Genomic DNA, 60948 nt, shown 5'->3' with positions numbered 1-60948 from the left:
AAGCACGACATACCTGAATTAAACCCCTGGGTGCTGGTTCCATGTCACCCCATTAACTTCAACTACATGAAGAGACATGTCTAGAGGGCGTAAATGTTTTATTTTTTCTTTTAACACTTTTTTAACACAAATATCAAGACAGTAATTTCCCCATTCTCCTCTTTATACTTCACCTCTTTTTTTGCATTGATTATAGGGTTGCAAAAGTATATGTCATCTTATTAAATGGATTCTAAAACTTTTTTAAATTTGTTTGATTTATAGTCAACTGCTTGTTTTTCTGTTAATAATGTGAAAGTATTATATTTGCATTCTTACCACATACAACCTGCTTTGCCAATACAGTTTTTTAATATAGTTGCAAAGTAGGATGAGCTACTGGTTCTGGAAGATTTCCCCCTCTGTAAATTCATTACATTATTTCTTTTCCTATGATATCCTCAATATTCATCAGCACAAGACCTCAGAAGTCTCAACCATGAGACATCATGTATCATGTACTGCGTAACAATTTAAAGGAAAAAACAACACAAACCTCACATTCTCATAGGTGTTCAATTCTCATCAAACCATTCATCCCCTCATGTCCTGTATGAAAGCATCTGAATTTGTTTCTCCACTTACCACCACCATTCAGGTTTTTCCTTTAATTTGTCACCCGTCTGTATGTTGGGTGGCTCTAAATCCATGCCTCAGCCTCCAATTGCCATGGAAATGCACCAGTCAGGCACTGCACCATAGCTATTCAATTCATCCAACATTGACCCAGAACTCCAATGAACTGATATAAACAGATTAATGTATCAAGGTTCTACAAAGTAATCTATATTTTCCACTGACTCTTCGCAAGGAAGAATCGGAAGCACTGTGACTGGATGTTTCTTACTTAAATGCTCCCTGGGAATTGTAGTTGACTTCTCTCCTAACGTATTTAGCCCAGCTTGTACCTTTGACTTCTTAGACAATCCACATGCCTTATATTCCACACTTAGGTCACTTAATAACAACTGAACAACTAGAATTTTAGTTTTTTGATTATTTTTTTATTTTTTAGACTAACTTTTGAATATTTTGTACTGATAATTCATCCAGAAGAGTGTTATGTCCATCCAAACCTTTGAAGTGCTCTAGATGCCTGAATAACTCCTCAAAACATGGAACTATGTCACGGTCCTGGCAATATAGAATACATGAATTTGAAACTGAAAAAAGATATATCAATTTCCATTGACAAGCCTCCATTCATGATGCATTCCCTTCAGGCACTGCTGCATCATTTCTTATGTATAAGACAATTTAGATCATTGATTAGCAGTCTGCAGAGGCAGAAAATGCATGGGGAGCAGAGGGTCACAGGGTAAGAACTAGCCAAGGGCTCCGAGGAGAAATGATATTGTAACCTGCTGTCGCGGCCGGCACGAGGTGCCACCACACACAATGATAACCATTCATCATACAAGCAAAGCATTAATTATAACCATTCATAATTAAGCTCTAAAATGACAAGTAATGAATATTGATCTCACAGGAGGAAAAACAGTCAACACTTTCACTTTCCACACATGACCAGCACAAATACATCACGCTTATTTCTGAGATCAATACAATGACTTATTTTGACTGGGATCTAATGTGTTCTAGTGTCTGCACATGAGTCAAGGTCAACATTTTGAAAACAGATGGAGGATTGTGTTGTCAGTGGCCTAATATGTCTCATATCATTATCGTCGCTATGACATGCTACAGTGTGGGTATCAATAAAGCCATAATCGATTTCCAGGCATCAGGCCAGTTGGAAGATGTTTATGATGTATTTTTACTATCACACTGAGGGACAGAATAATGGCCTGCTGGGTGTGTTTGTTTCACATAATAAACAGAGCCATTTATTGATCTTTGGGTGTGAACTCAGTCAGATAGATAGAAAAATACAGTTTCCAATAGAGGAAAGTTGCATCTAATGAGAAACGTGATTCCATCCCGGTAAGTTTAATTTGGATCATGCTTGCCATCTATATAGAACTGAGAAGCAGCAAGATAAACATGTAGTGGTATATAATATAACTGAGGAGAAGATTAAGTTGTATGCATTCAAAAGTTCTTTGTTCTTTGTTTCTTATGTCATTCATGAGTCTTCCTCCATGCTGGACTCGGTTCGTAGCTGGAGTTAAAGGGAATCAATAATCCTGCCATGGAAATTCTTACATCAAAGACAGACATTTCTCTAACTGTAAAGAATGTAAAGTAGATATCAGCAATCCAATTAATTCCTGCAGTTCAGAAATAGTTACAGCCACTTTGAGATGTGGTTTATTACCCATAGACATAAATTTCCAACATTAAACTCCCATATCTAATGATTCTCATAGCTCCATAAAATTGTGTGTTGTTTAACGCTGCTGTGTTTTGTGGAGCTACACTAGATATAATTTATGCCTTGTGTTACCATACAGCATGCAGTATAGGACAGATTTACCTTGAGCTCAGCCAAAGTAAGTTAGTTCAGAGTTAATAACACCTTGGATAATAATCCTCCCAGAATAACGACACTTGAGTTTTAGAGGAATTTGCACAGTAAATAATCTGAAAATGCAAGGAAAAGGATTTACGATTGCACTGTAAACAATTTTTACACAAGATCTGATTGTCCTGAAATACCATAAAAGGGAAACTCTGATTCATCTAAAAGCCATATAATTTTCTTACAGCCATGGCTGCTTCTCTCTCCTGCTGTCCCTGATGCCCATTAGATTATGACTGCTTGTCTCCTCTCCTCTCCCCTCCTCTCCTCTCCTCTCCTCTCCTAGAAGTACAAAACTGAAAAAACAGCAATGTTCTGCTAAAATCACAATGTTTGAAATGCCAAAGATCTAACTTCTGTATATAGCTACGGCCAGCGGCCATTTAGCTTAGTTTACCACAAAGATTGGAAACAGGGGAAAACAGCTAGCCTGACTCTGTCCAAAGGCAAAAAAACTGACCCACTTGCATCTTGAAATCTCACAAATTAACACGTTATATCTTGTTTGTTTAATCTATACAAAAACTGTAAAGTGTAAAAAGGATAATTAGCCATTTTATTGGGGTTTAGGTGATATCCTCTGTGGCTGAAAATTCTTTTGTAACAAGATTGTAACAAGTTAAATTGTCTTTCTTTAATTTTACACACATTAAGACAGCTGTTTTACAGCATTTACCATAGTAGAGTAATTCAGCAGATCAAAGTAAGGTAGAACAGAGTGGAGTGCAGCTTTGTGTCTTCACCCCTTTAAATAAACATTTAAAGTACTTACAGCGCCTATTACAGGCTGGTTATGCAGATTGGTAAACATGCTTTTCAAGTTATTTGAATTATTAACAAAAGGCGACTGAGGCTTAAAATATTGATGTTCTTAATGATTATCACTTAATGATTATATTGCGCTACATATTAGGTTACAAAAAGGAGATGTGTAAACAAATGGGATAAGACCTTGGAAATTCTGGTGCAGCTATTTGATTCACTGAGTTTAAATAGGCTACTCCATTGCTGGAAACAGCACAGTACAAGTACAAGTTCCTCCTCCAATGTTATTGGTGTTTAACCAACACAGCCAACTGTATCTCCACCCTTTTCTAACCAACATTTATGTTTAAATTTATCCTGACCTTTCCAACTAGACAAAATCAAATTTGGTGTCTCCTCACAAGCAAATAGAGTTTCAGACCAAACAGAAGTGCTGCATTTGGTGGCAATTACCGCAGTGTGCAGAGGCACAATGTGTTCACAACTTTGTTCCCAGTTTTTGTGTCATCTTCATCATCTTGTAAGGTCCCTAATTGAATTTTAGTAGGCTGAAAAGCATCAAAGAAGATAAAAGGGAGAAACAAACCAGAGTGATAGAAGAAAAAATAATACAGTAGAGAATTCAAGTCAAACAGATTAGAATACAGAACTGATTACAGTAGAATAAGGAAACTCAGAGTAAGTCAAATTAAAATTTGAATAAGCACAGAATACAATTACAGTGATATTGAGGAATGCACACACACCATTAATTTCAGCATATAACAAAAATAATGTAATTTACCTGTATGACCATATCTCAGTGCAGGTGCAGGCTTGGCCCCTGAATATGGTCAGGAAAGGATTTCTTATACAGCAATGGAGAGCTAAGATAAAGCAGATCCCCAACCTCTGTGAATACCTCTGCATATATACAGTCCACATCAGCACTGCTGACAAAACACACAATGCTTGTGCATATGCTGGCATATAATGAATATTGGTGCACATACATGCACAAAACCAAACAAGCATGTACTGTATCATATTGAAATGCAAGTATGCATATGTCCATGACACACACTTACACTTACACTTACATTTACACACACACACACACACACACACAAGCCTATACAGGCTAAACAGCTGATGACCCTCGGCTAGCTCCTCTTATCAGTCTAAGCCGGTCCTGGCTTAAGGATAAGCAAAAGGAAACCACTGGAACTGACACTTTGGGTAGATTTAGGAAAAAAAAATTGTAATGTAGAATTTCTGCAACCATAAATGATTAACTCTGCTATTTCTCAATGTATTGTATAGTTGCCTCGTAAACATATAGTGTGAAACATTTGTGATTAGAGTCTGTGGATTGGCTGTGTATGCACAGTTTATGATATACAAATACATTGTAAATTGCACCCGTAGGGCTATGGCGAGTAGTTTCTCTCACAATGACACTTTTTATTACATCCTGCTGAAAAGGAAGTAGTCAAGAGCTTCTTTCGCCCCTGAGGTTTTAAATCTTACATTCGTGTATTAAATTTGCCAAAGACAGATCAGTCAGTGGATTGAATCAGAGGAGTAAAAACTGTCCTCGAATTTCTCAGCCACTTAAATCCCACATAAGCAGAACCCGCCAAAGCATCGCAGTCATTTCAGCAGCCAGTGGTGAACTCATAAATCCCTTTTCTTCTGCCTCCCGCAGCTTAGGGCTGCAGAGCGAGCGGAGTGGCGGGCTTCAGCACGAGTCTTTGAGGTATTCAAACATACACATACATGACTGGACAGATGAAACGGCCTCTGGGGTGGTCCACTCACAGGTAAGGGCTGTGTGTGTTCATCTGTAAATGTGTGTGCTTCCATGTATGTGCGTGTACATGTACATAATGTGCACGCCTGTGTTTGCATGTGTGTATTTATATGCCTGTATACATCCACTGGAGTGTGACTTTGTGTGAGACTCCAGCGCCATTTCCTGGTGCCTGGCACAGTGCTGATAAGGACGCGATCCTCTCAAGACTTAAACACATTGCAAATTGAAGAGACAATTAGTGCTTTGTTGTTTTACAATCAATAAAGTTGCTGCAGCACAGTTAAAACAGAGAACACTATCGAATTAGTATGATGATAGGTCACTTGCTGTCACTGTGGCCACTTATACAAGTGCTTTTGTTACAGGTGTGCCAAGTAACAATTGAGATGTTTTTAGCCGAATTGTGTATTCCACTGCCATGCAGTAATTTATGCAGTTCAAACTGGAAGCTTGAGGTTTGATTTATCCACTGCTAGCCTGAATATCCAACATTAATCTCCTGTGTTGGACAGTCCCCCCCAGTCTCATTAATTGTCAGCACCGGCCACCTTTCCACACTCAGGGGAGCACCAAGAATCACCCAAGCTACTTTGTGTAGTTCTGAAAAACAACAAGACCTATTTGTCATCAGTTGCACTGTATCAGTTCCCACTCCATCTCCCCTTCCTAAAATACTAGAATGTACTCTCAATCTCTTCAGCTCAAGTGAGTGTCCTTCCCTCCCTTCCTACTTTCCCTTCACTTCTCTCCGTTGCTCTTTGCTCCTCTCCAGCGTTCGTCCCCATTCGTCTCCTCACGATCCCCCAGGCCAAGATCAAACTGTGAATTTACAAAAGTCCTTGAGAAACCCTGATTCAGACGATTCGGTGTCAGCTCTGCAGCCCTCCCATGTCCCCTCGTGATCCCTGGCTGTCCATCTATTACTCCCCTTCAGACAACTCCCCCTCTGCTCCTTTTCTTCCTCCTCACCAGCTCCTCTGATACTAAATCACCTCCAACAGTTATCTCAGCCTGCAGGAGGGAGGGAGGAGAAAAAAAGGAGGCAACTAAAGAAAGGAATTAAAAAAAAGAAAGAAAAAATGTCAGCTGCGCAACAGGGACAGTAAAGTTCAAATTCTTCAGGTTTACACATTTGTTGCCCTTGGTCCTGCACCATTTCAGTTTCTTATTGAAAAACTGAATGATCCATTCAACATTATCATTTTCATAGCCACCCTAACTATTCAATCACATAAGCGGTAGGGAAAGAATACTTTTACATTTAATTCAATTTTACAAATCTGAATTCTAAAAAAAACCCATATTGAATAATGAGGTCTGTCATTTTTGTAGGTGCAGTTTTTTACAGGTGAAAAAGTGCACTGATATTCAAGGGCGAGCAATCAAGATGGGGAAGGACCTCAAAAGTAAGGCCCTGTAGTTTTTCACAAGCCTGTAAATTGACAAAGACATCATTGCTGATCAGTTCATAAAATTCCCAGCCACATGCATTCAGTGTGCTAGTTTATTAAGTGCATTTTGAGATTAAATTTTCCAGGACAAGAAAAAGATTAAATTCAAACTCTGATGTCTTATCCAAGAACACATCCAGCTTTTATGTGCAATAACTTTTGAGCCGACAGTGAACTGGTTGTGCTTGATCTGCATATGTTATAACAGACAAAAAATGAAGAGAGGAAGGAAGGTGGCAGCTGAGTAAAGTGCAGAGAGAAAGAAGAAATTAAGAATCTGATGCTGAATACGCTTTCCATTTCTTTGACCCACTGGGTTTTCATTTGTTGCTCTTCTCTGCAGTAGTATGACAGACAAGCCTCTGCAATTGTTTAAAGGTGTAGTGAAATGTGTCATCTGTCTTTCCTGGTGGGCTGGTGTCAACCCCACTCTCATATGAGACACTGTTTGTGTGACAAACGGCCCTGGGGCGTGCCAGCCAGAGCAGATGAGGGGCCGAGGGAGGGATAGGGGCCATTTTAATATTAGGATGATGGAGACGCTGCTCTGGTTTTCTACTGAAGGGCCCAGAGCCAGATTGCTTCTTTAGAGAAATGAATTAAGCTGAATGTCCCCCCACAGGAGACAGGAAGTTTACAGAACTGAACAGAATGAGAACAAAACACACGCAGGTGCGGCTGTTCGAACAGAAATGATTGATGAGATGCAACATCAGGCTTTCCTTTGGCAGAATTACTCAGGCCTGTCCCTGAAATTACAGTATAGCAGCTCTTTGCTATATTGTTTGGTATTCGCCTTGAGTCCGGTCTATTTCACATAAGACCGGGCTGGCAACTGTGTGTGTGTGTGTGTGTGTGTGTGTGTGTGTGTGTGTGTGTGTGTGTGTGTGTGTGTGTGTGCGTGCGTGCGTGCGTAGGTGTGTGTGTGTGTGTGTGTGTGTGTGTGTGTGTGTGTGTGTTTCTAATCTCTATTTATCCAGGGAAGGTTTGCTCAGCACTTACTGTAGGCTCTTTTGCAGTAACACTCTGCTTCATGTTTATATAGCTAGTTAAAAACATTCACATCTAGGCATTTTCAAGAACAATTAGAGTTATGAATTGTCAGCTGCTGAACAGTTTCAATGAAACAAGTAGTGAATAAGCACCTGATAAATGCTTTAGGACATTTTGAAAGCAGTTATTGAAGGAAAGGGGAGAAATTTTTGTATCTTTTCTTTCCATCTCAAGTGGCATCTGTCTAAATTCAAATACATTCAAAATGTGACATTATGCAATCATTGCAGTCACTTCGGGACAGACCTGAAGGGAGCATGTTATATTGGCTAGAACTGGGTGACAAAGCCAGTCGGATCTTAAAGCGTGTGGTGGAAAAAGTCATTAGGATTAAAGGCCCAATCAGATGCTAATCAGCTGATCTTGGGGGACAAAATGGGGTCTTGTTTGCCTGTTACAGTTAAAGCTCTACAAATAAGACAGGAAGGAGGCGTAAAAATCATCCACACATGCACATTCTGTACGCACACACACAAACACACACATGCACACGAACACAAACAGCATAAGAGGGCAGGTGTAGTAGATGCCCCGCTATGGCTGAATGACTAGCTGACTGGCAAGGTCACACAGATTTTGGATGAGTATGCTGGGCATCACTGAACCAAGCACTGACAGGGGAAGCGGAGGATGCACGTGCACACTTGCAAACACACACACAAGCCTGTGGGGATCTCTCTCTCTCTCTCTCTCTCTCTCTCTCTCTCTCTCTCTCTCTGTCAATCGCACACACAGTAAACACACACAGTCCTTTCTATGCACAAACAAGTAAACACACACACACACACACACACACACACACACACACACACAAACACACACACACACACAAACACAGAGGGCAGAGAAGCCTCCATGATTAAATTGGTTTATTTAAGAGGGGGAAAGCAGGGTTGGCAGTCAGGGAGCAAAAGCAGATAGGGGGTAAATACATTTAAATGCATTTGTATGGTTAATATGGAATGGGTTGGGGAGGGGCAAGTTGGAGAGAAACCAATAAATGCAAGTTTTGAAGGATAGAAGCAGGATAAAAGAGGCAGAGGAACATATAGGAAATCCACCATGAGAAAGCAGTGATAAGAAGGAGGGTAGTAAAGTAAATATTTGCAAATAATTTAACATAAACAACTGCATGAATACACACAGAAATGTATATGATTCATGTATATATACTGTACTGAGTGCATGCTACACACTCAAGCACATTAACATGTACACACAGCAATCCGACACACATAAATGTACATACACAGTAACAGTGACAGACAAGCTGGTGGTTGAGACTGGAGCAGTTCCCAACTGCCTCTTTGACAGGCAGCTAAACCGCATTAGCAGAAACAATGGAGCACTCAATCTCTTCCACATTCCCTTGAGAGTCCCAGAGTGGGGTAGCGGGGTGAGAGGAAGGAGATTTAGCCTAATATACGTGGGGAGGCTGAGGCTTTGGCATGACCCTGTTTCCACAGGCCTGTCTGTCAGCTGGTAATTGAGGAATAGCAAGGTATAGGCCAGTGTCTGAGTCAGTGGATAAGTAATGATCTTCTTGGGTCATTGACCCCCGTCCATTATTGTTAATCTAATCTGGAAAATAAATAATGAAATTCACCTACGAGGCGATCTTGGAGCGGATCAGCACTCATGCCAATGTGTCAGCACTCATACTAAGAAGTGTCAATTGCCTCTTTAAAATGCAGCAAAAGCCAGTTGATTCCCACAGACCAGGCACAGCTGCTTGAAGTGCCTGAATGACCAAGGAATCTGTCTGTCATCTTTCCTGTCTGCCTTCAAAGCAGTATTAATTGATTTTTTTCTTTTTTGCCACTGGAGACCGCAGAAACACTGACATGTTACCATCTTACGAAATCGATGTGGTGAACATTTTGGCAAACAGCTGCCTATTTACACATCCATCCAATATGCATGCCCGACTGATATAAGTCTCTCCCTTTAGCTCAGCTTACTGAGGGAAATATCTGGCTTTTTAGTTAACAAATTCTTCACTATGTTCATCCGTTAGTCGCTAACTGTGTCTGTCTGCTGTTTCGTGCAGGGCAAAGAGCACACAGTGGCTGTTTCACAGGGTTTTTTTTGCTGAAAGCAGCTTCTTGCTGCGACTGAAGATGAGATTGATGAGAACAGTGAGAGTGAACCAAACAGTGAAGTTGCGGACCATAAAACCAATGAGCTGAAAGACTCTGAAACGCTTCGTAAAGCTGAGAGGAATGTAGAGTTGAATGATAAGACTTTGTAGGTTCATTACTTTGAGTGATCCCTTTCACATTACATATAATCACTTGACCATTGTGAATATAAAATTAGGAATTAGCACAGCTCTAAGGAGCTTGAACATTTAAGGATATTCTATGCTTTGCTTGATATGAAATGTCTATGAATTAACTAAGGAACTGGAGTCCATGTTAGGCCTAGCTTAGCATAAAGAATGGAGGCAGACCGAGCAGCTAACATGACTTTGCCCAAAATGCCCGCTAAAACGGACAAATTTAAGTAATTTAATTATTTCAACCTCTCTATAGACAGTAGATAGATAATTTACGGTTGTGTGAGAAATAATGTGCCAGAACTATTTCTTGGCAAACAACAGCTGTGTGCGGTGACTGCACAACTTCTCAAAGTTTTTGCTGGCACAGCAGGTTGCCAGGTTTGGCACCATCTTGTACAGAGCCTACAGCACAAACCTTTGCTCACCGAATCTGGAAACCCAACGCTACACAAATGTACAAATTCTCCCTAAAATCACATTATTTTTTATTTCTGTTTATGTTTAGCTTAAACAATCAAGATCAACACTGTCTAAATGAGTCAGCATTAGGAGTGTGTAGGTACCTATTTTCTTTTAATTTTCGACAGAGCCAGTTTAGCCAGTTTTCTTCCATGTCCAGTAAGACATCCTCACTCTCCATCTGAACACAGACATGTCATCAATATTAATTCTCTCGGAAAGAAAGAAAATAAATGGGCTGTATTTCCCAAAATGTTAAACTATCTCTTTAAGTAATGTAATTTAATCATATGGTCCACATAGGGTCCAACTTAAACTCAGTCCAGCACTGCAGAGCCTCTCATCAAGATGATATATAGTACGAGTTATGACATGTCTCCCACTCTATATCTCTCTCTCTCTCTGTCTCACTGCCCAACATATTCCCATCTCCTATATTAGATAATGCATAGCCCATCATATAAAGAGCAATAGATTATTCTGTTTCTGGTGACAACAGAGGAGAAAGGGGGAGGGGAGAAGGATTATAAGGAGCAGAATGATGAGGAGGCTAATTTAAGCAGTTTGAAAATGCTGGAGAGAGAGAGAGAGAGAGACAGAGAGACAGAGAGAGAGAGTTAAGGCTTAATGGAAATACATTTATGTGGTAAGGTGCCAGCTGTCTGAGAGTTTTAAAATATGTTTCAGAACATGTATTTTGGAAAATAAAATGCCCCTTTCCTAATCCACTCTCCTCACCCCTGCTACCTACGTAAATCTCTTCCCAGCACTAATGAACTATTATGACAAATACCGAGAGTATATTTACTGTGTTGACAGAGGCTGCGCTCTGCAGTCCCAGAGGGCCAGAGTTATATATCACCTTCTTTTTCACTTCTCCCTCTGCCTCTGTCTCCTTCACTGTTTCTAGTTGTAACTCTCTTTCTCTCCCACGTAGCCATATGGGGAATGACACATGTATCTCTCATCTTCTCCCACAGAGCGACAGGGCTGTGCCGGCACTGTTATGTTCTGTGTGGTATATAGTTAGCAGAGCTTGTGGTGATGTATTGAGTGTAATGGCCAACAGCGTTTGTTGAGATTAATTGATACTAATGGCTAACACAGTTAGCAGTGAATGATGGCTGCTACACCGCAGACACACTGGAGGATTGGAAACAAATCAAGTTGCGACTCAGCTCCCACTGCAGCAACAAGCTCCGTCTGTTCTGTCATCTAAAATGCAGTCTGAAACAAAAGGGATGTGTGTGGGACTATAAAGCAGCACTTCGGCCACCGGTTAGAAGATGCGAGCATTCCTGGAGGTTTTTGTGTCAAACAGTGACATCCACAGTTTGACAACCTAAGCGCTAAAAATGATTGACACTGACATTCAAGTAAAGTTGGGTATTAGCTCTGTTATCTGGTTTAAAGAAATAAACTGAGCAGCTTGATTTTAAAAAGTAAAGGAACGCAAAACGCAGGGCACCTAAACAGTTTCCTCTTCTTAAAAATGATGATGTCTTGCAAAAGTTCACATACAAAAAAATGGGGAAAAAAGTGCATCATGCATGCCAAACAGGTGGTAAGCAGCTCAGATAGCAACATTATCACAGGAGGTGATGTGTACTATGGATATGCATACTGCAAGAGAAACTAAGATGTACATGTAATCCATCTTAGTCGTGTGTGTGCAAAATCCAGACAAGAGATGCAAGTTAACACCAGGCACAGAGCCAGGGATATAAAATAATTTTCCTCCGTATAACTAAGAAGCAACCTAAATTTGAAGGAAGCTCTGAGCTAAAGTACATTTGCAAAAAGGATTTTATTTAAACTCACTTATACTTTGACTAATGTGTGATAATGCCTCACATTCAGATATAGAAAAGTCAGCAAAAACTATACGAAAAAGCCCCTAATATTCATACTTCAGTTTTACACTACAGAACTTCAACATAATTCACTGAGAACTGTCTATGTCTTTGATAACTACTGTGTATGCTTTTAAATGACCACCAGACCTGCAAAAGCCCGACAGAGACCATCTCTGTGGAAAGAAAGAATCAGAACCTGCAGGTTGAATTGATTGTCTTGTTCCAAGTTATGAGAAACACTAATCCAGAGGTGTGTCAGGAAATAGCAATTGCAGGTTTTTGTACCTAAATGAGACACCAGGTGATGTTATGTTGTTAGTGATGTTAGAAACCAGATGAAGTTATTTCAGAATTAAATGATGAATATATTGTTTTTACTCAACAGATCAACTGTGAAGCGCTTTGACAGAAACCTCATCAGCTCGAGTCACGTCACTGTTGCACTGTAGCATAAACTGATTCTCTTCTCCTCGGCTCCTGCCTCTTGTTAATCACAGAATGTGACTTGACAACTATTTGAAAAAGCCCCCATCATTCTCCCTCCACCAGGATGACTCATCCAGTATGGCTGCCACTCCATCACAGTGGGCTGGCCTAAAAAGGTTCCCTTCTTCCTCCAATCACTTAATCATTGCTCCTCTTCACCTCCCCACTCATAACTCATTCTCTTCGACTGCACCCCCACCTCTGAACTGGATGGCTAGTCGTTCTTGCCCAGACAAAGAGTGTGTCATTGCTTCTCATCTCTTTCACTCGCATGACTGACAGCTCTGACAGCATGAAGGGTAGGAGAGGAGTTACTCTGCTGTGATTCCTCTCCCTCCTGCTCCACTATGCTTTAAACTTTACGCTTCATTCAGATTACCCCCCCCACCACCTCTACTACAGACACACATACAGTCCACGTTCACTGCCGCCCCTTCTTTCCCTCCCCAGGAGGGCTAAAATCCCATCATCCCTCCATGTCGGTGTCACTGTTGCAATCCTCACACCATTAGCATAATATTCCCATTCCTTTGCCGCCTCACTCCTCCTGTATCAGACAAACGGCTCTGGGAATCATAGTGGGATGTGCCCTGCTCATGCTCAGACTACTTCTTGTGACTTTCTCTCTCTATTCGTTTTGCTCTCTCACTCTCATGCACACAGACTCATTTACTCACTATCTCTCTTAATCTATCTATCTATCTATCTATCTATCTATCTATCTATCTATCTATCTATCTATCTATCTATCTATCTATCTTTCTATCTGAGCAGATTACTTTTAAAGGGGCAAGTAAGGAAGGTTGCAAGGAATGAGAGGGATGAAAGAGATGGGAGAGTGACGGTGGGAGAAAGAAGTGTAACACTGTCTGTTTACATGGCTGATTGGTTCAAGCCACTTACCCCAATGATCTACAATGTGTTTGTATATCATCACTTTACCATTGATGTGATACACACACAGGCAATATCTCACTATGGGGCCGAAGCTCCAAAGTTGTCAGTTTTTTGTCATATATTGTTGTTTTTTTGACACTCAACACACCCAGAATGCATACATGAATAAACTGTCAGCTACACAGCCATCTGCAATGACCACAAAAAGACAAATAATAATCATCCATGCTGGAGTGTCAGCTGGGGCTTGTGTAAAGGCTAGAGGGCTGACCAGAGTGATGTCAGGGGCTTGTAGATCGTGTTCTAGAGCTTTTTAATTGCCTGAGCTCGAGTAAGTGCCTAAAGCTCTCCATCTAGTCAAAAAAGCTGTGGAAAAAGTATAAAGCATAAATATTGATTTAGAACAAGTTGTACTGTAGTCCTTTCTAAAACATAAAAAAGCTACACTGAATGGCTATAGCAGAATACCTCCTGCTGTGGATCCACACTAAAAGCCATAATTGATTATCTTCAGTTGAAGCTTTTCACTTTGAAGCAGCTGCAGGAAATATTGAACATGTATTAACAAGATACATGTGCCATTACCACAAAACTGCTGCCTGCAACTTTTCTTTTTCAGCAGCTTTTGGTCCCGCTGACACATTGTAGTCTTTTTTCTTTCCTTACTTTTTTTCTACTCAGTGCAGATGGTTGAATTAAAAAATAAAATGCAGCCCACGTTAGATTTTGATAGGTAAGGTAATACTATTGGGATACATCACTGAAGTGAAAAATTGCAGAAACGCCAAGCAAATTGCAATGACCTGAAAATTCTGATACGTTCACATGCGTATTGCCTTTCTAGATATCCAAATAGTTGTTTCTCTACATAGCAAAGCAAAACAGACCAGATTATAGGCTTCTACCTGTTTAAACATTCATAAAACATACGTGATCTGAATCACGTCATGAAAAAAAAGAAAAAAACAAATGTGTGCCACTTTTACCAGACAGTGTAAACATTACCTTATATATGACCAGACGAACAACAGGACACAAGAGCAATGGGCAGAACATAAGAGAAAGAAGTGGGCCAAACATGTCATTCAGTCAGTGACCTTGTGGAACTATCTGAAGCGTCTCAGTCTGTCTCTGTCTTCCTCTTAGACTGATTGCTATGCTGCTGCCACGTCATTGGACTGATGTGAGTGATGGAGGACTTACTTAACTCCATCCAGCAAGGACAGGAGGAAGGAAACACTATGTCCTACATGTACAACACCTGAATGTCAACTCAAGCCCATTGCTGTGCTACATCGCCCTCTGTTGGTACAAAAGAACACTGGCTTCAGAATTTAGATTTAGTGACCAGCGAAAAAAACAGCAGTACACACAAACTAGAAGATTGTGTAATCATCAGCATAAGTTTCTCTTTATCTATATGTGTGTGTGTATATATATATATGCAACTGCACCAAGGCTTTGTGCTGGTTGGCTTCTGATCCCTTAAAACAAAACCACATCCCGCTCGTCATTACCGATGCCCTCTGTTTGTGTCCAGATCAACTAGAAAGGGATTTTTTCCACTGCTATATTTGAATAAGCCTAAAGATTTAAAACTACCCAGTAATTTGCAAGAAAAAAGTATAAAATATAAATTTATGTAGACAAAAATGCGATACTATTGTTTGCCTTCCCTGTTAATTGTCTTATGTACCCTAAAATGTATCTTACATTGATCTTACGATCCCTTGGGTTGGGAACCACTACCATTTGGCAAGACAGTATACTAAACCAAAGCAGAGTGCTGGTATACATTCAAGGTCATTCATAATTGTTGCACAAATTGCATTGAGCTTGATTAATAGCCTGGACAGTGCCCACATGCAGAATAGCAAGCTAAGAATTACCTTAATCAATTGTTTTACTTTCTTCCCACACAGTAAAAGAAAATTAACTTTAATTTCATCAGACACATTTACACAGTGGTGGAAAGTAAACAAGTATATTGACTTACAGTAGGTACTTGTATACTTTAATTTACAATACAATTTATGCCTCTACCCCACTAAATTTTGAGGGCCAATTATTTGTACTCCACTTTATTAACTATACAGCTATAGTTAGTAGTTAGTGTATAGATTAAGAGTTTACATAAAAAGTACAGAAGCCTATATCATTTTAGAAATTATGATGCATTTCTATAGCTCAATTTACACTATACAAAGTATCTGCTTTTACTTAAGTTAAGAATCCTAATACTTACCACATCTTCATTCAGAAGTGCTTCGAACAGAAGTATATTGCTGCTAAGATGCTCATATATGACACATATTGTAAGGAATACAATGTGGCCAGTAGATGGCAGCAGATTTCTTGTTAAATTTTCTCAGCTCCTAACCCAGCCACTACCCGCTCTGTAAATATTTCAGTCTGTATTGTATCATTGGATAGGGGCAGTGCACACCAACTTTTTGGAGAGGCAATACAAGTTGGGTGTGTTATCTCCCTTTTTTTAAACATTTTTGTCTTTACCGAGGTATCTGATTGGTTAGTTGTAGAGTGTTTTTTTCCCCCCCCCGACTGAACTTTTCCCTATAAAACCTATGATGATGTGAAAGCATTATTATTTTGAAGTGCGCAACACAGCTCAATTGATGGAATTACAGAACTGCGAAGGAAAAGTAAACTTTAACACTGGATTAACTTGTGTGGTGGAATATCAGTTATAAAATTAGAGTTGACGCTTTATTATTCCACATTTCGGTTCATTTTGTTAATCACTCTCAAACCTTAGTTTGAAAGTTTCTAACGGTTTCTGAACCCGGGACAAGTGGTTTTTACGCACAGTTTGCGCCATGGCGAACTCCTGTCTTCAACTGAGCGGCTTTCTCGTCAGCTGCTTCGGCTGGCTGGGAATTGTGATCGCGACATCCACCAATGACTGGGTGACTATGTGTAAATACGGTTTGAACACCTGCAAGAAGATGGATGAGCTGGAAGCCAAGGGACCCTGGGCGACTTGTGTCATCTCCACAGGACTCTACCACTGCGTCTCCCTAACGCAGATCCTGGACCTGCCAGGTAGATACTGTTTTGTGTGCATTTAGATGCATTCCGTTTAATTCTGATTTCTCACCTGATATTTTGTTATCTAAAATGTAATATTTCCACCACTTCTTCTCAACACAACATATTGGTATCCCCCCTTTTCATGTAAAATACCCACATGTTCTGTGATGGGGAGTTTGTGTCTTTCTTTTCTTTCTTTGGACAGTAATATCAATCATATATTTTTTCATATGTGTTTCTGAAGCGTACATCCAGACTACTCGTGCCCTGATGATCACAAGTTCAATTCTGGGTCTCCCAGCAGTGGGAATGATCCTCATGTCCATGCCCTGCATCAGCCTTGGCAATGAACCCCAGAGCTCCAAGAACAAACGCACCATCCTGGGAGGAGTGCTTATACTCATAGTTGGTAAGAGACTCAACTTTTCTTCATTCACGCAGTGCAACTATAATGCATTAGTGGAAAGAGCGAATTTCATGGTCACACAAAATGTAAATTAGAGCAGGTCGTATTGTTTTGCGCTCACATGCACACAGATCCCTTCCAACCTTCCTGACTGTGACCTCTTTTAACCCCACCTTGATGCTTATAAGCTGCATAAAGCAGAGGATGTTGAATATGGCTGTCTTCCTCCCTAGGGTGCACACACACACACACACACACACACACACACACACACACACACACACACACACACACACACTTATATGTTCCTGTTCCATTGAACCCTTCCCCCTACATCCCATCACATTCCTCTCCTCCACCTACTCTCATCCACACCCTGCCTTTGTCCTGAACCACATGGAAACTCACTCCCTGAATTGCCCAGTTTACTGTGCTTATAAATATTTGACTAGTGCTGCAGCATTTTCCATCGCCTGTGTCCCTCAAATGAAATTTCAACAACTCTGTCCATCATTTTACTTTTCCACTGCCTATGTCATTCTCAGCAAATGATCTAAGCCCTTACTTAGTAAATAGATTTTCTTTTTTATCACTGGGAAATTTACATCATCATCATATGTTTGTGTGTTTGCGTGCTTGTTGCAGAGCAGAATAAAAATCCACTAACCATATTGTTTATCACTGTGTCCTTACTGGGAGCAAAAGCATCTCAGTCCAACTTGAATTATTTCTGTTAACTGTGTCCTCTGAAGCTTTCAGTCCGCAAATTATTTGTGGATCCGGTTATTGCAGTATATTGAAATTATATTGGCGTTGAAAGGATTTCATACATTTGTTCTGTGTTAGCCTCGGTTGTACACTGGCAAAACTCCAACATATACTAGATGTGTCCCTGTCAGCTGTATAGGGATTTCAATATTTGTATAAGAGATCAAGCTTCTCTTTTGTAGTTCAAGGCAAAGCTTATATAGCACCATTAAGTCTTGCTGCTAAATAATATTATTGTACACATTCTTTCTTCCAATCTGCCACCCCCTTGTGTCCTGTAGGAGGAATAAAAGATAACAAAACCGTAATAGATCTAATTTTGAATTTACTTCCTCCGTTCTTGATCTACTTTTGAAAGTAATTGTCAAGGATCGTGTTCCATAATTATGGGAAGAATATAGGAGGAGTGTTAAAATGTAAAATGTCTTTTCCATCCGTCCATTTTTGGGTTTTGGTTTGTACAGGTGTATGTGTGGAATCATATAGTGTGTGTTTCTATTCCATTATGCCTCTAATGAAGTCCTAGTACTTGAAGGAGCATACAACTCTTAATACCTTTTAGCATTCCACAGGAACAGGCAAATAATGTGTGCTGTGTACTTGCACCATACAACAATTAAAAATGTTCTGTCTGTTTCTCCTCAGCACTGTGTGGTATGGTGTCTACGGTCTGGTTCCCCATCGGTGCTCACCATGAGCACGGCCTCATGTCATTTGGTTTCTCCCTCTACACTGGATGGGTGGGCACTATCTTCTGCCTGCTGGGCGGGTGCATCCTTACCTGTTGCTCTTCAGATTCCTCCTCATCTCACTCCTACCAGGACAACAATCGTTTCTACTACTCCAAACAGGGAGGTGGCAACCCGCCAGCAGCCCCCTCTGCCAATCACGCCAAGAGCGCCCACGTCTGAGAAGGGAGAGATTCTGACTCTCAAGTGGATGTGTAGGGGACTGTAGTTTGTATATATAGACATATACACTAGCACACACACTCCAACACACATGTAGGCCTACACATACAATCACAGTTCCATGCAAACCTACTGGAAGAGAAAGAGACATATAGATATGTACACATTCATTCATGCTGGTTTGTCAAGAAAAATACACAAATTCTTGAATGAGCACACAAACATACATAAAAGAGACATTCACACATCCAAACACACAAAGGCTGTTAGTGTTGGAGCTTTTTTTTCCACAGATGGATTGTTTTTGTATCACAGAGCTCATCTTCCATCCTCCTCATGTTGGGTGTGGCGTGGACTCTCCCCACTTACATAATTGTGCAAGCTGCATGCACAACAGCCTGAGGTCTTAATCACCCAAGGCCTTCTGGACTGAGATATTGATCTTCCATATTACTTCTATTTTTCTATCATGCGCCTAGAAAAGAACTCTTATGAGTGCCTTTGTTGATGAATATTTTTTTTAAATCATATGGGCTAATATGATCTGTTGTTTTCATAAGAGCAGGGCATGACAGTATTATGCTTGGAATTGAAAGTGTTCATTAACATTGTTTTTGTTTATTGATATTTTTTTGGTTGGCTGTATTATACAACTCTCGAGTGAATTTGCCTCTTAAGGGATAGACTTGATTAAATAACCTTTTCCTTCCCACTGCAGGATGACTGTAAGATGATGGAAACACACATTTCACAAGAAAGCTTTAACCAGCAGTGTTCCAGTCTGTGTTAGAGTCGTCAGTATGCGCACTGCACAAATAATTCATTAGAGTGTACGCAACCTTAATCTTTGTCCATAACTCCCTCATCTGATAATATATTTCATGATCTAAAGTTGCCTTACACATTTTTATGTGACTAACTTGCTTCTATTTTAAATTTGAATAACAACTGAGTGACAAAAAAAGCAGCTTATCCTGTAACTGTGGAATTATGCATTTCATCTTAGTCAGACGTCCTCATATAGAGTAGCTCTCTAGTCTGTAGCTAACGGTATGTTGCACAAAAAAAAGTATTATTTAGATTAGCTTCTCTTGAAGGAATGTGATGACTTGAATGTTCAATGTCTAACAAATGCTCTGAACACAAATGGAACTGGATATTCCCAAACTGAAGGAACCTGATATTTCCAACTCAGATCAGTACAAAAACAGTATTAGCTGGTTATTTATTGTTTCACTGTGCTATTGTTTGATTTTCTATAATAAAGACAAAAGAATTAAAACTGCTTTCATCTCGAGTCTGTCACAATGAGTCGATAAGATGTTTTCATACCACAAAACACCTTCTTTTCTCTATCTGCGTGTTAAGTTTCAATTTGACACAGCGTCAGACAGAATGTGCTCGTTGTATGTGACGTGTGTGTGTGTGTGTGTGTGTGTGATATACAGTAACCACAGCCCTGGAACAAGCTGACATTGACACGGTTTGTTGTATACTTGTGCTATAGTATTGTGTGTTATATGTGTCAATATTTGTGTGAATATAGCTGAGGCTAATGAGAAAGCATGAATTGTTAGCTATGTATAATATCTGTATTGTGACTCAGTAACCTTGAGTTAGGTCGGCACAGAAGAGCCTGTCTCTAAGACAGTTAGTACACACAATGTACCGGCCCTCCCCTGCCGACCACACATGCGCGCACACACATGCACGCACACACACACACACACACACACACACACACACACACACACACACACACAGGATAATTGTGCCCAGTGTGTGGTTGCCTGTGTGCTCCTCTGTCCATATCAAGGTCACTGAGTCATATCACAGATATTACATGATACTTTGGAAACAATATGTGCTATCTCATTGGCCTCGGCTTATCTTCAAACACACGCAGACACACACAACCATCTGTCCTAGTTCCATACTGATTTGCTGTGATACCGTAGACCGAGTTACTGTATTTTCATTTTGTTACTTTACAGTATGTGCATGTGTCTTTCTTGGCACGTCTGTGTGTGCAGGTGTGTGTGCTTTGTGTGGTCGTGTCGGTGCGTGTATTCCCTGAAATGCGATGCTGTTCCAGGCACAGAGCCATCCAGTCCACAGGAGGCTAGTGGGAGAAGTGGGCAACCAAGCTGTCCTGTATTGCTGAAAGAGACCAGTAGTGTTATTATAGGCTATGCTAAAACATTGCTATCTAAAGTTGGTATCTATCAACAAAACTTTATTGTTGACTAAGGAAGTTTGAATAGAGGATAGAACTTAAAAAGGGAAAATCTGCTCTTGGATATTATCATACAAAAATACCATTACTCTGTGATATCTATCCTTTCCAGTAATTATTTTTGATCATGTGTTTATTTTTCTTTTCTTATCCCTGTCCATCAAAGTGGCTTGTCTATTTCTACTTCAGTTGAAATTTCCGATTAATTTCCCAGAAGACCATTCAGCAACACCATCCGTGAACTTTCTCCCTTTCACTGCGTGTTTCTGTTCAGGTGGTGAGAACAAAAACCATAGCAATAACGTTAGAGCAATACAGTGAGTTTTTGACAGTTTAGACAGAGCGAGAGTTGAGCCCTCTAATCAAAACACATTGTGTCTTGTGTCTGAATTGTTTTCTGCTTTATTAAGACTACACTACTGTTGGAGGAATAGCTATTTCTGCCTCTATAGAATACAGAGTTTGATAATAGATCATAGCTCTGTTACGAAGAGTCAGCCTATGGTTTGACCAGTTAACAACCAAATCATCAACAGTAGGCCTATTTAACTTGTAGCTGTTTAAAGGCCTGGTTAAGTCAGAAAGTGACACAATAAAGTTAAAGGTGTCCTGTGGAGTTTTCTTATTAATGTACAAAGTTATTGTTGTGTGTATCCCTGACGTCTAACAAACATGTTGGATACATTTCCTCCTCCAAACAGCATTTGCAAAAAAGCATTATTTACTTCCATGTTTTCTAGCTTGCACCTTAGTGTGTTTCTTGACATGTCACTGCCAAATGTTGATCAGCTTAATAGTGTGAAACCATTGGCTGAAATGTGTATCGCATCACCTGCTTGCATGCATGTACATGTGTGTCCTTGTGCACATACACAAGGAACAACATAATAAAAACTTAAATATGCATAAAATTGACAAGTGAGAAGACTTGTCAAGCTAACTGCTAACATGCTAGCCAACAGGGAACATGCTAGTCAGTGACCAATCCCATCCAAGCTGTCTCAAGAAGCTAGCTGGATGTGTCACCAACCAAACAGAGATAATGAGATAATGATACCAAAGTCAAATGTGTGAATTAGTATGTCAAAATTCACTGATTTGATGTGACAAACTGCTTTACCCCTGCAAGTGGACCTGCCTATTGCAGCAATTCCGTTGACAATTTCATTTAAATTTCATCAAAGTCTGCCGTGAGGAATTTTTGTATTACGTCTAGTTCATCAGCTCAAAATGGACATTGTGCTTTTTAGGAGGACAACACACAGTAGCAAATTCTAATTGTGTATAATTAAGTAAATCCTTCTCAAATATGTAAATGTGATTGAACCTAATGTACAGTATGCATTATAATAGTCAGAGCCGGAAACTTTCAAAGAAAGGAGTGAGCCTCTTTTTGGTATTTGCAATAAATAACTTTCATTGTTGCATGGAAGCAATATCAACAACTCAGCAAAAAACTGTGCACCTAGGAGCAAAATAACACACACATGGAAGAAACCATTAAAAAACTAACATAAAAAACAACTATATTATACAGTTTTGTGCCAAAATATACAGAAGGGATAAAGGAATATCTAGTTGTTGCGAAAGAAGCCAATCTTAACAAGTCCGACACACACTGACTGGACACTTGGCCACAGCGAACACAGAGCACAGGAAGAACATGGCACACCTTCTCCGAGACAAAATAAACAAATAGTAGCTGACTTTAAAAGCAATAGTGGCAATATTTGTTTATGCTTGTTTACCCTTTATAGAATTGTATTAAAATAGTTTCTGCATGTTTTCTGTAGTACTCTTATTCCTAAACCTTCTACGGTCCTATTGACATCTAGAGCAACCATTTCAAAATCCCTTCAAAGGAAAGGATTAAGGATATAAATGAGCTTTATCATTCTAGAGAGACTACGGTTGTTAAAAATATATTTTTAGCAGTTTCTCCCAGGCCTCCTCGTGATTAAACAAAAACACAGAAAGTGAAGGCAGACAACTCCACCCAGCTCTGTTGTGCACGCCTACCCCAGGAGACCTGTGGATGGGAGACAGCCGTAGAAAAATACTTTTCTTTTAGTTCACTCCTTCAGTGTTGTACTTTTTCACTGTGTCTTGTCCATAATGGACAAATGGATCTGCTGCAGTCAATGGAGTCTAGACTAATACTTTCTATCTTTCAATGAAATACTTAGCAACTAGGATTCTAAAAATGATCATTGCACTGTTGACTAAAGTCACTGTGAGAAAAGAAAAAAAATCTATCTTTTTGTGATAAACTGACATTGGTAGCTTATTAGCAGACCCCCCCAAGAAAAACTGTTAGCTCTGTTGTATCTTAAGTGTTCACTTTGAAGAAACCGCAGTCTCCTGTATGTGAAAGGTAAACAAACATTGTGGACTTTGGCTTGCAGAGGTTGTGGTTGAGAAGAGGGATATACAGGAAGTAGGCATACTGTAAGTGGTTGAGGGAGGATGCGAGAGGAGTCATCCCCACACCCATGTGTTTGCTACATATTCTACTTCCTTTTCAAACGGAGGCCTGGTTCTCATATCTGGGTGAAGAGATTACCGTGTGAGCTTAGAAAGAATAGGTAGGTGAAGACTCGAATTGAATTCCGCAAATAATCTTCTTTTAGCTCTTAGAATTCATTTCTCATTTAACATAACATTGAGTTGTATAAGAAAGGTCTGGGTTTGATTCTGAATAGAGATGATAGAAGTGTGCAATGAATAAAATACCCTTCAGCCCAATTTACTGGTAAGAATCCAGAACAATAATGTTTTTGAAGCTGATTCAGTTGTAATGCACCTGTTAAATCCTCTCAGATCACACAGACCGACGTTCCCAGGTATAAGAACTAAGCCTCCGTTTGGTTTGGTTTAGTGTTCTATTATGTCTCGTTGCGATCAGTCACCACATGCAGGTACAACATTTACAGTCTGGGCCTCGTGCATGAGAGCATGCTACACATTCACCAGACAGTCACATTGAGGCGCAGGCGTAGACCACAAACACACATACATACACACATACTGTACATGCGCTCACGCACTTGTATGCATACACACAGAGCAGACAATATAGTAAGTTGACTGTACAGTCCAGTGTCAGAGGCATGGCAACACCTAAATTTGCCGTCTTGTTTTGGCTGAGCTATGAATGCAAAGCGGTTGGATTGGTTTGGTTGAGTTGGGAGGTGATCTAGATGGGGAAGATATTTTGGCTGAATAGTATTACAGTGGAATATTTGGATGTATGTGTGAGATACAGTGTGCAAGTGTTTCAGGATGTGCTGTTTTCTCCAACCCTATCACCAGACAGAACCTTGATATTGGACAATTCTGCAAAACCTCAGCTTATGTTCAATGTCAACAATAACATCCATGCATAACACCTACAAGTTGGTTCATATCATATTATGGTTGTGGTTATTATTAACATTCCCCGCTCCCTGCTATGCTGAGCTTTTCATTTCCTTATGGAGAATGAGTCTACATGCCAAACATAAATTCACAGTAATCCCTTCCTCCATGTGAGTTGGCTGATTGAACTATGGTTAAGGTTAGGCAACTAAAACAAGTGACTTAGCTTAGGAAAAGATCATGGTTACGGTAAAAAAGAGGGCAGCGAAATAGCTGGTCTCAGGGCTGTAGCTAGGATTTGAAAAAATACTGAAGTCATCAGTCCAAGTCCCCGAAACCCTACTCCCCTTCGCAAATTTTAACCAGACACCAAAAAGAAAGTCTGTACTTTTTTCTCCTTTATTTCACCACATGAAGATCTAGGCTGTTTCAAAGCCTTCAACGCCATCAGGGGCAACATTTTGATGGGGAAATACTGAATTAATTATGTATTCAATTATGTTGTGCTAAAGGTTGTCAAACTTAAATATATTGCGTTTAGAAATACTGGAATTAGCTGGTAAAATATACACCATGTGCAACTTTCAATTTGACCCAACGTAGCAGACAGAATGTGCTCATTGTATGTGACGTGCGTGTGTGATATATAGTAATCACAGCCCTGGAACAAGCTGACATGGTTTGTTGTACACTGGTGATATAGACATAGAGTACTGTGAATCTAAATTTCCTCCAGGCCACTATACCACCAAAATTTCCAGAAAAGGTACAACAACCGTGACCTCAATGTTAACTACAGCCATGGTTGGTCTTTGATGGGCATATCAGTCTCTGCATGAAAGTCAAATGGGCCACACCCATCCACCTCCCCAACTTCAACACTCTTATATGCTTCAACACTATAGAAAGGGCAGACTACTTACTGTATTCCTAATCTGCAGAATCGTCCAATATGAGCATAATTTGTTGGGATACTGGGCTGTTTTTTGGGATGGGCATCACAATTATTTCACTGGATGACACCAAAGGGCCTATTCCTGCATGAAGGAATCACATTTTTTTCAGTGTGGATTGATGTGGGAGGACAAGAGGTAGGGTGGGGGTTTAGCGTGGCATCCTTAGATTTAGTGCATTAGACAAATAAGGCTTCCCTAGAAGGGACCGATGCAGCAACAGGGGGCAAGAAGGAAAAGGTACCAGGAGGACAATCAGGGCATACAGCAGCAGCTATTGTAGAAGTGCCCCCACCCTCAACATCACTGTATGCTATTTGGTCTATGCCAAAATCCCTTACAGTGCCATGAGTGTATACATTCTTAGTATGGAATCAAACCCCTAACCTTGGCAGCATTAGCTTGCATGTCCTACCCACTTAGCTCTACAGGACCATGATTTGATTTGATTGATTTTCACAATATGTTAAGGGTGAAGCAACAGTAGGTAACATGTAAAGACTGGGACTTCAACACTAGCTACGTGCATAAAAAAGAGGTTGGGGCAACAGGGAGTTTCACTCAGAGCAATATGCGCTGAACCACAGGGAGAGGAGTAAATGCTCCGGTGACAAATCCGAACAGCGATAGCAGACACCCTGAAGTGAAACAGGAGCTAATAGATCGTCAGGCCATGAACAGATTGCTATTTCAAATCCTGACTGAAAACCAATCCCAGCTCTATCACTCGTGACTTAAAGTGGCAACTCCCTGCTCACATGGCCTGATGAATATCAAGAGCAGGGTGAAGTGGCAAATAAAAGAAGGAAGAGTTTGGCTGGAAGAGGAAAGGAGTGGTGAACGTAAGTAGAGAAGAGAGAAGGATAGGAGTAAAAAGCTAAGGAGGGGAGGAGAAAGGCAGAGTGATGGAAGTGGAGGGATTAGATTTCAGTTCACTCAATGTAAAAGTAAAACTCTGTTTACAACACAATCCTTCTCAGTTACAGACAGTTAGTTCTGGACTGTTTCCCTAAGTGATTCCCCTGACTAGAAAAAACCGTCCTCTCAATAGCTCAATATAATGTAACAGTATTGGTATAACCTGACTCATAACTAATAACTAAAAGAGGCAAAGCGTGAAGAATTGTTCTTTTTTTCTTACAATGAATCTGCAAAGTATACATTTCAATAAAATATAAATCTGAGGTGAAAAAAAATGAAAGACCCTCACCTGCTTTCCCAAAAAAGTCAAAAAAAAAAACAACCATACCCCTTCCTGACCCCCCTCTCTCCATAACTACCTTTCTACAGTCTCTAATTTTGTTTTTTCTCCTCTAGGAGAAATGATACAAGCTATGAGGAAAATCAATTTCCTGAATTGAATGAACTGAAAACGTATACCTTCCCGACCCTGGTGTACAGCAAGAACTGCATCAATGGAGAGACGAGCACACAGACAAGACTGAACAGAAATTATGATATTCATCACAATAAAGGTTGACAATTAGGATTCAACCTGCTCTCTCTCTCTCTGTTACACTCTCTACTCGTTTTAGGTACACCGATGAGCTGACAAGCAAGTGTTATATTGCACCATGAACTGCTTTGTTGCCGGTGGATTGATTTTGAGCTTCATGCTGGGGCAAGGAGTGGGAAGAACAAAACGAAACAAATACCTACTCATTCACACACACACAGAGAGTAAAACAACCCAAAGAACACACTTTATATCGACACACAGACATGAAAATCAATGTAAAAGGTGGCGTTTGATTGCACATACACCCTCACACATACAATACACAAGCAAAATTAAAGTAAAAAACAGACATAATAAGAAACTCACATACACATACAGGAGATGAAGGCACTATTGCAAGCAAAGTCCAAGTACTATTTGTGACAGACAACATCAACACCTTCTTCCCAGTCCTGTCCTGAATCCCTTGGGCTAGATGTTAGGGGTCAGGGGAAATATTTAGACAGAAAGAAAGCACTTTTACATTTTTTTGTGTGTTTTTGAGAGCATTTGTAGCTGTTTTCCTGTAAAACGAGCAGAGAAAGTCATACCTAAACATAGGAAATAGCTTGGGCTTGGCATGCTGTCATCTAACTTTCCTGTCTGTCTATGTTGAAACAGGAAGAGAGGTGCTGAATCATCTGTCCCTCACTCATCACCTTACCCTCTCCTGTATCCCTTAAATTCGTACATATAAACAGCTCACTGATTGCTCAGTGAAGAATGTGTCATTATTCACAGTACAGTGAGACACATTAAATTTTATCTCTCGCTACGTCCGCCCTTTCCTATCTGCCCTTTCCTTGTGTGGGAAGTGGACTCCGGTAAGTGAATAACAAGTGACTGTGACAAGACACTCATGACCTTGACGTCCACATTTGCTGTGTGAGCTGGACAGCCAAGTGTGGTCGAGTAAGGTGAATGAAAAGCGGTTCCACTGCCAAGAAACTATCTAGCCCAAGGGTTACACACACAAACAATTACACACGCACACACATGCAGGCATGCACACACGCACCCACACACACAATCACTCATGCATTCACACTACTGTTCCCCTCCCTTTCCCCAGGCAGCAGACAAGGCAGTACATTCAGGGTAACACAGGGTCAGTCCCTTCAGAAATCCATTGGATCCTCCTCCGCAAGGCCGTGATTGGCAACGGTCCTGCCTCCAACTTTCGATGGCGTCCCGTCACTTTCCGGTTTTGCTGCAGGGGGCGGGGTGAGCCCTGACCCCCCACCTGGCGCAGCCCAGGGATCAGTGGTAGGTGGATAGAAATCGTCATCGAAGCCGCAGAAGCCTTCGTCCACACCTTGATCATAGCGCTGGTAGGTGGAAGCGTGCACCTCGTTCTCTCTGGCCGTAATTTCCAGTGTACTATTCCACATGCCATAGCCAAAGTAGATGAGAACACCTGAAGGGACACAGACACATAGCATATATCCGATACATACATAACCACAAAACCAGATACTGTACTAACCCTAACCCTAGCTCTATTGAAAGATCTCAAAAACTAACTTAAAAGGACAGAAAAAGAGTAAACTGACAACTTAAAAACAATTCATCCCACTCTGAGTGAGTCAGAAGAATACAGCAATCCTACTCACAGTAAAATAAAAAGCACAGATGTCCACCTGTGTTTGTGTACAAACAAAAATTACTTTGCTGGACACCAGTCTGCATTAATTCTGTCTAAAATAAGCAGTGAAATATAAAAAAGGGACAGAAGTTAACAGAAGTTATAGAAGTTAAACTGAATGGTCAGGGCATTTACACACACAAGTACACACAAACACACACATACATAAATACAGATGTACAGATAGATACAACTGAGACAGGAAATAAAAGTGAGATGAGACCTCATTGTTCTTCCCAAAAAAACAAACAAAGCGAGTAACTGAGACATGTACTAGATTTTATTGGCTCACTGAGCCAATAAGAAATGGGTCAACTCAAGAGTAATGAAATGTTTTTGTTTAAGATCAAACAAGGTAAATTCCCATCTGTCCAGGATGACAGAGATGAGATAAATCCCCTCTTAAAATCGATCAATAAAAGACAAAAAAACTAAATTCAAGACATTCAGTGAAGTGTTTGCTTACCCACAAAGCACCAGATTGAAAATCGTATCCAGGTGATAGCAGACAGTTTTAGCATGAGGTAGATGTTGACCAGCATGGCTGAAGCAGGTACAAAGGGCACACAGGGTGCCATGTAAGGAAGCCGCTTAGGGTTCTCTGGTTGCTGGAGGATGATGATGATGAGCAGGGCAATGAAGATGATGAAGAAGATTAATAGCATCAAAGCCCACCAACGACCCTCTCCAATACTGCTCGATCCTGGAAGGAGAAGAAACAAGAGTGAATGATAGAATTACTTTATGGTTACACGATAATGTAAATTCCTGTCTGAATTTGTTCATGTGTTCTCACCAAAAATGATGAAGGAGCAGAAAGCGAAGTTGATGATGAAGAGTAGCAGCACACACACTGTAACAGTTTTTCCCGTGGCCAGAGTTGGCCTGTCCATCTTTCCCGGGAGGCCCAATCGGATCCTCAAGGTGTAATAACGTGGGCCAATGATCTTCTTCAACCGTCGGGACATTCCGCCCTCTGACTCTTCTGCTTCAATGCCAGTGGTCATATCCACTGTGCCATAGTTTGGGTGGCTGGCAGTGTAGGCGTTTTTATCTGGTTTGCCAATGAGCATCTCATTGTCACCCAATGACGGCAGGTTTTTGGCGCCACAGGTGTTAGTGGGCTGACCTCCATACTCATCCGCCTCACTGGTTGGTGAACAGGCATCTTTTTCGCACTCAGCCAGAACACCTTCTTTTCTCTTGTTGCTCTGCTCCTCAGAGAGGAAGTTCACAAAGCCGTGGATGTCGCCCTCAGGTTGGTAACGCAATAGAAGTACACAAAGGCTTACCTGCAGACCAGTAGATGGAATGATTTGTTTCTTTTAAAAGCAAAAAGACTTTTCATCATATTTCATTTATGTATCATGACCAGTGGCTCATTGATATCTCAGCTGATTGGCTACCAGCTGACTAGTACCATCCAGTGAGCAGCCTCTGCCTTTGTATGTCTATGAGCCTGACAGAGATGCCAACAACATTTGATCCATCACCACAACCAACTGTTTATATGTTAGACCTTTTGGTATTGTTGACTTTGCTAAGATGATTCATATGCTTGAGGGATTAGTTTCCCCAGCAAAATCCCCATTGCCGTGCACAATAACAGAGAAGGAGAGCAGAGCCTTTTTTTTCCCAAATCTGACTAACATTTGCAACTATCAATAAGGTGTCCACTATCATTATCCATCCCTTACCAGGGTATAGGCCAGCAGGGTTCCTATGGACATCATCTCTATGAGATCTCTTAGGCTGACCAGGAGGGACAGCAGGGCAGCCAGAAAGCCCGATACCACGCAGGCAACAGCAGGGGTCTCTGTGTAGGAAGACACGTTGGCCAGGAACCTAAACACACGCAAAAATGAGTAGATTGAGATTCAGTTGCTCACGTCATTTAGATTGCCATAAAAAATAAACAATACTAAATAACTGTGTGGACTGACTTAAACAGCAGGCCGTCCCCTGCCATGGCATAGATGACCCTGGGCATGGGGAACAGGGACCCGAGGAGGGATACAGTGAGCCCAGCTATGGAGCCCACCGCCACAATATACTTTGCGAACATACATCCATGCATTGCAAACATCTCCATGAGCGGGGCGTCTGCGTCAATCTCATTGTATGGTACCATCAGGGTCAGGATCACAGAAACCTGGGTGGAAAATGTTTGAATACAAACAAAGAAAAAATGTATTAATAGAGGTTTATGTTACAATATATAAAAAGTTAACTTTGTGATCATCATAAATTGTTGTTAAAATACCTTAATTAAATAATTAAATATTTATCTTGTGTTACGTAAAGCCATTATGTGTAAAATTTTATATGTTTTGGATTTTGGTGCCATGTAATATGATTGAAAGCTCCAGAATAGCTACTAAATGGACCTCGTTGACAGATCATTTCCGAGGCCAGAAATTAACTTTGTACTGTAGCTTTTAAGCTAACGCAGACAAAAAGTGCTCACAAAAATAGAAATTTAGAAATCTAGAAATCCTTGACAACTGGGCAAACTTTCTCTGCTGATGAAGATCACATGATATGACTGAAAGCACTAGATCAGCTGCTAAATGAACCTAGTGGTGAAACTGTTTTCTCAACCTCATCAGAATAAACTGACGGATGCTATAATTATATATAAAGTGCTACATTCTCACAGTCTAGCTTTACAAAGTTAGCACGCGGCACACCGAATCACGTGCAAAATGTTAATTAGTCACGCTTCTCCCTCACTGTGTGTGTGTGCGTGCGTGTGTGTTTAACTGTGTGCGTGATTTTGATCCTTGTGTCTGACGTGTGAAATCATGCAGGGCCATCTGTCACAGATACTGTGCTGCAAAAGAGGGGGATTTGCATGAACAGATTGCAGAAAAATAGGAATAATAAAAAAGACTAACCCTCACAGAGAGGAAGACAGAGAGACCAGTTTCTCCCTAGTAGCCCGGTGCCCTTTAACCCTTTGTCCAATCGGTGCACACACTGGTCGACAGTGTGTGTGAACCAGTCCAAGGGTGACTATACTAATGTAGAGGGAATTCTACAACAAATCCTGGTAAGACATATTTGTTTGGGAGACCAAAGCTGATCCCAAACTGTATAGTACAGTGGCCATGTCAGCTAGTTTTCAGTTTGCATATTTAAGTGACTCCCCAGTGGGATTGGTGGTTTCCCAAAACTCATCCAACATGACTTTCTCTCTCACTGTCCTCTTTAGGAAGAACCCTAATATTGAACATTTTGTATGAAGCTACAGTGTGTCTTAAACTTTCTAATGGCAGTGTACTGTTAAACTAATTATATCAAAAAAATATGTGACATGTCATGTGCTTAATCATATTATATTAAAGCGATTCCTTTATCTTGAACTGCAGCAGCCAGAGTATCCTGATGGATGTAGAAAAGTTATTCTGAGACGCCTACAGAGTGAGTTTGATTAAATAAAGACAGAGATGAAGAGAAGCTGAGAAAAGAGATTTTGCTGCACAAGAGAGGGGTGATGCGACTGGGAGACAGAGGCAGAGAAAGGTATTAAAAGAGAAGTAGCTGAGTTTTGAAGTTGATGCAATCTTTGGCCCCAGGCGATACCGAAAAAAATTCTCCATTCTGATAGGCCGCCGTTTAGACAGTACCCATAGCAACAACCATCCAGCACAAACTTTTCAAAATCAGAAATCTGGTAGGCTGTGCAAGTTGAACATGTAAAGACCAGAGATCAGATAGACACCCACACAGCTGGAGTGCAAGGGGAAGCGTCTAAATGTTTGATCTTTCCATCCTTCTGTCTGACACTTTTCAAAATGTGGGTCTCTATTTCCAAGTATGTTGCTCAAAGGTAATGCTAAAGGCAATGCTTGAAGATGAAGAATGATAAATAATCAAGCAGATGTTGATCTTTACACTAATAATCTATCATCTTAAAAATGAAAGGATAATGTTACAAAATAGTGTGAACAATGACTAAAACATTTGTGATTAAATGCATTGCTTTTGTTTCCAAAATAAAATGCTATGTGGGCATATGAATTAGAAAATGTGACTATATGCCTACTGTCCTCCTACAATAAATTTGATGATATTTATGTGGGAAATAAAAAAATATTTTGTAACATAAGAGTCACTGAGCCAAGTCATTATCTCACCTCATTACTACACTGTGCATGCCAAAACCATAAAATCAGCTATGAAGACTGTTTAGTTGTGTAGTGATATGCAGTTTTGCATTCTTAAATTTCCTTATCTCTGAAATGCTCAGTGGAAACAAATGAAGTATCTATTGTGCGTGTTTGGGTATGTCTACCAAGTAACTCACAGAGACATATGCAGTGAGGCAGGTGATGAGTGAGGCAGTGATGGCATAGGGGATGGAGGTGTTGGGACTCTTGGCCTCCTCTCCTGTTGTAGCAATGATGTCAAATCCAATGAAGGCATAGAAACAAGTGGCTGCTCCTTGCATCACCTGGAACAAGCAAGAAAAGCAAGAGAAATTATAGCTTCCCCCATCCCCTTTTATTTATTTACTTACTTGTGACTTAGTAGGTGTGTGTATTTTCATGTGTGTACATACCCCTGACCAGCCAAAGGGCAGGAACCTCCCCTCGTCCCAGTTCTCTCCGTTGACGAAAAACAGCCCGGCGATCATCATGAACACCCACACTATGAGGTTGATGACGTTCAGCACGTTGTTGAAGCCCACAGAGTTCTTCACTCCCAAAGCAACTATCACTGTCACCAGGAGCGCTATCAACAGCGCCAGCAGGTCTGGGTACGACTGCTCCCCTTTACCTAAGGGATAGGGTTAAGATTAACACACACATACAGATATTATAGTTGTACAAATCATACCTGTGACATACAAGCACCTTGGTGGTGGCGGGTGATGTAAAAAAAACCAAGCTTGCTAGATCAACAAATATGGGCAGGGCTTCAAGCCCAAGGTGTCATCCTAAAATGTCTCGTTTGGTTTGACTAATAGTCCCAAACCCACCAATGTTCAATTTAAAATGATAAAAATCAGAGAAAATAAAGCTTCAGAAACAAGTTAGACAAAATTTCCAAAGACAAAAAAGAACAAACCTCTATTAAGAAGACCATTAATCAATTCTATGAAGGATAGAAGATAACAAAGTTTGGTATATAAGAGTTAGCAATCAGGCCATCTTGGCTTTTTTTTAAATATCAAAAGGGATTTTCTAAGAATTTGTTTAATGGCAAAATTGGATCTACAGTAAACCAGTTTATCAATCATTTCTATTTAACCCAACTCAACATGCACAGGAACTTAGTCTTTACAAATACACAGGTGGTCACACACCCACACACAGAAACTAATGAGACATATTTTGAGCTAAATTCCACATTTTCCCAGTGGTGTGGAGAAACAGCTGTTTTTCTCCAGCAGGAAAAGGAAATATTAACTTTCCATTATGTTGTGAAACAGCTGCCAATGCTGATTATCATGTGACTACAACCACGGCTCAGTGTCCAACAGGAAGAGACTGTCAGGGCGGTGTCACCATGATAGACACAGCTGGCACACACACCAGCTATAGTATTACAACGGATTAGCAGACATTCCCCTCATGGTATGGTTTCTGACCTGGAAAACTGTGGGGCATGAATCATTTAGATATCCAAGATGCTACTTTCCATAATGACATGATTTCCGAGATAAGCAGTGAAACATCATTTGCTCCCTGGAAAAAAACCTGACACTGCTTGGCTGATTCACTGTTACTTAATTATTATTTTTTTATTATAAATATGTATTGTCAGACAGAATTTTCAGCTTGTTTTGGTCAATGGCTATTATATAACCCAGGAGAACTCTGGTTCAAGCCACTACAATAAAGAGTATTGGATGTTAAACTCCAAGCACAGAGCTGACTCTGATCCACCCTGATGGAGGGTAAAAGGGATAATTTCTCTCAAGTCACTTAGATGAAGGTCTGTTCATAGTTATAGAAGCAATATTTGCTTGACAAGCTGTAGGAAAATGGAGTAAAAGACTCCAATTACTATTCTTGCACAGTCAAACAAATCCAAACTGTTTTTGTGAGAATATATTCTTCATTATAAAAAGAAACAAATATTTGATATAAACTATTGGTGGTATTTGTTTAAATAAAAATTTGTTATTTATGTGCTGTTTCTATTCCCAGCAGGAAAGGGTTTACTTACTTCACATGCTGACTTTCTTTTACAAAACATTAGCTCCATAAACCATTCCTACTACATCACTGACCCCAGCAAGCAAAGTCTCTTTGACTTCCTAAACTGAAACCCAACCCTGAAACTAAAACATATAATTACACAAACTCTGTCACAGGCACACATGCTCCCCCACTCACCCAAGCCATTAAGCGTTCCGATGTGTGCAATCATAAAGTTACTGATGCTGTGATTGGCCAGTGAGTCTGCCATGCTGCTAAGAGCCGACGCCCCCGCCGCCGTCCCAATCAGATACTCCAGAATTAAGTTCCATCCGATGAAAAACGCCACACACTCGCCCACAGTCACGTAGCTGTATGTGTAGGCTGAACCTGTGGTCTTAGGCACCCGCACACCAAACTCTGCATAACACACTCCTGTGGGAGGGGTAGAGCAATACAGACACACATTCATACACAATATCAGTGATTTGACTGCATTATCATCTAAGTCAAAGGCTGAGTTGAAGGTACTGATAGGAGCATTAAGGTAATACTAACACGGCCCTTGAGTGTCTTTTATTATAGCTTTGCCCGTATAATGCCTTTGCCCTTGTTCTAATTGCATAGGTATTGAAATGCTCTTCATATAAATCACATCAGTGTAATGGTGAAAAGAAAATCAGTAACGTTTATACTGTGGCATACAGTCAGCCTATAGTGCTTGTGTGTGTGTGTGTGTGTGTGTGTGTGTGTGTGTGTGTGTCTGTAAGAGTGAGAGACAGTAAAAATGTTCGTAACAGATTTGAGAGCAAAAAAAAGTCACAGAATTTGCATCTGCTCCAGTCTCACCTGACAGTATGGAGGCCACAGCGGCGATAATGAAGGACACAATGACCCCCGGACCAGCCATTTCCTTGGCGACCAGCCCCGAGACCACATACATCCCAGTCCCGACGCAGCTGCCAACACCCAGCGACACCAGGTCCACTGTAGATAACACCCGGGCCAGCCTCGTCCCATGTGAGCTGGTACCTGTCATGGCCGAATCCAACATGGACTCCACAGGTTTGGTCCTCAGGACACGGGACGCAAAGGTGTTCCATGTCGAGGCCCATTGTACCCTCCGAGGGTCTAGTTTCCCTGCCAGACCGCTCATACTGAGGGCTAAGGTCAAGGGTCAGAGTCAAAGGGAAGAATTTCACAAGGAAGAGCGGAGAGTTCTCTCTTTGATACTTTTACTGTTTTCTTGTGAAAACTGTCGAAAAAGAGTTATTCCTTTTTCTAAATGATGGAAGATTTAGAAGAAGATCTGATTTTGTCTTGCTGCCTTTGCCTCTGTTTGCTCTTGTCTCTGGTCCTGGTTTAGTGGAATGCCATCTTAGTTTTTCCCCACATGGTGACAGAGAAAATTATCTGAAAAAAAAAGGTGTGATAATGATTTTTTGCAGCATTTCACAGCACATTGCTTGCTATTATTCGCCTGACACAATGCTTATTTTCAAGTACAGACACCAAGACACAGGAGCCCAACAGTGGAGATCCATTACATGTTGGTCCACAAATGAAGCGTACCTGAATGAGGAAGCAGCTAATTAGCAGTCCTCTCCCTGTAGCACCGTCGCTATAGTAGCCAAGCTCATTAGTGACGGCAATGGATGCTAAATCTTTTTTTGTTTCGTAAGGGAGTGAGAAAGCAATATGTCTATTCATATGTTGCTCACATAATTGTAAACCTCTACCGAACTGTGTAAAGTTTCAGATTCAAACAGGGCTGTCATGATTTATACACAATTTATATTGTGCTCACATTGCAGATGCATACATGTAGAATCAGTAGTACTGTAATCTATATCTTTGAGGTACTTGTAATTTACTTGAGTATATCCATTGTGTGCTCCTTTATACCTTTACTCCATTACATTTCATTCCACTGCATTTATTGACAGCTATAGTCACAAGTTTATTTGGAGTTTAAGATTTACATACAAAATTCAGTAACCCTGTGTTGCATCCACTGTGTATAACACATTTCATTTCCTACTTAAACAAAACAACCAATTGGTGTAATAGAAAAAATAGAAATGTCTCTTAATAAATATAATTTATCCACAACTTAAATAAAACAGCAAAGACCAGAATGGAATTCAGACATTTTCCTGGATGTCAAATTATATTATTAGTTTATTTGGGTAATTATTATTAAATGACAAGCCTTAAATTGACAAGGCTTTTTTTTTTGCAAACGGTATACTACCATACTTTTACTTAAGTATGCTTTCAATTCAGGACTCTGTATAATCATAATGTTGCTACAATGCAAAAAGACACTAAAATTATGTTTAGAAACTATGTCATCACCACATTATTGTAAATAAACAAACTGAAAATGCTTTATGTGGCAAAAAGTATAAATATGTTAGCAGCACACTGGGGAACAGAAACATGTAGCTGAATATGAATGTAAGCAATCATTGAAACAATTAAAATGTGGAGTGCAGTATAATTATAACAATTATGCATTAACAATAAAGTAGCAGAGGCTTTTTTATACTTTTTTTTTTTTTTACAGCTTTATAACAGTGTCTCCAATGTCATATGAGCAACAGTGTGATAAGAGCTGTTGAAATGAGAGCTATTATAGGCATCAATTGTAGCGCAGTCCCCCTTTCTCATTTTCTCTCTACCTCTTAACAGCAGTGAACGAACACTCACCATTCATCCACTTTGAACAACAAACGCAAGTTACTAAACAAACATGCACTCACATACAGCGCACCCACATTACCTCTCAGCTACAATATGAACCACTCACACAAATGATGACTGCAATTACCCAGCTGTTTAACCAGAGTAGGCTGGGGCTGCTATTGTCGCTGCACTTAGTGGGAGTACGAGCATGGAGAGGTACAAAAAGCTCAAAAGGTGATTTAATTTGTGTGTGATGGTGAGTGTCAGGTGTGGCAGGGGCTCTTAACCCATCACAAGGCCAACTCACAGGTATCCCGATTATACTGTAATGAAACTGAATTTCACAGTTTACTCTCACTCAACATATTTAAATGTCCAAAAACCTTGTAGCGGGGGAGTTGAGGAAGACGTGACATGAAATGGATCCAAACAGAGAGTGATTAAAGTACATGGCGGAGGATGTGTTGTCCACTCAGCTGCAGGGATGTAACAGAGCTGATCAAAATCAGTAAAGTCACATCAAAATATGCACCTAAAACAAACTCAAAGGTAATTGTGAGGGGAAAAAATCAATTCACATAGGAATTGTGGTCCTCTAGCGATTCTGAATAGAGTCCCAGATCCCAAAAGTTTACTCTTTTATATTGTTAATAACATAACTGCAATGCTATGCTGATGGAAACAAAAAAGGAAAACTATTGCATAAAAGCACAGTGTGTCTTCCAGAGGATGTACAGCACACACATACACCAGTGAAGGCAAGTATTTGAGTGCATTTGTGACTCATACAATATGTAGCATTTGCAAGGTGAAGTATTTTGGGAGTGCTACTGTACAAAAAACAATTGTGACAAATACACACTTACTCATCTGGAAACACACAGATGAACACACATATATAGACAAGAATGTGTCCAAGAATGCACTATTTAAAGCAAAAGCACAAACATGCATGTGTGTGTGTGAGGAGAATAGGAAAAGAACAGATTAGGAGGAAAGGAAGAGGAAGATGAGCAGACTGAAAAACAGCAAATCTGTTTTCCATTAAAGCACCAAGCTTTGATCCGGTTGGGCTTTGTCGATAAATGTGTGTGAAAGAAAAGAGTGTGTGCAGAGGGGCCAGACAGACTTTAGCAGATTTAATTGGAGACACTGATACCTATGCACGTATCCAATCACACGCAAAACTCCAAAACTTCCAAAAGGGTATCTTGGGACAAAATAGGTTCTGGTTGAGACTGTTGTGTTTATGGGATACGTATGACACACACACGCACACATACAGCCTTTCATCAGTCAATATTACAAATCAAATCATGCAAGCAGCTTGTTTTTCAAAACGTCTGTTACATTTAAATATTATTTTATATTCTCTGGCTTGTTTTATTGACAGTGATCACCACCTGCCCTGTGCAGAGTTTGAGATATGAACAGTCGTAGATCAACAAAATGAGCTGCACAAAGCACTGTGGCAGCAGGTGTTCCATCTGCTCTGAGAACTGACTTCGTTTTACTAACACTCCATCGTGGAATAAAGGTTTGTCTAAGAGCATTTAACCTTTGTGCAAACTGAGGCCTACTGTATGTGACAAAGTGACAAAGTATCAGTTACACAACTAATGTCAACGGTATTACCATATTCCCTGTGATAATTACAGGTTTTTTACAGTTAAACTTTACAAAACCTTTAGAGTAAAATCGTAAAACAATTGAAAGTAAAGAAAGTTAAATATAAATTACAAGCAGAACAAACGTGTTGTACTGTAAATACAATTTAAAGGAGCAAAAACGGATTTGTTTCGAAGAGCTTATTCGAATGCTCAGCCACTCCTAGTTTTGAGTCTTGACTTAGGAACCACTCAAAAAGGCTTTCAGGCTGCAAACTGGCTCATATGATGTTAGGAGGTTAGTATTACAGTTGACGGAGCTGACCCCACGCAGCAAAGAGCTTTAGGAAACTGAGCTAATGGTAGCCTCATTACCTTCACCAAGGATCTTCCATGTGTTTGTTTAGATAGTTAGCAGCATTTCTATGAAATTTCGTGGAAAGGTAAGCCAAGAAACAAGTAAATCTTTTTGGTGCAGATGTAGACCCAGCTACATATCCAGTAATGTTTTTCAGCACTTATAATAATGATTCATTAATAATAATAATTCCTAATAACCTATTTCAGTTACTGACTAAATAAAATATGTAAATCCCATGGTGCTTTGTCACTGTGTGAAATTTAATTCAGATCTTGATCCAGATCATGAACATTTCTAATTTACTATTAATGAAATTAGAAAATGAGAGCCTTGTAGGGTATTCACTCTCTCTCTCTCTCTCTCTCTCTCTCTCTCTCTCTCTCTCTCTCTCTCTCTCTCTCTCCAGTGATTTACAGTAATTTACAGTAGTGGCTTGGGCAGACAACCTTTTAATTATAACATTTTGGAAAATACTCTTTTGCCAAGAGTTACATTCAAAGATCAATATCACATTGGAACTGGAGCCAGGAGACCATTAGCTTAGCTTTCCATAAAAAAACTGGAAGCAGGGAGAAAGAGCTAGCTTGGCTCTGTCCAAAGTTCTTGATTCTTTCCATCACCGTGAGGTTTCACTGTTGCACATTGATCAGTACAGTCACTATATAAAATCAGACTTAGGCTTATTTCACTACTAATACTTCATTACATCACATACAGTGTAATGTATGCAGTGGCAGGTGGTACTTGCAACATCTGCATGGTGCACCATCCCGACTCTGAGAACAAGACAGAAACAGGCACAGTGCTGTTCATCTAAACCTTTGTACGGAGCACAAACTGAAGAGCCAGTGGCAACATTAGCTACTGAATTATTCAAAATAGCGGGGGTGCGAGCAATACATTTTATATTTATTCAAACATCTAGCTGTAGAATTACTCATATTGCTCTTGCCATTTCATTAGAGGAGAAAGAACCATTGGTATATGTGAACAAAACAGCATGAAGAGGGAAAAACAAAATAAAGCCAAGCTGTGAGTAAGGGAAATATTTTAAAAATTACTGTCATCTCCCTGTGTGTGAGCAATACACTGTTGTTGTGTTTATAGGAGCTCTGTTTCACACAGACAAGCAGTGTAATAGAATTTCGAACAAGATCTTCAATATTATATCACTAAACAAACACCCATTATCTGCTCTGCAAGAGTGCTGCCGTTTAAAGATCAATAGTTGAATCCCTGTCATTATAATCATCACCACCACCTCTAGCATCTTAACATTAGTTTGTTTCCTCTCCAGATAAGAGAGCTGTCAGAACATCCATCCTTGTGTCTAATCAGCCGTGACTAAGCCTGTCTCCGTGTCCGCCCCTGCCCGCATCTGAATTACTGGATGAATAACCTGATTGAGCTCTCACTGCCTTTACAGTAAGAGCTGAATTGGCTTAATAAGGCTGAAAGCCCTTCTGATTCACTCAAAACCAACCTGGCAACTGACCAGCATTGCGTGGCTTGGCCTCAGCCACTACATAAACTAAACCTGGAAAGCAGCCCTGGCCTTCATTCTGATGGCCCACTGACAGAACAGGAAGGAGCTAACTCATCATCATTGAGTAGGATACCTGAGTCAGGGAAATTTGTCTTACTTTGTAACTACTTTGTAACTTTGTTTTCCTCTTTTTCTCTCAGTCTCACTATCTATCACTGTGCCTCAGTGTGGCAGATATTTTTGCAAGCTGCTTTTAAAGAAAATCTTCATGCAAGTTGCAATCTGGACAAGTCGATCTGTTTGTCTGTTCACCACTGAAATATCTTTGCGATGGATTAGCACAAAACATTTGTACAGAGATTCATTGTTCCCAGGGGATGAATCCTGAAGCCATTGGTGAACCCCTGACTATTCATCTTACACCACAAGGAGGTTCCCATTTGTGGTTTTGAAATGTCTCAACAAGAATCAAGCTGTAGACATATTTATTATGTCTGCCTGTACTTGGTCTGTCGGTTTGTCTGTCTGACTGGCAGAAAGGGATGAAGGTGTGTCTAAGGGCAATGTTATAACCAGCCTTGAACGTGTATAGACAGACAGACAAACAGACAGACAGACCATGGTTGTGTGAGAAAGGAAACATTAATTGCATAATTCATGCTGGTGTGCACAGCTCTACTTCAGTGCCTCTCAGTGTCAGGATTTACGAGGCCAGCCTCTATGGAGTGTTACACAGCAGTGCTTAGAGCACCATGCAGTGCACAGTCTAATATCTTGAACACTTTAATGTATTGCTATCAATCAATATGACTAATAGTATATCCATGCCCATTTAATCACAGCTTCCATTTTCAGCAGACCTTTGACATTGTTAAATGTATTCTGGTCCTTGTATGAAACAAACTTTATTTTTTTATATTCTTTCAGCTCAGAAACCTAACATTAAAGGAACTTTATACAAAAGTTACATTAAAAAAAATGTAATTTCTTCCAAAACAGCATAGACACACAGAAAACCATTCAAATACTAGTTCCAGTTGAGGGGTATTACAGATATCAGCAGTAATTGGCTGGTTGTAAAGAGGAGATGTAGAGCCCTAAATTCATTTTTCTCTGCTTGACTGACTTTGGTGACTGTCTGGCTGATGCAGTGCCATGGCTGACTGGCCACTGTATTCCTATCTGACAAGCCTAATGAATCTGATTCCTCATTTGACACCAAAGAGAAATTGCTGCCTGCCAGGTTGATTTTGTTGCCTGACTCATCAGTCACACTTCACCCATCCCTGTCTGGCTAAAATGTTCAGAGACTGATTTTTAAATAAGAACTGTGATGTTCCCATCAGTTTCACTGAGCAGGCTGCCTAACTGGCTCAGTAATTTGCTGATAGATTCTTAGTCTCATTTACTAATGTCAATCTATCTATATAACAGACCAGTGTTTTGGGTGTGCACTCATAGGCCCGCCATGCCAGTATGCCATCTTCATGTGCAAATGGAAAGAAAACAGTGATTACAGTAATTGATCAACACCCACCCCATGTTCCTTTGAAGAGCCATGATTGGTTTAATGATTGATAAGAGATTAATGAAGAGCACATAAATAGGCTTATTCTACAGAAATCCAAAATCAGTCTTTTATATTCTTTTTGTAGACTTTGTTGCACATGGAGCTTTTAAAAGTTGTTATAAAACATGTGCTAATGTGATCAGAGAGAGTAATAAAAGAAACTCTGCCAGCAGAGTCAGGACTGCCAAAACTGTGAAGGCCAAAGCTGACCACACTGAGCTTCACAACGGCTCACAGAGGCTACATCCATTTTTTATTGTGGAATGTATGGGAACAATGCTGTGCAAACATGTAGAGAAGTCTGAAAATTTGGATGGAAACAAGCTTTTGACTGTGTTATGTCATGTAACATCATGTTACTAGGAATAAACCATCAGGTCCTGTTGTGACTCTAGGATAAGACTCACTTGCCATGCTGTTTAAATATTCAAATAAATCCTCATTCACCATTTCCTTTCATTCCTCCTACGTGTGAATATAGTAGTTTACTTAATTAAATGGAAAACATGACTAAAATGTGTCCTTGGAATATAGAATATGTTAAGAGAGAGGGTATTCAGTGTGCCAGAAGATGATACTAGTAAGAATTTTTGAAGATGAAGGAAAAACATAAAAAAATGGGTCCAAAGTCTACATTGCATATAAACAAATAAATGACTAACTGCATGCTTTCCAGCATGGTGCCATTCCTAACCAATTAGCGTAATGTGTTGATCGACACTATTGAAACTGGTAATAGACAAACATAAACACAAACAAGGACGTCCCTCTGCTTCACTGAGTTGGCTGTCCGACCAGTTTACTCATTTACTGACTGATTGGCTCATATTTTGGCTTGATGATGATTCTGATTCACTGGTTTTGACTGTTAAGCTCAAACGTGTTCATTTGTAGATCTGTATCACAGTGATGAGAGTAAGCAGAAAGAAGTAATACTGCTGTGTTTTCTGAATGTCTAAGGTGTATTATCCCCATCTGTCAAAAGTTTCCAAGGTGGAAAGTGTTGGCACTGGAGCCAGGCTGCAGACAAATTGCTCTGCATGACTGACTTGTCAGCCAGCCCGGTTCACTCACAATTTGGCCTGCCTCAACCCTATCTATCTTGCTCTAATGCAGAGCAGTAGGAGCCTGAAGCTTAAACCACACTGGGTCTGGCTCCAAACTGCAAGATAAATAAAAACAACGGTGTCACCCCCTCTGGCTACCTGGCTAACCAGCCACATTGATGACATCTCTGCCTATGTGGCCCTAAGCTCTTAAAAACAACAGGGTCATTCCACACATTAAGAGACTAAACCCCAGTTGTAGACTAACTTGATGCCCTAATATAAACCTCAACTGAAGGCATTAGTCTAAGTCTAGGCTTAAAACCTGGCACTAAACTGGCTTATGGATCCTGACTGCAGTCTGCAGGCATATCCTGCTGACTAATTTTTCAATGGGGAACTCCAATACCATGAAATACTGGTGACACTCAGAGATAATGGAGAAAAGAAATATTGCCAGTGATTGCCAAAAGACATTTTCCTCGCACAGTATTGTCACTATCGATCCAATTTGCTAATCCCCATCTCTGCTGCAGGCAGTATTGTCCTTTTGGTATCTGAGAGGGCTTTCTATATAGTATCACTGCATAAAAGCATATATTTTCCTTGTCTTCTATGATAGAGAAATCACTATCAATCTGTCTTGGGTTTACAATGACTCGAGAAAAATGCATCTGTTATAGACTATTAGAGCCACATACAGTATCTATCTCTTTGCCATCCCTCTCTAACCTTTGCACTTCCTCTCTGGTTTCTCCTCCTCTATCCTCCCAGTCCTTTACAGTGCAGGGAGTTGTTTGTCAGCTTATACTGTTTGCCAGCAAATGAGTGTGGTGCCTGTTGTCGACACTACTACACTACTATGTTCTGCTGACAGTTGATGGTCCTTTTTATTTCATCGATTCCACCTTCACCTGTTACCCTCTCTACATTCTCAAGTGTATTACCTCCCCTTCACTCTCTGGCTGACTTAGTTTCTGCCTTTCTTTTTCTCTCTTCTCAGAGACTGGCCTTGGAGTGCTTTACCATGGCAACTAAATAGATAAAATTGCTTGAACCCCAGTGTTTGTCCATCAACAACAAGTTTTTCAATCCAACTTTTGACTTTAATGATTAACATAGCATGCACCACTATGAAGACCAAGAGCCTGTGCTTTTTTTTCTCTCCAAGGGAGTGAAAGATGATGGTAAGGTTCCCATGGTCATTAGGAGACGATTCTCAGTCTTCCATTGGATTATTGTGTGATATATATACTTTACTCAGTTTACTTTGTGCTGGTATCAGAGCATGTTTCTTTGATATTTTAAAAACTCAGTGAGTCATTTCTAATGACATTAAATGGAGATCCAAAATGTTGGTGTGATGTACCTGGTCTTTTTATTACTGAGAGAATAACGGTGTCATCTTAGCAGCCGTTTTGTGAAAAAGGAGAACCTCATAACTACTGTTGATTACAAGTAAAAGCTGCAGTTTGCAATATGTTATATATGGTTCATGATATTTTTTTTTAAGAAACCAATCAAATTCTTAAAGAGTGTCCATTGGTTTAAAAAAAACATAAGCATAAAGCAATTTCAGACAAATCCATGTTATATTAGTTTCTGATTACTATTTTCAATGGGACCATGTTTTAAAGGTTTTTATCTTCTGGAAGACTTGAAGTTGCAAATACTGGGTTACTTTTTTACCACCCCCTGTAGCTGTCTTTTTTGAAGGACACTTCACTGAACACTGAAAAGAGAAGAAGGAGGCCTTATTACGGGGGATAATTGGGGCAAAACCTCAGAGGCATGCAGTGATTTCTTCTCAATCAGTTTTACAGGTTGAAACTACTTTGTCCATCTGCAAAATGATTGACTGTGTTTGTCATTGCAACAGAATGTCTCTGCTATTGTAATGGGTTTTAAAATGTTGGAAGCCTATGTCTTTTGAAAACTAAGGCAAACTGGCAGTCAAACAGATAAATGTTGGTTTTGAAAGTGGAAAAAACATAAATGAACACAGCTTTTCATACAGCAGAAGGCAACAGAACAAACAAATGGAGTTTAGGATAATACCTGTGGACTAGGCTTAGACATGATTTTAAATGTTACAGCTTTCAACTTAGTTGGTCCCTGAGCATCAATGTAATAACGTTAGAATTGGAATCAACATTTTAAGATTAAGGTGAAAAGCATAAAAAAAAGCTAGGTATATTCAAAACTACAGATATACCTGTAGGGAAGAAACGACAGTCACAAATGTAAAACAGAAATCAGATTACAATGTAATGATAATGATAAAGGCCACCTACCTCCCACACACTAGCCCTCCAGTCTCTTTCTGTCTCCCTTTCTATCTGTCTCTCTTTCTATTTGTCTCTTCTCTTTGTCTCTCCTTCTCTTTTCTCTCGCTTTAGTGCCTGTTAGACCAGTAACCAGAGGTGTGTATGTGTGTGTCTGCGCTGCTGACAGATACAAACAAAGAGACAATGTGTGTGTGTGTGTGTGTGTGTGTTTGTGAGGTTCTGATTATATTAGCCTTTATGCGCAGGCAGGTTCACTGACGTCAGTGCTGAGCAGCATCTGAGGGAGGTAGGGGCCAGTCAGCCATTCATAAATATAAAGGCTTATAGTTTTGTGTGTGTGTGTGTGTGTGTTTATTTCTGCTGCATGAGTCACATCTGTATTTTACATTTAGAGTTTAGTAATGACATCAGTAAATGTAAAGTATTTATCTGCCATAGAGAAATCTTTCATGTGTGATTTTTCTAAATAGGCACATAAACATTACCATTTCTCTATGAAACATCAATTCTCTCTAGTGTCTATCTTGTATTACACGCACACCCACACGCGCGCGCACACACACACACACACACAGACACGCTTTCACTCAGCATCCATTATCCTTAATAAAGATAAATATGAGAGCAGCAGCATTTCGTAAACCCTGGAGCTACACAGTTACTATGTGTATTGTGAGCTTTTTCTTTATTTTTTTGGCTTGTGGCTTAAAACGACTATGTTCTATATTTTTATAATAAAAAATGATAATGCAAAACAATGTGACAATATGAATGGAGTCGCTTATACTGATGAACTTTATCAAATTACCACATGAACCTTTTTCCCTCTGCCTCCCTTATGGAGCTTACTGTTTTGCTTCACTTTCACCGCTCTCATAATGTTTGTTTTTACAGTGAACAAAGCTCAAAAAGCACTAAACAACAAGCACACAGTTAGAGAGTAGCTGGTGAACAAAGTGGAGAATTTAGCAGCAAAAGAGCCAGATATTTTCCTCAGGAGTTGGTAGAGACCAAAAACAGATCGAATGAAAAAGAGTAGTTGAACTTACATTCATGAGGTAGTCAAATAAATCGTGATGTTGCTCCGTAACTGCCGTATGTGCAAATAAGCAAATGTTTGCTCATAAGGTCACCCTATCAGTGTAAAAGATAATAATATGTCAGTGTTTACAATTTGTTTGTGCTGCCCTCAAGTGGCCAAAAAAACAGTTATTGCAGGTTTAAAGCGACACTGTGTGGCTTTTGAAAGAAGAAAAAAGACATTCATTAATTTTAAAAGTGAAAAAAAAATAGTTTTAAAGCCCACCCTTGCTCCATTCAGTACACTGAGGAGTTTTATTTCCTTGGTCTGGTATGTCCAGTTAGCTCATGGGAGCAAGTTAGTGAATGCTAATGTTGGAAATGGTAAGATAGATATCGCCTGATTAGAAAGCCAGTACAGTTTGTGTACTTTCCCTTCTCTACTTTGCTACTTTCACACTAAATGTTAGCATTTGTCATTGTTCCATAGTTACTTCTTATAGCCAAAGTGGTCTCTGTTCATCAAAACTTACTAGCTTTTAAAATGGATTGCAAGGTACAGTGTGAAATTTTCATAAAGTTTTTTTTCCCCATTGTGGGACAAATAAAGGTTTTCTTATCTTATCTTATCTTATCTTATCTTATCTTATCGGCTGGGCTAACAAGGGGGGGGGGTAATGCAGTATCACACATCTTGCAAATCTAACTACTTTGAAGGAACATTTTTAATTACTTTTTATATGTGTAGGGGACTGTTTAAAAAGCTTAAATACTAGATAAATAAAGATTGTACTCTTTAGGGCTTAGGGGCTATGACACCATTCCTTCAAATCCGGCTGAAGACCTTTCCCCCTCACTCCCTGTACACTATCTCTACCTAATAAAGGCAGATAGTGCATTTGATAGGTACATCTCTCACCCCACCCCCCCAAAAAATACTAAAACATTGTATCTTTTGATGTTCAGAAACACACCTCTTCAAAATGAAAATATTCAGCCAAATAAACAACCAAAAAGAAAGTCGCAAATCACTGCACATCAAGCTGCTCCAGTGGTGTGGCCCTACATGTGACTCTGAGTCCTCTGATGTGAGACCTGGATGTCTTGTGTGTGTGAATCTGTGTGTGTGTGTGTGTGTGTGTGTGTGTGTGTATGTGTGAGAGAGAGAGAGAGCGAGAGTCCGCGCACGAGAGAGAGAGAGAGAACTGCAGTTGTTAAATTGGTCAGTTATATAATTTTAATGTTGTACTTCTTATTGTTGTTGACATCATCATCATGTTTTTCTTGGCGCTATATTTAGGGAGGCTAGAATGAAACCTTATGTAAATGCCCATGTATTCTCGAAACTAAAGCAGTATTCATGTTCATATCAGGATAGTGTTCCCAATGGGTCATGCAGAAACCTTCCAAAAGTTCTTTCTCCTTTGTTATTTCCTGAATTTTGGAGTATTACCTGAATCCAAAAATGACATTAAAATTATATAGTTGACCAAGCATGAAAAAGTGTCTTAATTTTGTTAGCCAAGGACCAGAATTGCCTTTGTTGCTTCAAAAAGTATTACTTGTTCCAATTTTATGCCATCATTAATTCTATGTTGGCAATTTAATCACTTTCTCTGTAGTAAATATGCCATTTTCAAACAAAAGGACCCACAGCTCTAGCATGCGAAAACAACCTCCATCTAAAAGTAGTTGAATTAAAATAAAAATCAGCCTTCTCTATTCTTGTGCAGCTGTCTCTTACAGTAAGTAATAGGCACCTGTTGAGCACTGACAGGGCTATCAAGCTCGAGCATATTAGCGAGCTGATCTGATGATGACTGTTTTCAGCACCACGGACAGCACGCCTTCCCAACTGACTGTGAGGGACGAGAAAAAAAGAATTAAGGAGGAAAAAAAGAGAGTCCGGACCTTATGGCTGATAGAAAGAGAGAGGGGGAGAGAGGGGGAGAGAGGGAGATCTGACCATGTCATTAGGGATTAGCCCAGTTCCACAGCTTGAGGCTTTCAGTGTCTGAGTGCTCTTGTCCTCACATAGACACATACATATGCATCCAGCAGCACAGTAGGTTGCCTCACTGTTTTTATGGGGGGATAGATAGATGGATAGATAGATAGATAGATAGATAGATAGATAGATAGATAGATAGATAGATAGATAGATGTTGCTTGACAGAGCAGAATGTGTGCCCAAACAAAGAGGCAGACAGACTGTAATAAATCAGAATTTTTCTTCACATTAGATACCGAGTCAGTCCTTGCAAAAAGCTTATTTTAGTCTATATGATCATTTACCCTTTTTAGAGTAACATGAGGAATGATAACAGATAAGAAACCCTATACCCTGACACTATTACATCATGAAAAAGCTCCCTTTTTTTCCACTCCTATCCTGAGCATAAAGACAGAAACTTACACCAAGGCATCTTTGTTTCTCTCCTCTCCCCCTGACACACCTAAACACAGTCTGTATAGGCAAAGCAATAACTACACATACTCTCACCTGCAAAAACACTTAATTAAACGTCCCACCCTCTCTCAGTCGGGTCCCAGACGCCCCTCTGTCTCTTCCAGTTCTCTTCACGACACTCCAACCGTAGCCTGCTGCAGCTCTAGTCCGGTGGGAAAAGCGACACCCGCCCTAAACTCTCTCTTCTTTTCTCTCTCTCACGCAAAGACTCACACCGTTAAGGTGCACATGCAGGAAGCGACATTTCCGTCCACTCACTAAAACATCACCTCTACGAGGACGCACGGTTTCCGCCGCGTTATGCGCCATCGCTCGTGAAAAAAAAAAAAAAAACTGCACAAAGGAAGACAACAAAAAAAGGGAGGAGGAGGAGGAGTGAGTGGGGGGGAGTCACTGGGGGAGAGGGGTGAAGGGGTAATCTATTTGGAGATAACGAGAGGATGAGAGGAAGAGAAAAAAGTGGTGGAAAAACACTCACTGTGTCACGGCCGGATTAAAGGATGCCCATGTCGGATGCTGCAGTCGGTCACCAGCATCAGCAGCAGCATCTCCGGGCTGCGCGGTGCATCAGCGGGAGCCAGCGCGGGAGGGGAGGGGAGGGCGAGGGAGGGGAGGGAGGGTGAGGCTGATGATGTAAAAAGCTTTAAATCATTCAGCAGCCCGCTGCACGACATGTGACCGCCGACACTGTGTATTATTCATCCGGTTTGTTTCCTGATCGCCCTGACTGGCCAGGAGACACCGAGCTGACCGGTGTTGTTCCTGCGCACTTCCGTGATTTCCATCCAGCCATGACACAATATGCCCTTAATATCCCTGTACTTTATGTACTCTATATAGTGGTGCATCTCGATTTGTACTTTTACATACTTTTGCATACTTGTGCAGTTATTGTTGCTCTATTTCTGGTAATCCACAAAAGCAGTTATTGTTGCTCTATTTCTGGTAATCCACAAAAGGTGTCTTGTTGTCAAAAACCATGAATACTACCAATGAATGTATATTCATAAATGCCTATATTTTACAGAGGGAGTTTTCCCCATGTAATTCAATCAGATAATCAAATCAAACTTGAACTGATTGTGCCAACTAATTGTCAGGTAGCCTATTTTCTTTTACCTTGGACAAATAACCAACTTCAAGTTTTCAACTTCAGTGTCTGTTGTAAATAAGGGACCAATTTTATTTAGCTTTTTTTTTTTTTTTTTAATTAAAGTAGAAGTCGACAAACTCCTCATCCACAATAGTGGTTAAGGTAAATGATGGACCACAGTTTGCACTTTCACTGTTTCACTTGAAGCATTATTCTCCTACCTATACCATGTTATTTCCTGCCAATTGCTTTACACTCATGAGATCAGTAGGTTGTTGCAGCAAATCATCCTGACAAATGATGTACAAAGTGGATGCTAAAGGTCACACAGGGCACCCTGTCAAATATAATGCTGTCACATTTAGACAGCTATTGGACATTTTCTAGGCGTGTGACATTTTCCACAAATGCAATGACTTGAGGGGCTCTTGCAGCACAACATTGGTGTTTATTGTCATTATAGGACATGCATCGCTATCACCCATCATTAATTTCCAAAGTCAGAGGCATGTTAAGGCCTGTTGTTAAATAATTAAGTCTTTGCTGGTCTCTGATCAAATATTCCACAGAGGGCCATGTTATTTGCCATAGATAGTCTATTTATGTCTGCTGTATTGTGTGACAGACAGACAGAGGATGTGTGTGTTATATTTTCATCTGTGTGATTGGTTTTTCGAGTCATTGCTTCATCCATCACGCCAGAAACCTGGTGTAAAGGCACCTTTCAGTGCCTTTACACCAGCAAGGTAGGTTATAAAAGGACACGTTTTAGTTAAGCACACCCTTTGGCAGACAGTTCATCAAATGCTATGTTCACTGCAGTACTACTGTTGCTTATGGCGGCCATCTTTGTTGGTTCTGAGAGATGAAGAGAACAAAAAATGAGATAGGCTACGCACCATTCATTACCTAATACAATATATTACAATGTTTATTTCAAAATAATACATTGAGGCATTATCTGACAGTTCAACCCATTCCTCAAATAGCAACTGTCCAGTCATAGGTTAGCAAGCTTTGGATTTCTCCACATGCTTAGGCGATGTAGAGACTGTAGAGATACTCCATATAAAAAGAGTTCGGAGGGTGTCTCTCTCGCATTCCAGAACCAGATCACAAGAGCAAAAGGGTAAGGAATGGATTGAACAATGAGTTTATCTGCTAAAGTGAGCATCTCCAGCTGGCAGTTAAGTCTGCAAAATCTGCAAAAAAGAGCCTTTTTCTACCTCTGTCTGTAGTCAAGGACCCATTGTTTTAAACCTTATTTAGAAATATGAGTGGTAAATCTGCCACTGTTATCACTGTAAACAAAATGTGTTGCAGCAAGGAGACAGGGCAGACTACAAGCAAGTGTACACTGTAAATACAAGTTTATCTACTGCTTGCTGTGTTTCCACTCTGCGGTACTCTGACATGTTTGATACCATCATGGCTGCAGCTCTGTTGTTGTTTTATCCAGCTCACACTCACTGCTTTTTTCTTCCACTGCTAAATGTCAGCTACCCTGCAGTCCAGCTGCTGAGTTTCTGTGAGTGTGTGCGTGCGTGTGTGTGTGTGTGTGTGTGTGTGTGTGTGTGTGTGTGTGTGTGTGTGTGTGTGTGTGTGTGTGCGTAAGAGAGAGAGAGAGAGAGAGAGAGAGTGAGAGATGACTCACTATCACTCTGCCCTAAGCAGAGAGACAGCTGTGAGACCCAAGTGCCACTACCCATAATTCAACACTGTCTGATGAGGTCACATGGGCTACAGGGCAGGAGTGACCCCTCATATCTGTCGAATCTGAGCCTGCTGGAGTGGACACGCACACACACACTGCTTCCTCTACCACATATATGGAAATGAGGTTCAACCACTAACACAATGCACTGGCTGTTAACATGTTGATGGATGTGTCTGTGTGCATGGTTAGGAACGCATGCAAATCTAAAAATAAATGTGCTGCCACACTTCTTGCATGTGTCAATCTAACAGATTTATCATATATCATATTTCCACTCTGTAACTAATCTGGCTTCTCATAGCTCATAATAATGAATGCTCCATATTCACATGCTATCAAAACTCTATATCCAGTTCAATAGTCTCTCCTCCATCCATGTCAGCCTCCTCGGCTCCACTCTAGCAGGCATGTATTATTCAACGCAATCTCCAGAAGTAGCCTCCTCCCTCTCTGCCACTCCCTCTGCCACATCAGTAGGAGAGGAGGGTGGAGGGAGGAGAACAGAGAAGAATGGGGTATTTTGAAGATAAACTCAGAAAAAGAGAGCTGTGGCAAAATGAAAAAAGAAATGGGAAGGTGATGAGTTAAGAGAACAACACAGGGAGAGCAATAGCAACAGAATGATAAAAGTAGATAGAGCAAGGGATATAAAAAGGACAATACAGACAAACAGTGAGTTTCTATTTTTGAACAGACTGGTTGTGAAGTTGCTTAAAGGACACTGCAGTCTTTCTTGGAGTCCTTCTGCCCTTCCTCCCTCTGCAGGACTTGATTTAGAAAGTGAGAAAGATAAACTCAATTTTTCACCCTACAGTGAAAGAAAGTAGCTTTCCCCATACATCATAAACTGCTGCCAAGAGGAGTTCAAAACAGTACTGAAGAAATTCTTGTTTTATTTATTTGAATTGAAAGATAAAGTGCCATCATCTACTGTAACTGCTGAAAACCAAAAAAGTCCAGAGCACAATAGAGTTCATTTAATGATCGGATGCTGGATGGATGCTGTATTGCTTGATATCTGTGGAATTTTAAGTGCCACAGACCCTCTTTAATAAATTAACAAAGATATGGCCAGACAAATGTCTCATTTACTGAAACCCAGTGATATTGATACCTCAGATATTGCTGCATTGTCCATGTGCTTGTTTACAGACTTATTCTGCACATGGTATTTTCTAGAGCTGCTTTTTGTGAATGCATTTGAAGAGCCTTTAAAGGCCTATTTTGCTGTTTGGGAGATACCTTGTTTGTTTTCTGACATAGAGAAAAAAAAATTGATACCACTCTCTGTGAGTTAATGTGTTTGGAGCCAGAAAGAAATCAACTTAGATTAGCAATAATTACTGGAAGCTGGATGAAACTGTTTGGCAACCAGCAGAGACCGTGCACAAAAGTGTTGGGTGGATGGATGGATTGTTGTTTGTGAGGAAACAGTTACAGCACATAACTACCTCTAAATCACAAATTATAACTTTTACTTCTCTGTTGGTGTGCGGATTTAACAAGCATGATACAGTGTGTTAATTAGTGAGCTTTGGAGGTGCGGTAGGTGGATTTTTGAATTTTGAAGAGAGCCAGTCAAGCTGTTTCCCCCTGTTTCTAGTCTTTATGCTAAACTAAGCTTATCACCTCCCGGCTCCTGCTCCATACTTAATGCACAGATATGAGAGTGGTATTCATTTCCTCATTTAACTCTCCACTAGAAAGCAAATAATCAATTTTCCCAAAATGTCAAACTGTTCCTTTAACACACAAGCTTGTTCATTGGACCATAAAGATAAAGGTTAAGCTACTAAGCATGCTGCCAATTAAAACTATACCAAATGTGTTAAAATACCTTTTGAATGGTTCTCTAACCATTGTGCTTCTCATTGTGCTGTGCTGCCAGTCCATCCACTCTCAAATGACACCCAAACAAGCTACAACAAACCTGATTAAACCAGTGTGAATACAATTTGAGACAGACGTCTGCAAAAGGCAAAAACCCAGAGAGGCTCACACCACTAATTGGCAGTGCTGTGAGCTAATGCCATGGTTCCTGGTGTCTCTTTGAGGCATGGTGGGTCCCGTCCCATGATTCTCTGCAGCTCTTTTGAGGTCAGCCATTCCCACAGGTGTTCGCTCTATGGATGAGGTCATTAGCGACGGCCTCCACCAGTGCTTGGGTGCAGCAGCTGCCCACCCACAAACACACACACACACACACATACAACAGTCCCAAGAAACAGCTTCTGCAGCACAGCAGGTACAGACAAACAGCTCGGAGCAGCTGGACCCAAACCAGCCTTATAGTGAATGTGTATCGATTGGTATCTGTGTGCTGTGATTGCGTGTGTTTGTATGGAGAGTATTTCTTATAGAGGTGATTAAAAGCATACTGTGCCTCCAGAGTACCGGCTTCAACAGTGCATTTTAGTTTGATAAATGCCTCCCTATGTGGACATAATTCAAGAGCAACCTGCCAAGCCTAATCACTCCTTCAAATATTAGAGTATTAGGGAGCATATTGAAATTTCTTGGGAGGATGTACTGATAAATTGATGTTCATAGGAATAATCACCTGAAAATAAATATCACTGTGTTTTTGTCACCTTAGAATATACATATATATAGATCATAAACATGCTACCAGTTACTCAGATTATAGAAAACTACAAAATACCATACTTATGCAGAAGACACACATATTTACATAACCATGTTCCAAGGGACTATTATCCCAAGCTCTAAGTAAGTACATTGAATGCACTCGATTGTGCCAGAATGTTGAATAGGTAAAACTGAAGTCATTGTTTTTGGAGCCAAGGAAGAGTGATTAAAGTCAGAGATTGGTGGGAATCTTGGTGTATTCATGGATGAATTTCAATAGCTACATTAAGATAATTACAAAGTCAGAATATATCAAGAATGAAAGGACTCATGTCTCACCAGTATTTAGAAAAACTTATCTTCAGTTGACTCGACTACTAACAGTGTCTTTGCAGTTTTCTCTAAAACGTCAAACTAAATCATCACAAATCTTTTCTATATATTTTGTCTTGCTGTAATTAATATTTTTTGTAAAGCACTTTGGATTGCCTTGTTGAATTTGCTGTACAAATAAACTTGCCTCGCCTTGCCTTGGCTTACATACACCTGACAATATCTACTGCAGTATCTGCACTAGATGAACTGATGTTCCAATTGCAGCTTCCCTGTTTCACATTCCTCTCACTTCCCTTTAGCTGTCGCTTCATCATTCTCCATCTCCTCTCTCTCTCTCTCTCTCTCTCTCTCTCTCTCACACACACACACACACACACACACACACACACACACACACACACACGAACACTATCAATGTTCTTTGTTCATTTCCCAGATGAAGATATCTCAGATCTATTCTCATACACTGGGTTAAGCTTCAAATGCAGCTCAGATAGAGGAAGTGTGTGTGAATTTCTAATATGAGTTCACAGCTGCCAGAGGAAAACCTTGTATCTCTTGTCTTTTTTAAGAGAGGAGACCGGCCTTATTTTCTGACAGATGCTGATGAGTTCTGGAACTTTTAGTCCAAATTGGGTTCTGTTGGGTAAGGGAGTCATTAAAGTGATTCAGCTAATATGTGTGTGTGGTGTGTGTGTGTGTGTGTGTGTGTGTGTGTGTGTGTGTTAACTTGTGTGTGTATGTGAGGTCAGGTTCATTCTAATTGCTTTCAACATCCTGAAATGTAGATGATCTGTGATACCACAGACATCTACAGAGCACCCTGAGGGAGTAACCATGGTAACTGTGCGTGTATGTGTGAGAGTGTGTTGGTATTGAATACACAGGTGTGAATACTGTTAGTGTGTCAGGCAACTACTTGCTTGTCCATGGGAGGAGCACTTAAATTAAATAATAATCAACATTTATTATCAACAACATGCAATAAATGTGTGTGTGTGTGTGTGTGTGTGTGTGTGTGTGTGTGTGTGTGTGTGTGTGTGTGTGCATGCGTGTGTTAGAGATTAGCATACATAATCACACACACGCCTAAAGAGATGGAGTTACAGTATATATCTTTGACGTCATACAAAATACAGGCTGTCCTAGTACTATGATTTAATAGTTTTATCATTGTCTTTGTATTGTATGTAAACAAGACGTTTAGTCTAGTTTTGAGACTTATTATCCTTTAAAAAGTTTTTTGCAAGCAATTGCATGAGTAATGATTGTATAACAAATAAAGTAGAAGTCATATTAGGTATATTGACAGGATGGCTATAGTACATTGTGTGTGTGCCTTCCACACCAAAGACAAGGCTTTGGATCCCATCTCCTAGTCAACCTTGGTTTCTTCTAACCATGAAGGAAATCTGTCCCCCTAACGTTAATTACGTTGTTTTAATTCCCTAAATTAACAATACCTTTCATAGTGGCAGCAGATCAGAAACAGTTGAAATGCACAAACAAAACACATCATTTAGGTATAAGAGGACCTGGTAATTCTGACTCTGATAATTTACTCTTCTGCTCTCCAGCTCACACAAACACATACAAAATATGCTAAAATATGGCAAACCTCCCTGCTTCTTCTTTTTAAGGCTTGCTTAGATTGCAGGGTTTAGGAAATATTAAATGTTAATATTCAATAAATGACTCACAATAAATTGGCTTACATTTGCTTGTGAACATCCATGGGAGCATGACTGTGAGCATGGTTGACTGTGTGTGTACAACTATATGTATATATATATATGTGTGTGTGTGTGTGTGTGTGTGTGTGTGTGTGTGTGTGTGCATGTGTGCAGTGCATGTATTATCATATAGTACTGTCAAGCATTGCATTTAATCCAGCAGAGTAATTAATTTACAGCCAACCTATTACTGATATGGGAGTGACATTTTGTTCATGCAGCTATGTGAGAAAGAAACAGAGTGAGAGAGAACGAGAAAACAAATGGGAAATGAGGGGGAAATATTTTTTTATATCAGAGAGCGTTTTAATATTTGTGTATAGCTTGCTGTAATTAAATAAAACTGCAGAGGATGGGAAATCTGTGCTTCAGCATGTGTATCCCTTTGTGTGTGTGTGTGTCCACTGTAGTCATTGCTATAAGCTGTGCTGCACAGAACTCCATCAGAGAGGTGAAACAGTGAATTACCTCCTCTACCTTTGGGAAATTGACCATTCTGCTCTCACACACTCCCCCCCCCCCCCTAAAATTTCCCCTTAGTTTCTCTCTCTCTCTCTCTCTCTCTCTCTCTCTCTCTCTCTCTCTCTCTCTCTCCTCTACGTCTGCCCCCCTTTCACACACAAAGATCACCATGGAGATAGAAGGTGGAGGGAGGGGCTGAGTTCTCCTTTATGAAAATGCAGAAAAAAACACAGCTGATGCCTATCCATCTTCTCGTCTTCATTACCTCATCTCTCTCTCTTTCACTCTATTTTCTATTATCTTCATTACTCTTTCTGCACAACTTTCAGTTGCTGGGTCGCCATATTTGACATCATTATTAAGTCTCTTTCTGCTCATCCCTCTTGTGCAGAGTCTGTCTCTTCATCTCATTCTCAGATTGTTGAGATAAAGATAGACTCTGTTCGCCAGTTAATGAAATCCACCCAAGGCCAGCAATGACTCACTCAGTGTTTACTCTGGGTGATGACATAATGTCCTCTACAACATGTGCACACACAAACACATAAAAATAAAACAAAATACTTTTTATATGAATTAGCGATGGGTGGTAATGGGATTATTAATGGTCATTTTATGTACATTTTCTTCTTTTGGTTAACGCCCTGTGCCAACACTGGCTGTATTTACTTCTTTTTCACCGCCAAGAGGACATCTTTACATTTTACATATTACAGAAATATGGCAAGAAAATTGTGGTTTATAAATATTCTTTTGCTATCACTTCCACCTTCCAGACTTGAAATAAAGATTTCTACTTTTACCTCCATCATAATACTTCCAAATAGATAATGTCCCAAAGAGACCCCTCTGTGTTTAGGTTCATCTGAGTTACACAGAAACGTTGCTGCACACACAAATTATTTAATGCACTATGAAATTGGTCATAGTAACAAACCCACAGAGAATTATAAGCCAACTTTGCAGCTTTACATAAGTTTCTTGGCTTTTTTAGTATGTTACTTCCTTATGTGAAATGCCAAAGATGACAACTGTCCTGTGAGGACAGAGAACAAGGACAGTACTGTATGTTTTGGGGTGACAATGCCCATTTTAATTCCTCTGTGTATGGGTTATGACCATGTTACATTCATTTTTGAAACCATAGCCTGCTTTCCCCCCTTACCGCATGAGCTAGCGGGGCAGTAACACCTTATCTGCTTAGTCAGTTTATATCAGACGGTTTCATATCCTGCATGGAATAGTGCTGCAATTTGTGTGTTCTTCAGTGTGCATCCGTGCATGCGTGTCTCATATCCTGTAGTGAAAACGACTGCTGGATTAATTTCAGTGTGTGCCTACAGAACATGTGTTTGCACTTCCTTATAATTTTATTTGTGTGAGGTCAAGTTAAGAAGTGAAAAAAAGCGTGCATTTTCCAGTGCTCTGCTTGTCTTAGCAGGCTTGTGGAGTAACGAATTACATGTAACAGAGTTACGTAGTCAGGATACAAAGAAATGGTAAGACAAAAAAAGATGTAATCAGAATGCGGTTATATTTAGAAAAATTGGGATTATTAGCAAGATTAGAGTTTTAAAACAGGCTACATTACAGAACAGTGCGAGTTATGCCTCTGGATGCTAAAAACCTTGTAAAGTAATATTTTTGCTATTTATTTTCTCATCCTTATTTGCATATTTGGCATTGAGATAATCCAAAAGTGATGGAATGTAATCAAGTTACGTTACTTTAATATGGTAATACTTGGATTAGGTTATTAGTGATTGTATTAGATTACATTTTTAAAGTCACCCAAGTCAACCCTGTGTTAGTAAATTCAAACACACATTGGGGAGCTAATAAGAGGTCTTAGACTCAGCAAATATACCTTTACATCTGTATGGCCGACAAGTTCAACAAGATTCAAGGACCTTTTTCAAACACACACAGACACACTATGACACAAAGAGAAGAGCTCATTCGACATCTGCCTCTGAGGCCTATATCCACCCCCCAGCCAGGTGCAGGAGGACAAACAAAGAACTGACAGGATCTCATTACAAAGAATAGAGCCCGACAGCAAACACATTTTTTGTATTTCTGTTTCACCCACTTACTCGAGTATCCCTTTCTCAATTTTCTTTATTTCTCTCCTCTGTTTAAATGTCATCTGCTGTTTTATGTTCTCATTCACTTGTTCAACTCTCAGGGTGTCTCTTCATACACACAGAAACACATAAATCCACCAATACACGCGACGCATTAAACATATAAATCCACAATACACATTTCTCTGAGACCCAATGGACCCAAAAATGGACAACTAGCGAATTGGATTCCATTGATGCAAGCAGGCCATGAATAGATTATGTAGTGGAGTTGTTCAAGTGGATCTGGGGAACTGAAAGGGAACAATATAACTCAGAGAGCAAAGAAAAAAGAAGTAAAAGTGTAGAATTTACTGCGGAGAAAACAAGAGATGTGTGCATTCCCTGTCCCAATATAGCAGAGCCATTGTTACTACCCTGTTGAGTCCATTTCTGTTGAGCAGGGTGGTCAAGTTTTGGCTTTCCATGCAATGAAGGGTAACACAGCAGCTCATTACAGCTGTGTCATCTAATATTGTGAAACACATTTTTTTTTACTTTAGCCATGGGGCATTTTTGTCCAAGTAGACAGGAAGAAGACGTTTGGGGCAGTCCCTGAGGTCAAGGAATGCACTTTGGGGGTCAAAGTTTAAATGAGAATCAACTTAATATGGATGTCAAAGATCTTTCCTGTGGGAGATTTAAATTTTTCTGCTCACTCTTGAAAAAGACAAAATGGACAACATTTATTTTATATGTTTTAAAGGTTTGGCTCTTTATAAGATTATGGATACTGAAAAACAAACATACGAGTTCTTAAACATACATGTCCAGTGACCAAACATTACTAAAGTGTATAAAGTAGTTAACCCCACAGCTTTAATTCTAATTTTGCTGCACACTATTGCTGTAATACATTCCCATGAATACATTTTCATCATGCTCCAATTGTATAATTATATAGTTAATTTGTTTTTTAGTGTACCATAGTCAATTTATATTTATCCTCATTGAATCCTATATGTATTTGCCTATGCCCATTTTTTTCTACTCTATTCTTCTATTTTCTATTGTATGGTTCTAGGGATGGTAATGTTGTTCTGCCGGTCAGTCCACCTGCTAATTATCAGCATGTTTGCATTGTCACGTGAGTAGGTTAGCATGCAGACAGTAGCATTTAGCAAAAAGCACACAGCACCACAGCCTCACAGAGCCATGCTTTGTTGTAGAGTCTTGTTTCAACATGGATCATTAAAGATCATAATCATGTTGAACAGCAAATTGTATTATAGGCATCTCATCATCTGTTGAGAGGATAAATAAGACTATTGCTGTGCAAAGTTAACTTTCTCTATGTGGCTGCTCTGGAAGCTGGAGAGAGGAGATTTTGAAAACCATACCTCAGTAGATTTTAAGTCTGTGGAAAGAATTTACATACATTTCATAAATTGAAAACAATGAGGGGTACGAATTTGTATGGAAGTACTCTTCCACTGAACTGACTCCAGATCCAGTTCTGCTGTTGCTTCCCCATCATGGCTATCAGTCTGACTAATCTAATAAGTCAGCGAACTCAACCATTTCATTGGATTATACAGCAGGAAATGATTAACATGTTGGGACACAGGGTCAAGTGACAGGAGTGTGCAGGAAATATCTCTTTTTCTCTCACTACCGGTGCAAGTATGTGAGTTTGTGTGTGTAATGTACAGCTAGAAAAGCAGTGTGTAAGTGAGTCATAAAGGCCTTGGAAGAATAGAAACACCACAGGGTGAACTTAGATCAAATCAGTCTTGAAATGGGCTCTATCTAAACCAAAACCAGATGAGAAGGATCAGCTTACATTGATTGAGACATGACTTGCAGCTCAGAGTGTGC

The 60948-nt window shown here is 40.1% G+C and overlaps 2 protein-coding genes across 4 annotated transcripts; one reads left to right on the top strand and one right to left on the bottom strand.

Moving 5' to 3' along the window:
- The first annotated feature begins 16154 nt into the window (after positions 1 to 16154).
- On the top strand, positions 16155 to 19985 carry cldn11a (claudin 11a). Of its 2 annotated transcripts, none has more exons than XM_051396411.1 (3): positions 16155 to 16627; positions 16917 to 17024; positions 18435 to 19985. In XM_051396411.1, exons 1-3 carry the CDS (start codon positions 16402 to 16404, stop codon positions 18698 to 18700), a joined length of 600 nt encoding a protein of 199 aa, XP_051252371.1. In that variant the 5' UTR covers positions 16155 to 16401; the 3' UTR covers positions 18701 to 19985. The 2 variants fall into 2 exon arrangements, with proteins under 2 accessions (XP_051252371.1, XP_051252370.1); XM_051396410.1 differs by having other exon boundaries at positions 16156 to 16627; positions 16860 to 17024.
- Positions 19986 to 22326: 2341 nt separating this feature from the next.
- slc7a14a (solute carrier family 7 member 14a) lies at positions 22327 to 49673 on the bottom strand. 2 transcript variants are annotated; one of them, XM_051396382.1, is made up of 10 exons: positions 49553 to 49673; positions 35388 to 35951; positions 34737 to 34973; positions 32954 to 33171; positions 32699 to 32845; positions 30333 to 30541; positions 30087 to 30234; positions 29186 to 29681; positions 28856 to 29092; positions 22327 to 28161 (listed from the first exon to the last, which is right to left on the bottom strand). In XM_051396382.1, the coding sequence occupies exons 2-10, from the start codon at positions 35692 to 35694 to the stop codon at positions 27863 to 27865; spliced, it is 2298 nt and encodes a 765-aa protein (XP_051252342.1). In that variant the 5' UTR covers positions 35695 to 35951; positions 49553 to 49673; the 3' UTR covers positions 22327 to 27862. The 2 variants fall into 2 exon arrangements, with proteins under 2 accessions (XP_051252342.1, XP_051252343.1); XM_051396383.1 differs by lacking the exon at positions 49553 to 49673 and adding an exon at positions 49108 to 49499.
- Positions 49674 to 60948: the final 11275 nt, after the last annotated feature.

This window comes from Dicentrarchus labrax, unplaced genomic scaffold (genome assembly GCF_905237075.1).
Source record: "Dicentrarchus labrax unplaced genomic scaffold, dlabrax2021, whole genome shotgun sequence".
NCBI lineage: Eukaryota > Metazoa > Chordata > Actinopteri > Moronidae > Dicentrarchus > Dicentrarchus labrax.
This window is presented reverse-complemented; position numbering and strand designations above follow the sequence as displayed.

Excerpts from the sequence above, each read along its gene's own strand:
- cldn11a (XM_051396410.1), top strand. The coding sequence starts at position 16,402 with ATGGCGAACTCCTGTCTTCAACTGAGCGGCTTTCTCGTCAGCTGCTTC. Across the intron at positions 16,628-16,859 it reads GCAGATCCTGGACCTGCCAG|CGTACATCCAGACTACTCGT; the intron begins GTAGATACTGTT and ends GTGTTTCTGAAG. Across the intron at positions 17,025-18,434 it reads AGTGCTTATACTCATAGTTG|CACTGTGTGGTATGGTGTCT; the intron begins GTAAGAGACTCA and ends GTTTCTCCTCAG.
- slc7a14a (XM_051396382.1), bottom strand. The coding sequence starts at position 35,694 with ATGAGCGGTCTGGCAGGGAAACTAGACCCTCGGAGGGTACAATGGGCC. Across the intron at positions 30,235-30,332 it reads GGGGACGGCCTGCTGTTTAA|GTTCCTGGCCAACGTGTCTT; the intron begins GTCAGTCCACAC and ends GCGTGTGTTTAG. Across the intron at positions 29,093-29,185 it reads CTGCTCCTTCATCATTTTTG|GATCGAGCAGTATTGGAGAG; the intron begins GTGAGAACACAT and ends TTCTCCTTCCAG.